Source organism: Haliotis rufescens, unplaced genomic scaffold, assembly GCF_023055435.1.
Source record: "Haliotis rufescens isolate VD_foot unplaced genomic scaffold, xgHalRufe1.0.p SCAF_13, whole genome shotgun sequence".
NCBI lineage: Eukaryota > Metazoa > Mollusca > Gastropoda > Lepetellida > Haliotidae > Haliotis > Haliotis rufescens.
In genome coordinates this window covers 25,795,881-25,864,184 of record NW_025963813.1, presented here as the reverse complement: position 1 = coordinate 25,864,184, position 68,304 = coordinate 25,795,881, and the positions used below count along the sequence as shown (strand labels likewise).

Genomic DNA, 68,304 nt, shown 5'->3' with positions numbered 1-68,304 from the left:
TCCAGTTTTTTACACACAAAGAATGGTCGGTCCCTAACAGAAGCACCATGTATCAAACAGTTGTTTAGAGCTGATTTACTTAGCTTTTCGTATAAAGGGTATATTTGAGAGTGTTCAAAGACTCATTTTTTTCATATGGCATTCTTTGTGAAAACACTGTGTTTATTAGTAGCATCTGATAGGTTTGAGAATTTCGTAAATACTCGATGTTCATTTATAGAAATATATTCGTTTAAACTTTTACATAACTTTATTTTTTGGAGTATTCATTGAGCCAAACAACATGTAACAAATAATAGTAATAATATTAGACAAATAATAGTCTTTTCGAGTTTTTGTAATTGTTATTATTAGTTACATGGTCCTGAGAAAAGTGATATTTTCAGTGCAGCGAACATAACACCTGATATTTCACTGCAGTGAACATAACACTTAGACGGAACTATTGTCATACAAGAGTGACCCTCAAATTGTCTCCCTTTATCGTAAGTGTCTCGCCCGTACTCAAACTGTTGACTTCCATTTTACGTTAGTTCCACATTGACAAGGCAATATAATGAAATATGGTCATTTATGGAGTTGATATAGCTTCATGCCGTTTGTTAATCTAATGAAAATGTTTCGTTATAAACTGTAAATTTCTCATTTCAATCGTCAATCGAGACCGTTCTTTTCACAAATCGCCATTATTGTTACTTGACCAGCGTGTAATCTTTCGCGGTCTCGTAGTTTTGAAGAATATTTTGTGTTAAAGTAGATTTTGTATATAATCATATCTATATGTATGATACAAAATTTTCGTGACCCTATTTATCTTTGATTACTTTTGTTTATATTTTTTAATGATATTCAAACACGAAACTACTTTTTGAGTCGCATGGGGTGGTGAACCGTCCTGTGTGTTAGGTAGGGAGAATTTACGTTTCAAGGTTTTACATTTTTAATGAAATAATTTTATTTTCCGGAAAATAGCTACACAAAAAGTAAATAATAAATAGGATATACCATGTGTCTCGTGAAGCATCATGTTTCTCTCATCGAGAAACGGGGGAAAGTAGATATTTTCACTCGTGGCTACGCCACTTATGAAAATATCTCCTCCCCCCCCGTCACTCGAGGAGAGAAACATGATACCTTACTCGACACATGAATATCCTCTATATATTTATTATATACTTCAGTGTGAAAGACTGAGTTTTCTGAAGTTGAGAAAAGTGATATTTTCATTGCAGTGAACTTAACACTTGATATTTCACTGCAGGGAACGTGACACTTTGACGGAACTATTGTTATACCTCCCCTATAATTGTCTCCCTTTAACGTAAGTGTCTTGCCCGTACACAAACAGTTGACGTCCTTTTTACGTTAGTTCAACAATGACAAAGCAAAATAATGACAGATGGTCATTTTATGGAGTCAATATCGCTTCTTTATGGTGGCCGAGAGGGGACATCGCTTTCTCGCTTTCTCGCTCTATCGCTTTCTCGCCCTGGGCGCTTATTACGTCGAATATGGTAATAATGTCTACGCTAATGTTTTTGCATTTATATTTAATTTTTACGTCAATTCCAAGATTTACAGTACATACTATTCAAAAGAAGTTAAAGAACACCCGATTCCTTCATATGACTATGGTTAGTCATTAGAAGAAGCGATAGAGCGAGAAAGCGAGAAAGCGATAGAGCGATAGAACGAGAAAGCGATAGAGCGATAGAGCGAGAAAGCGATAAAGCGAGAAAGCGATAGAGCGAGAAAGCGATAGAGCGAGAAAGCGATAAAGCGATAGAGCGAGAAAGCGAGAAAGCGATAAAGCGATAAAGCGATAGAGCGAGAAAGCGATAGAGCGAGAAAGCGATATTTCCCATAATGCCATACATTAAAACGTTTTTGCTGACATTTAGTGATCCATTCCTGTAATTCTCACCGCTATTTTGCCTCTTATGATTAGATTTTTTAAACATCTTGTAGTAGATAAACATGTTACAAAATACACACGTAATTTTTTCTCGTTCAGCTTGTATATTTTCTTGTAGTGTAACAAATAAGCAAGATTCACAGAATACAGATAGTCACTGTTCATATTTTCATTTTGTTCATAGTATCACCCCTCATTCCTCCATTAATCTTAAAACTGATAAAAAGGAGATCATATATTGACAAATAATTGTCAGTTTTATTAGCCAGTTTGCATTGTTTATAACGTCCAAAGAATTATTTTTTTCGGTCATTAGATTTGGAATTGAAGCCGAATATGTGCTCGTCCGATTTCGGGATCACAATTATGTTCATTAAGTTGCATGCACATTATGCAAACAAAAGTTGTACATGTACACAGTTATGTTTCCTTTACAAAATACAGATGAATTAGATACATGTCTCTGCCTTAAGTCACATATACGACTTTCGCGAGCGTCATTAACCCGTAACCCCATTCCTTGGACAACAGAAATGAAATGCGTCGTAAATAATTTTTTTAAAACAACTCGTTTCTTATAATGACTTTCGATCAAACTGTCTTCGGGAAATATTTAATGCTAAAGTGCTTGTAAAATATAGTTTAACTTTCCCGCCAGGAGAGACTAGATATCCAATTATAGTATAGGCTCAGGTAGGAATATACATATTTATGTAGCAATTCTCTATCCATTTAAACTGTATGGTTAACAATTGTGAGTTCTGATGTGAGTTATGTAGTTATCTACTACCTTTTTACACAGACAATGAGTCGGACACACACACAAACACACACACACACACACACACACACACACACACACACACACACACACACACACACACACACACACACACACACACACACACACACATACATAATTTTGACAAAACTATACTTAAGATATACATAACATATCACAATGATAGCTGATTTAATATTTGTTATAGATAATCATAGTAATGCATTTCATATTGTTATCAACCTTAACTATGTGGCCATACTAATTATGTCTCTCCATATGTGCAGTTAACACAAGTACACATATCAACTGTGGTAACGCCACAGCGATGGGGGCAGTGGGATAGCCTATAGTGGTTAAAGCGTTCGATCGTCAAGCCGAAGACCTAGTTCGATTCCCCAGATGGGTACAATGTGTGAAGCCCATGTCTGGTGTTCCCCGTGATATTACTGGATTATTGTTAAAAGCGACGTGAAACCATTCTCACTCACTCACAGCGGTGTTTATCAAATTACTATATGCAAGTACATATATTTGTAGATTTGCACAAGACAAGAAACACAACTCAAGTTAAACATACATCAAATGTCAAAAAGAACATTTACGGACAACCTTATGACACATGCACTGTATCATCATATACTACCGAAAACTAGTTATAGAACACCCACAATTATAAGATTGTATTTTTGCAAAACAATCAGCCAAGACTAATTAACCATAGTCTTCTTAACTTTATATATATTGTATATATTTAGATTTTAACCTGATTTATTTAGAGCGTATTGACATGATCTGCCACGCGCTTTAGGCGTGATGGTCACATACAACTGAATAGGGCCATAAATAAATCAATTACATTTTACGCAAAATTCGGTGGATTGTTTTAAAATCACATACGTCTCTACAGTTAAATAATGTTTTAAGTACCGGTAAATAGTGAGAAAAGTTCAACATTACCTCCCAATTGCAGCAGATATCACATGCGGCCCCTATAGTGGTCAAGAGGGGATATTGCCTAACCGCGAGAAAGCGATAAAGCGATAGAGCGATAAAGCGATAAAGCGATATTAAAGCGAGAAAGCGAGAAAGCGATAAAGCGATAAAGCGATAAAGCGATAAAGCGAGAAAGCGATGCCCCCTCTCGGCCACCATAGACCAGCCATTTTTGTTACTCGACCAGCGCGTATTCCTTCGCTTCCCAACAGAGGTCGTAGCTTTCAAGAATATTTATTTGAAGTTGATTTGTAGATAATCATATCCAAATGTATGATAACGAACTAAATATATTTTGGTACTTTTGTTTATTATCTTTTAAGACTTAAAAAACCCGGAAATAATTTTTAAATCGCAATTGCATTGGGTGGTGAAACGTCCCTGGTGTTAGGTTGGGAGAATTTACGTTTCAAGGTTTTACATTTGTAATTAAAAACAAGCCCGGCAGAAAACTACACAAAAAGTATATAATAAATAGGATATTATATGTGTCTCGTGAAGTATCATGTTTCTCTCATCTCGTGACGGGGAAAAGGATATCTCCTTTCCCCCGTCACTCGATGAGAGAAACCGGATATTTCACCGGACACATGAAATATCCTCTGTATATCGTGTAGTGTTGTGTAACATCTATAAATATCTGTTAACATCAACGTATTAAACCACCGTATCTTAGGCTCGTACCTAGCTTTCAACGTTACACCATAGGAAGTAGTTCATGTAACGCCCGGGGAAGTGTTTTTATTGTTGTTTAACGCCGCACTCAGCAATATTCCACCTATATGACAGAGGTCTGTAAATAATCAAGCCCGGATCAGACAATCCAATTATTGACATCATGAGCATCGATCTACGCAGCTGGGATAGATGACATGCATGACCCAAGTCACAGAGCCTCGCCATCTGAACCTGTTATACTTGCCTCTTTCGACAAGCATGGCTCGCTGAAGATCAATTCTAACCCGGATTTTCACGAGTCTTTAGAAGTAAGATCTTGTAGCCTAATGGCTGGGTACAATTATTTCCGTGTATGTGTACATACGAGAGAAAGAAAAGGTCGCTGAAGATGAAAATGATGACGTCGACGATTATAAAGGAAGGAGTAACACTATCGTAAAACATAAACATGCAAAAACAATAATAATCATTATAAAAATGACAAAGATGATAATAATATTAATAACAAAAGCAATGATGATAAAATTACAATTAATACATAAATAGATACTGCTGTACAGTTGGCTAGATCTTGTGTATGTGTCTAGGTATACCTCTTTTGTCTAGGGCGACACACCTACATGCGATTGTTTATCTCAACACTCATCAGCAGTTTTGTCAATATTTACTTAGAAATATCTCATCACTTATGTCGACGCTTTCCGAGTAACATGATAGTAAACATGCTGGCTATTTCAGGCGCCTGATTTCACTTCTGAAATGTGGAACTCCAACGGCGGCGTTTGGTCTTGTATGCTACTGTTCGTGAACGAACACAATAACTAGGGTTTGAAAAAACCTTCCTATCGTCAGCTATGAAGAAATCAGGGAAACCAAAGTCGGGCTGGACATATCTTTACCAGGTACAAGGAGTACATACTGTCTGGAGCAGGGAAACCAAAGACGGGCTAGAAACATCTATACGGGATACAAGGAGAACATACTGTCTGGAGCAGGGAAACCAAAGACGGGCTAGAAACATCTATACGGGATACAAGGAGTACATACTGTCTGGAGCAGGGAAACCAAAGACGGGGTGGACACATCTATACGGGATACAAGGAGTACATACTGTCTGGAGCAGGGAAACCAAAGACGGGCTGGACACATCTATACGGGATACAAGGAGTACATACTGTCTGGAGCAGGGAAACCAAAGACGGGGTGGACACATCTATACGGGATACAAGGAGTACATACTGTCTGGAGCAGGGAAACCAAAGACGGGCTGGACACATCTATACGGGATACAAGGAGTACATACTGTCTGGAGCAGGGAAACCAAAGACGGGCTGGACACATCTATACGGGATACAAGGAGTACATACTGTCTGGAGCAGGGAAACCAAAGACGGGGTGGACACATCTATACGGGATACAAGGACAACATATATCCTGGAGCAGGGAAACCAAAGACGGGTCGGACACATCTATACGGGATACAAGGAGTACATACTGTCTGGAGCAGGGAAACCAAAGACGGGCTGGACACATCTATACGGGATACAAGGAGTACATACTGTCTGGAGCAGGGAAACCAAAGACGGGCTGGACACATCTATACGGGATACAAGGAGTACATACTGTCTGGAGCAGGGAAACCAAAGACGGGGTGGACACATCTATACGGGATACAAGGAGTACATACTGTCTGGAGCAGGGAAACCAAAGACGGGCTGGACACATCTATACGGGATACAAGGAGTACATACTGTCTGGAGCAGGGAAACCAAAGACGGGCTGGACACATCTATACGGGATACAAGGAGTACATACTGTCTGGAGCAGGGAAACCAAAGACGGGGTGGACACATCTATACGGGATACAAGGAGTACATACTGTCTGGAGCAGGGAAACCAAAGACGGGCTGGACACATCTATACGGGATACAAGGAGTACATACTGTCTGGAGCAGGGAAACCAAAGACGGGGTGGACACATCTATACGGGATACAAGGACAACATATATCCTGGAGCAGGGAAACCAAAGACGGGTCGGACACATCTATACGGGATACAAGGAGTACATACTGTCTGGAGCAGGGAAACCAAAGACGGGATGGACACATCTATACGGGATACAAGGAGAACATACTGTCTGGAGCAGGGAAACCAAAGACAGGCTGGACACATCTATACGGGATACAAGGGGTACATACTGTCTGGAGCAGGGAAACCAAAGACGGGGTGGACACATCTATACGGGGTACAGGGAGTACATACTGTCTGGAGCAGCAACACCAGAGACGGGCTGGACACATCTATACGGGATACAAGGAGTACATACTGTCTGGAGCAGCAACACCAGAGACGGGGTGGACACATCTATACGGGATACAAGGAGTATATACTGTCTGGAGCAGCAACACCAGAGACGGGCTGGACACATCTATACGGGATACAAGGAGTATATACTGTCTGGAGCAGCAACACCAGAGACGGGGTGGACACATCTATACGGGATACAAGGAGTACATACTGTCTGGAGCAGCAACACCAGAGACGGGGTGGACACATCTATACGGGATACAAGGAGTATATACTGTCTGGAGCAGCAACACCAGAGACGGGGTGGACACATCTATACGGGATACAAGGAGTACATACTGTCTGGAGCAGCAACACCAGAGACGGGCTGGACACATCTATACGGGATACAAGGAGTATATACTGTCTGGAGCAGCAACACCAGAGACGGGCTGGACACATCTATACGGGATACAAGGAGTATATACTGTCTGGAGCAGGGAAACCAAAGACGGGGTGGACACATCTATACGGGATACAAGGAGTACATACTGTCTGGAGCAGGGAAACCAAAGACGGGGTGGACACATCTATACGGGATACAAGGAGTACATACTGTCTGGAGCAGGGAAACCAAAGACGAGCTGGACACATCTATATGGGATACAAGGAGAACATACTGTCTGGAGCAGGGAAACCAAAGACGGGCTAGAAACATCTATACGGGATACAAGGAGAACATACTGTCTGGAGCAGGGAAACCAAAGACGGGCTAGAAACATCTATACGGGATACAAGGAGAACATACTGTCTTGAGCAGGGAAACCAAAGACGGGCTGGTCAAATCTATACGGGATACAAGGAGAACATACTGTCTGGGGTAGGAACACAAAAGACGGGCTCGAGACATCTATATGGGATACAAGCAGTACATCCTGTCTGGAGCTGGGAAACCAAAGACGGGCTGGTCAAATCTATACGGGATACAAGGAGAACATACTGTCTGGGGTAGGAACACCAAAGACGGGCTGGACACATCTATACGGGATACAAGGAGAACATACTGTCTGGGGTAGGAACACGAAAGACGGGCTGGACACATCTATACGGGGTACAAGGAGTACATACTGTCTGGAGCAGGGAAACCAAAGACGGGGTGGACACATATAAACGGGATACAAGGAGTACATACTGTCTGGAGCAGGGAAACCAAAGACGGGGTGGACACATCTATACGGGATACAAGGAGTACATACTGTCTGGAGCAGGGAAACCAAGGACGGGGTGGACACATCTATACGGGATACAAGGAGTACATACTGTCTGGAGCAGGGAAACCAAAGACGGGGTGGACACATATAAACGGGATACAAGGAGAACATACTGTCTGGAGCAGGGAAACCAAAGACGGGGTGGACACATCTATACGGGATACAAGGAGTACATACTGTCTGGAGCAGGGAAACCAAAGACGGGCTGGACACATCTATACGGGATAGAAGGACAACATATATCCTGGAGCAGGGAAACCAAAGACGGGGTGGACACATCTATACGGGGTACAAGGAGTACATACTGTCTGGAGCAGGGAAACCAAAGACGGGCTGGACACATCTATACGGGGTACAAGGAGTACATACTGTCTGGAGCAGGGAAACCAAAGACGGGCTGGACACATCTATACGGGATACAAGGAGAACATATATCCTGGAGCAGGGAAACCAAAGACGGGCTGGACACATTTATACAGTGTACAATGAGGCTACACGTTGCATCTTTCACTTCCTTTAAACATAATACCAGCGGGGTTAAATTCAGAACAAGATGATCTCAGGCAGTTTACTAGGCGTGGTTATTGTCACAGAAGTGTGATATTGACCCGAGAAAACACAACATCGCAAAAATTGTTTCGGAAACAATTACGAAAGGTTTGATGAATTGGCAAAACTGTGGTCTGGCAAACACAGACTGTGGTCTGACTAACAAAAACTGTGACCTTAGTAACACACAAACGTAGGCCTTACTAACACACAAACTGTGGCATAACTTACACACAAACTGCTGCCTTTATAACAAACAGATTGTGACCATAGTCGCACAAAAACTTACACACCAACTGTGTGCAGGTATACACATAAGATGCCTCTCCTCATTAGTCTATATTTTCACATTACATGAGAATTTCGAGAGTTAAATCCCCCCACCTGCACAGCAAAACCTTTGCATTCCAAGTCCCGTCGCACTTGTAGGTGAAACCTATACACAAGAAAGACGTGTTTATTGCATTTTAATGCAACTTTATTATCAACCGGAGTGGAGTTTTATTATCGCAGAATGATGTCAAATGCATGGGATGATGGTATTAACGCCTCGCCTAAAGACGCCGAGCCTGGGAATTTAGTCATTACCTTTAATTCTGTCACTTCGACAAATATTAATGTGATTTTTATTCCTGTGAAGAGCCGCTCCCCTGTACAGGACAGATGTGGCAGGGGAGGGCGTGAACTGACCACTGGGCCTTCCCCCGCTATCAGCATGCTGTCGGTTGGAAGCGTGGGACATCAAAGGGATGCTGATTACAGGTGAAAGGGGATAGGTACATACAGGTAATATAGACCCGGTGTCGCGTGGCGGATAAAATCTATTCCCTCTGACTTTGCTGATTCCCTCTAAACTGTTGCTCATCTGTCAATCTAACACAGTTTTTTCATTGTATTTTAAAGGTTGTGGTTCGCCGTAAAACACAACACTATCATAACCATTCAGAAGTGTTCAAATCTATTCGGTATATGTGGTCAGTGAGTGAAAGTATGGCACCAAAAGAAAATCAAAAAAAAAATTTTTTAAAAGCGTGGCACAATAGCGTAGCAACGTGTGTGTACACTGTATGTGTTACAGAGTGTATATGTAACAACGTGTGTCTGTCTGTGTATGTCTTACAATTGCGTGGATCGATGTTCATGATATTAATCACTTGATTGTCTGGTCCAGACTCGATTATTTATAGACCGCCGTCATATAGCTGGAATATTGCTGAGTGCGGCGTTATACAACAAACCAACCAACCAATCTTACAGATTGTATATGTATAAACGTCTATGTGTACATTCTATGTGTCACAGAGTGTATATGTAACAATGTGTGTGTACATTGTATGTGTTACAGAGTGTATATGTAACAACGTGTGTGTGTACATTGTATGTATTACAGAGTGTATATGTAACAACGTCAGTGAAAATTGTATGTATTACAGAGTGTATATGTAACAACGTGTGTCTGTACATTGTATGTGTTACAGAGTGTATATGTAACAACGTCAGTGAAAATTGTATGTATTACAGAGTGTATATGTAACAACGTGTGTCTGTACATTGTATGTGTTACAGAGTGTATATGTAACAACGTCAGTGAAAATTGTATGTATTACAGAGTGTATATGTGACAACGTCAGTGTGTACATTGTATGTGTTACAGAGCGTATATGTAACAACGTCAGTGAAAATTGTATGTATTACAGAGTGTATATGTAACAACGTCAGTGTGTACATTGTATGTGTTACAGAGTGTATATGTAACAACGTCAGTGAAAATTGTATGTATTACAGAGTGTATATGTAACAACGTCAGTGTGTACATTGTATGTGTTACAGAGTGTATATGTAACAACGTCAGTGAAAATTGTATGTATTACAGAGTGTATATGTAACAACGTCAGTGTGTACATTGTATGTGTTACAGAGTGTATATGTAACAACGTCAGTGAAAATTGTATGTATTACAGAGTGTATATGTAACAACGTCAGTGTGTACATTGTATGTGTTACAGAGTGTATATGTAACAACGTCAGTGAAAATTGTATGTGTTACAGAGTGTATATGTAACAACGTCAGTGTACATTGTATGTGTTACAGAGTGTATATGTAACAACGTCAGAGTGTACATTGTATGTGTTACAGAGTGTATATGTAACAACGACAGTGTACATTGTATGTGTTACTGAGCGTATATGTAACAACGTCAGAGTGTACATTGTATGTGTTACAGAGTGTATATGTAACAACGTCAGTGTGTACATTGTATGTGTTACAGAGTGTATATGTAACAACGTCAGTGTGTACATTGTATGTGTTACAGAGTGTATATGTAACAACGTCAGTGAAAATTGTATGTATTACAGAGTGTATATGTAACAACGTCAGTGTGTACATTGTATGTGTTACAGAGTGTATATGTAACAACGTCAGTGAAAATTGTATGTATTACAGAGTGTATATGTAACAACGTCAGTGTGTACATTGTATGTGTTACAGAGTGTATATGTAACAACGTCAGTGAAAATTGTATGTATTACAGAGTGTATATGTAACAACGTCAGTGTGTACATTGTATGTGTTACAGAGTGTATATGTAACAACGTCAGTGAAAATTGTATGTATTACAGAGTGTATATGTAACAACGTCAGTGTGTACATTGTATGTGTTACAGAGTGTATATGTAACAACGTCAGTGAAAATTGTATGTGTTACAGAGTGTATATGTAACAACGTCAGTGTACATTGTATGTGTTACAGAGTGTATATGTAACAACGTCAGAGTGTACATTGTATGTGTTACAGAGTGTATATGTAACAACGACAGTGTACATTGTATGTGTTACTGAGCGTATATGTAACAACGTCAGAGTGTACATTGTATGTGTTACAGAGTGTATATGTAACAACGTCAGTGTGTACATTGTATGTGTTACAGAGTGTATATGTAACAACGTCAGTGTGTACATTGTATGTGTTACAGAGTGTATATGTAACAACGTCAGTGAAAATTGTATGTATTACAGAGTGTATATGTAACAACGTCAGTGTGTACATTGTATGTGTTACAGAGTGTATATGTAACAACGTCAGTGAAAATTGTATGTATTGCAGAGTGTATATGTAACAACGTCAGTGTGTTACAGAGTGTATATGTAACAACGTCGGTGTACATTGTAAGTGTTTCAGAGTGCATATGTAACAACGTCTGTGTGTACATCGTATGTGTTACAGTGTGAATATGTAACAACGTGTTCGACATTGTATGTTACAGTGTGTATTTAAAGCTATGTGTCTGTGACCTTGTGTGTATGTACATATGTAACAACGTGTGTATAGAGGTTATCACGCGAGTGTGTTGTTGATGGTAAATATCCTGTAATAGGAATAAACATTGTATTTTATGTACCTTGGCGAGCTGAATACATGTACATAGCGTTTATTCCTAATACAGGATATTGACCATCCAAAGACACACCCCAAGGTGATAGGCTCTTTGTTTATAGTGTCATTCTTAAATTCTGTCGTCGAAAAAACTGTTCTCATTTTTACAAAACATTACTTAAACATTACAAGTTTTCCTGGAATGTGCGCATTAATATATATTACATCAGGAGGTCAGTGATTTGTCAGTCGGACAGTGTCAAAAGTCAAAATAGTTCCAACTGAAACAAATAGGTAAAAATAACAATTGCCTCTACATATAGTCTCCACGTGGCTTTCGCGGCAATCCATCGGACTAACGGGATCGGGTGGTCAGGCTCGCTGACTTGGTTGATGCATGTCATCGTATCCCAATTGCGTGGATCGATGCTCATGATGTCAATCATTGGATTGTCTGGTCCAGTCTCGATTATTTACTGACCGCCGTCATATAGCTGGAATATTGCTGAGTGCGGCGTTAAACAACAAACAAACAATTCTATCGGTCCGCCGGCTTGAGTGAGTGTCCTTTATCAAAGGGAAGTTACTCTAACCCTAGTCTATGAGAAGTCACGTTTGTTTCTAGTCTGCCTGTCCTGTCATTACGTTACGAAGTGCAAGGTCAAATGTACTCATAGCGATAAAATGAAGCAAGGTTACAATTCAGACATATTTCGGCCAAGTTTTAAACGCCTGAGATTTAAAAGCACAGATATGGAACCTGATCCCGGTAGGCTAGTGTCCTCGTTAAATTGTTTCGCAATTACACTCTTCAAAAAAAGAAACGCATAGGTGTTTTGAGAATTCCAATTAGATTTTTTTTCCCAGCAATCGTCATAAAGACAATTCTTATGTTTGATTCCCGTTCATCATGTCATGTTTGTTGTGCATTGCGCGCAAACACATCTCAAAATGTTTTTTGTAAACGTTTAGCAGCAGAAATGCAAAGGATGCACGGAAATTGCTTTCAGAAAAAGTTTTCAGCACAATGCACGTGCAAAATGTTGGAAACAAGAGTAGAGACACTGACTATAAAAGACCGTACAAAATTCATCAGTTCATTACGAATTTGCTGACGTGAACGGAGATCGAAAAGAAAAAGATTAACTGCAGCTGACCGAAATATCACTATTGGACGTTTGGAAGCAGGGGAGTCCCAGTCTGCCGTTGCAAGACACTTCAACGTTCACCAAAGCACAATATCTCAACTATAGGATCGATATACCCGCACTAATTCGACGCAAGATCATCCCAGAAGTGGAAGACCAAGAGTGACCACCCCTGCTTAGGATCGGTACATCCGGTACATCACCTTCGGAATCGATTTGCCACAGCAACGGAAACTGCAGGACAAGTGCCTGGGATGCGAAGAATTTCCGACCAAACCATCGGAAATCTTCTGAGGGAAGTGGGAATTCGAGCGAGACGATCAAAAGTTGGACCTGTCTTGCGACGTCTACACCATCAACGACGTGTCCGGTGGAGCAACAGAGTACAGGCATGGGATCTCAGGAACTGGCGACGCGTTTGGTTCAGCGATGAGTCACGTTTTCTTCTTCAGCGACGGGATGGAAGACAACGTGTTTTCCGACGTCGACATAAGCCGTTTTGCGCCGAACTGCGTTCGACAGATGGACCGATTTGTTGGAGGGAGTGTCATGGTGTGGGGATCCATATCCTTCACGGGTAGATCACATGCAGTTAGTGGTTGTCCAGGGCAATCTTACAGCAAATCGATACATGGACCAAATTCTGCGTCCTCACCTCCTCGCAACTTTGAAAGGCCAGAGGGAGCTGTTCCAACATGACAACGCTCGGCCCCACATAGCACGTGCAACAGTTTATTTCCTTGTTAATGAGAACATCAATGTCCATCCATAGCCGTCCAAATTGCCTGTTCTCAACCCGATTGAACATTTGTGGGACGAACTTGATCGACGCGTCCGTCAACGTCACCAGCGTCCCCACACACTGGCACAACTCGCCAGCGCCTTACCGGAGGAATGGCGAAGAATTCCCAACGAAAAAAGCCGACGGCTTGTGCAATCTGTGCCAAGGAGGTGTCGAGCAGTGACGGCTGTAAGAGGTGGTGTGACCAGGTACTGACCCTGACGCCCCCTTGTGGTTACACATGTACAGTGACTGAACTGAATTAATGCTGACAATGACGACAATGCTTTTGTCGATCACTGTGTCTAATTTCATATGATTGTGTTCACGCATATTCTGTGTAGATACTTTTACATCCGCTTAATAAATATCCTTATTTTTTAACTATGCGTTTCTTTTTTGAAGAGTGTATTATCTCCAGAGTTGCCCAAAATGCCTCAACTACGTCGCAGTTGGTCACTGATTTTCGGTATCTCTGACTTTCGTTTTGATAATGATAACAAGTATCCCTGTAATGTCTCCAGACTGACAAGGGCGACGCCATGTTTGCAAACACTGAAAGTAGTACCTACCTGACCTTTCATATTTGCATCTTTATACGTATATGACCCCAACGGATACCGTTTCTTATCCGCTGGCTTTATCCTGCCGCGAAACCTACCCATGATATGATAATAATGTGTTTATACATGTCTAACAATTCACCTATACATATGTAACACTGTGTCTATACGTGTCTATGAGTGTGTCTAATATATGTAAAAATGTGTCTGTGCATTTGTAACAATTTATCAGTGACTAACAATTTAAAAGTCTCTGTGTCTCGCGTGTCTTTGTCATAATGTCTCTCCACGTTTCTGTGTGAAACTGCCTGTGTCTCTCCACGTGCTGTGTGAAACTGCCTGTGTCTCTCCACGTGTCTGTGTGACACTAACTCTGTGACTCTCCTCGTGTCTGTGTGTCTCTCCACGTTGTTTTATCCTCATTAATTCATGTTACGTGTAGCATGTACCACATGTATGTTGAACTACACCCAATGCTGACAAGTCAACGTTACAACTTTATTCATGAAAACACCCTAGGACAGGAAACGTACTTTATATGAATGATGTTTTACATCCGTTTTGGATCAAACTTGTCTCTTAACCTTAAAATGTGCCCACGCTTTTTTGTGTCATTTCCATTCACACGTTTTAGGACATTGAAAACGTGAGTTAATACTTGTTTAAATGCCTTTAGATCTGAAATTTGAGATTTCTATAGAGTATAGGCAAAACTTGAAACTAAAATTCACTTGGTTTTAACAAATGCTTTACATGAGTAGATCGAAGGATACGTGCGTAACAATATGACTCAGTGGGTCAATGCCATCACGGTGTCATGTCTTAGGTATGAGTTGGCATGGCCTCCGGGATTAACGGCACAAACAAAAATATGCTTGTATGCGTCTGGGTACAAAGCATAAGGACATATAGGTGAATGAGAGCAGGTTTTTCAGGACTTTTTAATATAAACGTGCATCATATGAATTCCGCATGTTGGGGCCTTTGCCGGGTAGCTATGTATTCAAGTAACTTGCAAAGATTTTTTCACTTATTGACGCCCTCGTTTGACAAGAAAATGTGGGCGGCGTGAAATATACATGATAGTCACGTCACTAAAGTAACACAATGACGTCACTCTGCGCATGCGAATGGCCACAGGTTCACATTAACATATTGTTCCGAGCTGCCCCCGTACCTCCCCGGGCTGTGAAGATCAGTTGTCAATCACACCACGCTTGTGTTGTATGTTATGTTAGATCCAGGGACAACCTGAAAACTTATTATAAAACTAATTACTCCGTAATGTTAAATCGGAGACAAAGAGAGGAGAAATGCATAGACCAAAATAAACACCCGGTCAAAAGAAAGTATACGGCCATATTTGATGGTGGTTAAACATGAAACAAACAAGAAATGGTTATACGATGGTGATGTGTTAAACACGGATATCAGAGTTGTGTTTGGGACCTTAGTTTGCAGTGTTTCGGCGGATGGTTTCAGTTGCCTGGTTGCATAACGTTTGTACTATTTTGGTCACATCCAAATCTTCAGTTGGATACTTTCTTTTTCCCGGCAGTATAGACATAGGGTGAAAGTAAACAAATCCCCGTGCTTTTTTCGGCCTGTTCAATGATTGTATATGTATTCTGTGTTTATTACAAATAACATATACTATTCATCACTGTACGTGAATCGCTGAGTGGTCTTTTATGTTCATTTTCATGTGGCTATTCCTACTTAATGTGAAATCTTCATGTAGAACCATGTCATGCTGTTATGACAGGAAGAATTGAGAGAAATATATTAAATGCACAGCCTCACACGAAAAAGCGCGGCACCTTACAATCAACGACATCAATATAAACAGTTACATGATTCCACGCCATGCAACCAGCGTTGAGGTGGGTAGCACAACAAACATGTGTTTGTTGTTACCTACAAGATCAAACCTATCTCAGAGTTTATGAATGACATATTTGTTAGAACGGATCTCGGGAAAGTACGCGTTAATAGTCACCCTCGTGGAGGGGCTTGTTTCGCAAATACTAGGAATTAATGGTCCGTGATTTTCACTTTTACGAGAATAAACAACAATAAAACATAGGAAGACGTGTCGTCGAGTACAGTACTGACCGCAACTAACGCATGTCGATTTCAGCATGTTCATTTCATGTCGATGTAGATTTCATGGCGGAATGCAACTTGTTCCGGAATTGGATGGAGCATCACAGTGTGTGGCGGTTTTCAAGATATAATGAGAGTTTTACGACTCAATAAAATCTCTTTCATGACCATCTATTCTAGTTAGGATAATGTGTTTATCAGTTCAGTTTTACGACTTTTGTGTAGATTTTGAAACGGAATACGAGTGGTAGTCGTTGCATGAATAAGTGGATTACTGGTGAATAGGTTTCGGGGTGGGTGGGTGTAAGTTTTACGTGTTTTAGATCTATTTATGTCATAATCAGATTTCTATCGCAATGATCAATCCACAATATGTCCAGGTTGACACAAACAACTTGAAGCAGTCCGTGTGTCCGCCAGAGTGACCTTTATCGTCACATAACGACCATCATTGACGGGCTATGTACCTACTTAACTTACACGGGTTGTGAAAAATGATATTATTGTTACAATCTATTAATCGAACAAAAATAATTTTGTTTTGGGAATAGTTGAGAATTATCCCGGGAATGTATTCACGAAGACCTATTGTTTCGTGAAAAGATTTCCAATGAATGAAAAGACACCTTGCTAAGACACCTCAATACGACACCTGGTTAATGGAGGTAGATCATACTCTAGGTAGGCTCTCTCGCAGCAGGAAGGAGCACTGGGGCAATGATAGGTATCTATGGACACCACAAATAAATGAATTCAGGTAGTTTACACAATGTCAAGTATGTACGAAAAGGACAGTACCTCCATCAAAGTCGCGAAGGGTCTCCTCAGCATTCCAAAAAGAAGCAGCAACATTGGTTCCCTTAGTGAGTTAGGTATCTACCCATTATCTCTCCAAATCTATATCAACATGTTCAAGTACTATATACGTCTTGGCAACATGGATCGTGGTAGACTGCTCTATGCAGCTTTTCAGGAGGACAAGAAACTAACTAACTCCTGGTTTTCACACATCGAGTGTCTTCTCCAAAGTGTGATATCTGAAGGTCCCCATCGAAACAATACCACCACTCAGCAATTTTCCAAAAGCCTGATATCAAAGTTTGAAGATTTTTATCTCATTGAAACTGACCAGATTCCAACCGGTGTAAACCATAAGCTGCGACATCTGGGGCAGATAAATGACAAATATGGATTAAAAGATTACCTCACAACTGTAAAGAATACAAGTCACAGAAGGGCCCTTACCAAGCTCCGACTGAGTCTTCACAGCCTGGAAGTTGAGAGGGGAAGATACTCCAACACCCCAGTTGAAAATAGGTTCTGTCCGCACTGTGACTGCCATTCCGTGGAGGATGAAGAACACTTCCTGCTTTCATGCCCACTATATACAGACCTTAGGAGAAATCTGATGGCACTGGTAGAAATAGGCGACCCTTCCCAGACCGATAAAACCAACCTCTTAAAACACTTTATGAATCCACCAAAAGAATGGTCAAGTCTTGTTGCCCGGACTGTATACCACATGTTCAAGCTGAGGCCATAAGTAAAAATTCTATTATATTCAATCCAATTAAGTGTACGCTGCCAGCAATAACCTAATATACATAAATGTTTATATGATGTAAATGAAATAATGCCTCTATACATAATGTACATCATATACATATACCTGTCATATCTATAATTATATACATGTTCATATGTAGATAGTCTGTACCCTGCCCTATGAGGGTGTTCAGTACAATAAAATTCTATTCTATTCTATTCTATTCTATCACTGAAAATATTACACGTTTGGCTAGCCAAAGGAACTCTGTAGACTTGATCAATATAATCTGTAAAATTAATATCCATGACCTCAAAATTGTGTCTAATACACCTAAACCGTAGTCTAATACCTGTGTCTAATACACCTAAACCTTAGTATAATACCTGTATCTAATACACCTAAAGCTTAGAGTCGCTCTACCATCAAGGTTTGATAACATATGAACTAGATCAGAGATCGCGGTGATAGTGTAGCCTCTGTATGAAAACATGAGATATTCACTAACAACGTTGGAACACATTTTCACCAGTGTGAATCCTAAACCAAAAAAAGAACAAGACAGCTCTTTAAACAATGTCTGTGGGTGTAAATGTGATATCAGCACCATGCTACCTCCTTTTGGTTATTATGTACCAGCGGAGAACGCAAAGCTTCACGCATGATACATCTGTCGTGATTCAACCCGTGTGTCTACAGCACTGAGCTAACTCATCTCACTGATATTGAGTCGTTGAGCAGCGCACACATTGCCAGACCGAACACCCGGTACTGGCAATGTTTCTTCAAATGTTATATGCAGAAGATATATAGCGAGTGATGTGTGAGATGTGTTTAACGCCGCTTTGAACAGCATTTTATTTGTATCAAGGCTAGTCAGATTAATGTGGGAGGGAAGCCGAAGTAAGTTAGATGTTTACCACTTCGGTGAGACACACGAGTACAGGTATGGTGCTGACAAGTCTAGAAAACTAATCAGAGCGAATTGGGATTCGAGCCCACGGCCAAAGGATACTGGAGCGCCAAAGGGGCGCAACTCTGCACAACATATTGCGTTGCCTTAGAAGAGTGTGCCACCACTATCTGTAGATGTTTGCTGTGACGGGTGTAGTGTGGATATGAATGTAGAAACGTTAACATCGTGGGAAGAGACCATCGGTTGATGATGCAAATAGGAAAACAGAAATGGATAGATATGTCATAACATATGTAGTACACGTATAATAACTTAGAAAATATAGATGTTCACCTAGTGAGTTTTGTACTATCATGTGTTGTAGGATTAGGCTGGGCGGATGAGACAAGTATGTAACATAGAAATATATAAATACGAGAATAAGTTGCCAGGATAGATCGCTGTCTGACTGTCTGAGAAACAGGAGACACACTGAGCAGTCAGCATGCAGACCTGCCATGAAGACATGTCTAATGACGTATTTATATCACACAATGAACACTCGCATCTGAAGTCTATTACAATCCCCCTACAATTCTACGTCGTTGCTACGGAGAGTGTCATTTCTATTAGCATTTTATGAGTGCTTGAGTTTCTATTTACACGCTATGATTGAAACATAATAGAGATAGGATGGTTGCTATCTGGTTTTCATTCTTTAGGTGATCAGGGCTTGAAAGGTCAGTGAGTGCGCGTCCGTCGTCAGTCGTTCCCCATAGGCCGTCAGTCCTGCCATCTTTTCTCAGAACATGTTCGACTTGTTCTCCCACACAACGAAACTGCAACTCTGACTGGATAACCGCGCAGTCATTCAGCTGTTTCAAATCCGGAAGATATTAATAGTTACAATAATTGGAATCATGCAATAATCCAAGCGAACTACTGAATGCATTACACGTGAAGATCCGGGGTAGAACATGTCTTCAGCAACCCATGCTTGCTGTAAAAGGCGACTATGCTTGGCGACTAACGGGGTCGGGTGGTGAGGCTCGCTGACTCGGTTGGAGCATGTCATCGTATCCCAATTGCATAGATCGATGCTCGTGATGTCAATCACTGGATTATCCGGTCCAGACTCGACTATATACAGGCAGCCGTCCTATAGCTGGAATATTGCTGAGTGCGGCGTTAAACAACAAACAAACCAAACAAACAAACAATGTTAAATATAGGAAACTGATTGTGTATTAGAGTCCAGCATCTTGTTACTGGGGAGACTGTGTGTGTATTGTGTGTGTCCAGCATCTTGTTACTGAGGAGACTGTGTGTGTATTAGAGTCCAGCATCTTGTTACTGAGGAGACTGTGTGTGGATTGTGTGTGTCCAGCATCTTGTTACTGGGGAGACTGTGTGTGTATTGTGTGTGTCCAGCATCTTGTTACTGAGGAGACTGTGTGTGTATTAGAGTCCAGCATCTTGTTACTGAGGAGACTGTGTGTGTATTGTGTGTGTCCAGCATCTTGTTACTGAGGAGACTGTGTGTGTATTAGAGTCCAGCATCTTGTTACTGAGGAGACTGTGTGTGTATTGTGTGAGTCCAGCATCTTGTTACTGAGGAGATTGTGTGAGTATTGTGCGAGTCCAGCATCTTGTTACTGGGGAGACTGTGTGTGTATTGTGTGTGTCAAGCATCTTGTTACTGGGGAGACTGTGTGTGTATTGTGTGAGTCCAGCATCTTGTTACTGAGGAGATTGTGTGTGTATTGTGCGAGTCCAGCATCTTGTTACTGGGGAGACTGTGTGTGTATTGTGTGTGTCCAGCATCTTGTTACTGAGGAGACTGTGTGAGTATTGTTCGAGTCCAGCATCTTGTTACTGGGGAGACTGTGTGTGTATTGTGTGTGTCCAGCATCTTGTTACTGGGGAGACTGTGTGTGTATTGTATGTGTCCAGCATCTTGTTACTGAGGAGACTGTGTGTGTATTGTGTGAGTCCAGCATCTTGTTACTGAGGAGACTGTGTGTGTATTGTGTGAGTCCAGCATCTTGTTACTGAGGAGACTGTGTGTGTATTGTGTGAGTCCAGCATCTTGTTACTGAGGAGACTGTGTGTGGATTGTGTGAGTCCAGCATCTTGTTACTGGGGAGACTGTGTGTGGATTGTGTGAGTCCAGCATCTTGTTACTGAGGAGACTGTGTGTGGATTGTGCGAGTCCAGCATCTTGTTACTGAGGAGACTGTGTGTGTATTGTGTGAGTCCAGCATCTTGTTACTGAGGAAACTGTTTGTTTGTTGTGCGAGTCCAGCATCTTGTTACTGAGGAGACTGTGTGTGTATTGTGTGAGTCCAGCATCTTGTTACTGAGGAGACTGTGTGTGTATTGTGTAAATCCAGCATCTTGTTACTGAGGAGTCTGTGTGTGGATTGTGTAAATCCAGCATCTTGTTACTGAGGAGACTGTGTGAGTATTGTGCGAGTCCAGCATCTTGTTACTGGGGAGACTGTGTGTGGATTGTGTGTGTCCAGCATCTTGTTACTGAGGAGACTGTGTGTGTATTGTGTGAGTCCAGCATCTTGTTACTGAGGAGACTGTGTGTGTATTGTGTAAATCCAGCATCTTGTTACTGAGGAGACTGTGTGTGTATTGTGTAAATCCAGCATCTTGTTACTGGGGAGACTGTGTGTGTATTGTGTAAATCCAGCATCTTGTTACTGGGGAGACTGTGTGTGGATTGTGTGTGTCCAGCATCTTGTTACTGGGGAGACTGTGTGTGTATTGTGTAAATCCAGCATCTTGTTACTGAGGAGACTGTGTGTGTATTGTGTGAGTCCAGCATCTTGTTACTGAGGAAGCTGTTTGTTTGTTGTGCGAGTCCAGCATCTTGTTACTGAGGAGACTGTGTGTGTATTGTGTGAGTCCAGCATCTTGTTACTGAGGAGACTGTGTGTGTATTGTGTAAATCCAGCATCTTGTTACTGAGGAGACTGTGTGTGTATTGTGTGAGTCCAGCATCTTGTTACTGAGGAGACTGTGTGTGGATTGTGTGAGTCCAGCATCTTGTTACTGAGGAGACTGTGTGTGTATTGTGTAAATCCAGCATCTTGTTACTGAGGAGACTGTGTGTGTATTAGAGTCCAGCATCTTGTTACTGAGGAGACTGTGTGTGGATTGTGCGAGTCCAGCATCTTGTTACTGAGGAGACTGTGTGTGGATTGTGCGAGTCCAGCATCTTGTTACTGAGGAGACTGTGTGTGTATTGTGTGAGTCCAGCATCTTGTTACTGAGGAGACTGTGTGTGTATTGTGTAAATCCAGCATCTTGTTACTGAGGAGACTGTGTGTGTGTTAGAGTCCAGCATCTTGTTACTGAGGAGACTGTGTGTGGATTGTGTAAATCCAGCATCTTGTTACTGAGGAGACTGTGTGTGTATTAGAGTCCAGGATCTTGTTACTGAGGAGACTGTGTGTGGATTGTGTAAATCCAGCATCTTGTTACTGGGGAGACTGTGTGTGTATTAGAGTCCAGCATCTTGTTACTGAGGAGACTGTGTGTGTATTGTGTGAGTCCAGCATCTTGTTACTGAGGAGACTGTGTGTGTATTGTGTAAATCCAGCATCTTGTTACTGAGGAGACTGTGTGTGTATTAGAGTCCAGCATCTTGTTACTGAGGAGACTGTGTGTGGATTGTGCGAGTCCAGCATCTTGTTACTGAGGAGACTGTGTGTGGATTGTGCGAGTCCAGGATCTTGTTACTGGGGAGACTGTGTGTGTATTGTGTAAATCCAGCATCTTGTTACTGAGGAGACTGTGTGTGGATTGTGCGAGTCCAGCATCTTGTTACTGGGGAGACTGTGTGTGTATTGTGTGAGTCCAGGCCATACTACAAGCAGGAAGTGATCCGAATGGTCACTCCCCTTGAGAAACACTTGATTCACCATGGAACAAGACTCCTTGTGTATAAGTCTGTCACATTAGAGTCTTCTTCTTGGAGTACCTTGTGTATAACCCTGTCACATTAGAGTCTTCTTCTTGGAGTACCTTGTGTATAGCCCTGTCACATTAGAGTCTTCTTCTTGGAATACCTTGTGTATAACCCTGTCACATTAGAGTCTTCTTCTGGGAGTACCTTGTGTATAACCCTGTCACATTAGAGTCTTCTTCTTGGAGTACCTTGTGTATAGCCCTGACACATTAGAGTCTTCTTCTTGGAGTACCTTGTGTATAACCCTGTCACATTAGAGTCTTCTTCTCGGAGTACCTTGTGTCACATGGAATTCATTGTGTGACTATCATATAAATAACTTTCCATGTTCTGAGATTCATCATGTCACAGTTCCTTGTGTATGACACTCTGTCTATGCATGTTAAATAATCAATGTGTTTCTCCTACCTCTGCCATGCAAGCTCGTCGACTAAGAACCATGGCAACGTACAGCCAGACGTGACTACTGTCAAGATTTCATAACGATCAAGAAGTCAACAGGTTACAGGGGGATTCAGGCAGGAAATGACAAACATATTCATGAGTTTATGACACGTATCATTCATCATGGAAAGTAAGTGGATCGTATTATTCAGAACAACGTGTAGACCAGAAGACAATACATGCGACACGGTATACAGTCGGACCTCGTTGTAATGCCCCGTAGTGGCGGAGTTAGTAAAAGGGTACATGTACCCATTTAACAACTGTTTTTCAATTTCTGAATGTAAATAAAATGTTCTTAGTGTATGAATGCTTATTAAGGTACGGTTTTGTCCTTCCAGTAGTTACAATCTAATGCACTCGCCAATATATGCTGACATGACTGATTTCCCCCTCTACACACACATTCTTTGTTACCAAAACCCCAAGCAACGTAAACCTGTCGGAGTACGACAATTATTATGTTTACTTTTATAAGGGTGTATCTTTATGGTACTAAAACAATAGATTGATCCTTTTTATCACCCCAAGTGATCCATTAATCGCATAATTGTTGTTAATTTCGGGCTTAGGACAATTTCGGCATTTGTGTTTTAACAACACGTGAAAACTGTGCAGATTTCTTCTGTACACACCATTCAGTGGTGTGACCACAGTTGTTGGATGTGTCTTTGTGCTACTCTCTCTCGACTGGGAGATTACGGTACTATTACACACATAGGGGATCGCGGTGTCTGCAATGCGGGATGCCTGCAAGATACGCAGTCGGCTTAACCTGTAATTAGGTCATAAAGGGTGTTGCTCTTTGCTTAATCTGTCATATAAATGGATGTGTATTTGTGTAAGAAGCGCGATGATTTAATCTCTGAGTGAGGTGTTATGTGTCTAATGACAGATTCGTCAGCCCAAATCAGGCCTATTCATTGACTTTGAAACTTTCAATCACTAATCAATCTTACAAATGGAATCCCTATACAGTGTGGAGGGCCGTTTCGGCTCAAGTGTTACCTGCAACTAGTTAAAAACATTGAGTGATTACATCTAGGCCAAATGAGATTGATATATGGACATGGTCAAAGCCTATGTCGTCATAGATACTGTAAAACATAGCGAGCAGAATCTACTAGATCTAAAGAATCATAATATATTTTTTACGATATCCATATCTCCTACAACTTCATCTTATCGTTACATGTGTATCGTGACTTTAATTGCGGGTAAAAAAGAAGAACAAAACTTGAACATAACTCTCTCACGTAAGATTCATCCTCTCACTGCTGAAGTGTTAAACATGTGTGAAGATATACAGCATCCCTATTCTCTGCGGAAAATAACATTTTTTCTTTCTCTGGTTATTGGATAATTTCTTTCAATATAAAATCAAACATAAAGTCGTAAATTTCGTAAAAAAAACACTCCTCTCGATTATAAGATATTTTTTTTTACAAATTCCGACCACCGCCAACCTCTACAGCTTTAATAGAAACGTCTGAAAAATAGCCCCGCTTCCCCTCCGGCTTGCATCAGTTAATACACCTCAATGGAGATTTCTCCCGACATGTCGCATGTATACACACTGTAGTTAGTTGTGAACGTGGTCAATGCAGAGGAAGCCCGTGAGGCTCCAAATCGGCTTAATTGTAATTAAAGGCCATAAAGGTGTTGTTTTAGACTTAATCTGTCCAATACAGGCGAGGAGGCGCGATACTCACCACGCCTGTAGCAACACTTATAGAATAGGTTGAACCCTGTCTATTGAGGTTTTCGGGACATTCGTGTTGATTGACGCTAGCAACAAATAATTATATAATAAAACTGATATCAATGTCATGCACGTTCATGAACATATTATATACGACTGTTTGCAATATGTGTCAGATATGCGATAAATATGAACGGAATTTCAGATAGTTCGTTTTGTTTCCTATTAACAACTATTTTGTAGAAAGCTGGCAGTAGAGAACACTGTTGATTTCTACAGTCCGTGCTATGTGTTATATCATGTAACAGACAATAAGGGCGAGATGTTATTTGTACATACTGTTAAGAATTGTAGGACACATTTGTAACGACCACGGATCAAATCACAGCACAATACGCGACGGATTATTACATCACATCAACAATTTCCGCAGAAATGTTCACCTTACCCCTGATCAAACGAAAAATTTCTTTTTGTATATCAATCACTTTTCACAACAGTTTGGATTCGTCTTTTCTAAGAACCGTCATGTCGCCACAAGCGAACATCAATTATTACACCTAGTCATGTCGTTAAGGGATGTCCGCCAGACAGATCATCCGATTAAATTGTAATTCAGGTAATAAAAGGTGTTGTCTTTAGTTTATTCTGTCAAATAAATGGATTATGGCAATTAGGCCCCCGATGAATCCAGCCGCTAAACAATAGCGTAACTCTGAGTTTGTACAATGTCTGACCACACCTGATTGGTCAGAGCAGGTAAGGGAACGTGTCTATCTCTTGTCAATCACCAATCAATCTGTCGTCAACCAATTGAAGTGCACGGTGTAGTGATAACACTGTCGGAATTCTGCCGACCGTGTGATGTACAGTCACTGACAACTATGGAACATGACAAATGGATCAAGTGAATTATTAGAACAAATCTATATCAGACTTATAGCTTCCGTTTATTAGACGTGTTGCTTGGGTAAAGATAATCGTTTTTTTCAAAATACTATTGTTTTCATTAATAAAGGAAATAAAACAATATGTATTATATATAGTGTATGTTTTCGCCCCTTGTCCTGTTCACTGTCCTCATCAACTGATGACTTTGGCATTTGCTTGTATACAACACCAATGTTACAGAACTGCCAGTGTGATTCAATAAATAACTGCAGAAAACGTTAGCACTCCTCATCATACAGGAGTAAGTATATACCGAAACGTTGTGTTCCTCATCATACAGAAGTTCCATCCATATACATGTATATACGATCTCTAAATAATGTGCCAATAAAAAAATAATTAAAAGGATCAATGTACCAATGTAACGCAACAAGAATACATATATGCATAAATATAATTGTATTATTTTACAAATCCCTTTAAAAATTCCCTGAAGCATTACACTGCAACAAAACGCATTTTTTGAAAGGCTTCCAACTGCTTTTATTTGACAAGCAAGTTAATTTCAACACAAACAGTCGCCACTTGTTCTTTTGTAGCTTTACACAATTCTCTCACCCTTTTTCCTTCATAATGTTATTAAGCTCGATAAAAGAGTGAAAACAAAAGGACATAAAAGACACATTTAATCCGGCTTTACATTTGATTGGGGCGATAAACATGTTTACATAAGAAAATCCGTCAAATTCTAGATAGAGGTGGGATGCGCTTGATTTAATCATCTCGTCTGCTTTTTCAATCTCAGTCCCACTGTAGATTGTCTGCTACTGTTGTGTCTAGGCGTCCTTGATTGGCTACCAAAGATCACAGGATCCTGCCTTAACGCCGTCATCGATCTTGTCACTCATCAATCAGTCTGTCGTCAACCGATCAGGTTTATATTGGTAAAACAACATTTTTGTATTTCATGGCAGACGAAAAGACTCACAGACAGACAAATTTGACGTCAAGCGCCATCTCTGAGACAACTCAATCAAGAAGTGACATGCTCCGATTTTTTACAAGTCGAAATTCCAACAAATGTGTTTATTTTACGTTTTCGTGACCGAAACCATTCACACCTAACAGGACAAACCTTGAACATACCAAGAGATGAAAGACTTTGTCACCTCTGTCATTCACTTTCAGTAGGAGATGAGTTTCATATCTTTTCAGATGCGAAGCTCTTCTCCAACAAAGAATTCTGTATATTCCCAAAATGCTACTTGTGGCCATTTTTTTTGTAGAACTGTATCACCCAAAAGGCTAAAAGATATAAGAAATTTGTCCAGATATATTGCATGTCTGTGTTAGTTAAGTAGAAAGGACATTTGACCCTGTCACTCGTCATGTTGAGAATAAACTGAATCTGAATCTGACAGGTCCTCTAACATTTATTTAGTTGTAAGATATAAACCAGTTTGAAGTTGAACGTGACATGGACGATGTGTGTTGATACAGACAACTTTTATCCAATGGTCCATCACCTGTATGACACTGGAGCAACACATACACAAACGTATGCTATTTTGAATGAGGAAACTGTCAGGTTTGTTAGAATTATTATAAAATTATTACAACATTATTACGTCTTATTCTACCATTGAAATACGAATCTGAAACAGCATTCGCACTGTGCCAGAAAACAAACAAGAGGCTATTTCTATTTCGTGGACATTATTTCATTGTAACTGAGAAAAACTGGTTTTCTTTCGAGTACTGAATTGACAGTTGAATCGCATGTGTATTTAGGAGTGCAGACACTTCTATGATCCTTGAACCATGGTATATATATTCCACATCTAATGTCTGTCTGGACATCTCCAGCGTGTGTGTCTTCCACTCTTAGTTTTCTCAGCGCTGTTGGAATTATGGAAATTAGGCGCTATACAAATTAATTATTATTAATTATTTTACTCCATACAGAAAGACATGGGACTCCCTACTGGATGACATGACTCTCCATACCGAATGACATTACGCAAAATACACAATGACTTGACACTCCATACACAATGACATGACGCTCCATACTAAATGACATTACGCTCCATACTAAATGACATGACACTCCATACACAATGGCATGACGCTCCATACTGAATGACATTACGCTCCATACTAAATGACATGACGCTCCATACTGAATGACATGACACTCCATACCGAATGACATTACGCAAAATACACAATGACTTGACACTCCATACACAATGACATGACGCTCCATACTAAATGACATTACGCTCCATACTAAATGACATGACACTCCATACACAATGGCATGACGCTCCATACTGAATGACATGACACTCCATACACAATGACATGACTCTCCATACTGAATGACATGACACTCCATACCGAATGACATGCCACTCCATACTGAATGACATGACACTCCACACTGAATGACATTACGCTCCATACTGAATGACATTACGCTCCATACACAATGACATGACGCTCCATACTGAATGACATTACGCAAAATACACAATGACTTGACGCTCCATACACAATGGCATGACTCTCCATACTGAATGACATGACACTCCATACCGAATGACATGCCACTCCATACTGAATGACATGACGCTCCACACTGAATGACATTACGCTCCATACACAATGACATGACGCTCCATACTGAATGACATTACGCTCCATACTAAATGACATTACGCTCCATACTGAATGACATTACGCTCCATACTAAATGACATTACGCTCCATACACAATGACATGACGCTCCATACTGAATGACATTACGCTCCATACTAAATGACATGACTCTCCATACACAATGACATGACGCTCCATACTGAATGACATTACGCAAAATACACAATGACTTGACACTCCATACACAATGACATGACGCTCCATACTAAATGACATGACACTCCATACACAATGGCATGACGCTCCATACTGAATGACATGACACTCCATACACAATGACATGACTCTCCATACTGAATGACATGACACTCCATACTGAATGACATTACGCTCCATACACAATGACATGACGCTCCATACTGAATGACATGACACTTCATACACAATGACATGACACTCCATACTGAATGACATTACGCTCCATACACAATGACATGACGCTCCATACTGAATGACATGACACTCCATACACAATGACATGACACTCCATACTGAATGACATTACGCTCCATACACAATGGCATGACGCTGCATACACAATGACATTACGCTCCATACTGAATGACATAACTCTCCATACCGAATGACATTACGCTAAATACACAATGACATGACGCTGCATACTGAATGACATGACACTCCATACACAATGACATGACACTCCATACACAATGGCATGACTCTCCATACTGAATGACATGACGCTCCATACAGAATAATGACATATATCCACGTATGACTGTAACAATGTGACGTCACCATGGCGCTCCTGTGAAATTCATGGTTATCTAAGCTAAACGTTTACGTTTTAATAAAAGATGGCGTTGAGGCTCAAGTTTGATGTATTCCCACTCGATCATATTAAAGAGTTATTATAGAGCGTTGCTACATCCCTGATACAGAAGGCTCCCTCTGTCTCTGAACACAACATGGAATGACCTTGTCATGTCCGACAGGTTGTTGGTGTCTTCAGTGAAAGAAGACATCAGGCACACTGCATGACATGAGACATCATTTTCAGTTCGGTGTCACTTTAATGGGGTCAAACGCCATTATTGTAATGTCTGGGGTCAAGAGGACGTGAAGGAGGGAAGCGTTAACCGTATGTCTCCGTCTCATTAATTTGGCGAAATAAAACACACTTAATCTTAACCTTGGCAAGTAAATCAGTGTTCTGTCGAACAGTTGTCATAAAAACAATCGCATGTCGACAAGCCTGCTCCTAAACTACCATAAAAGTAGGCTATCTGTTTTCGCTTGTATGCTAATACCTGCCCGGCGATAGGCAGATGGTATCGAGCCGACATTTGTCTCCCTCGACTGACCTCTGACCGCCCTGTCATCAAGGGAGCAGTTATTGTTCGCAATATCTTGATTTATGCATGCTTGGTTCTAATAAGCGGAAACGAAACAGATTCGGCAACTCACTACCAGTGTGGCTTAAATTGTTCTCTTGAACTCAAAGGTTATCCTAGTTTTTAGTTTTTGAATATGTAAATGAGAAGATTGTTGCTTGACCTTACACGGGTTCCCAGAATAGACAAACAATCAAACGTCCGTGGTAGATATGTCATGTTTCTCCCCCGACGTACACGTTGTTGATGTTACTTTAAGTGTGTAGAAGTCAGACAGAAATATAAATATCATGCCGTGAACATATTGTAGCTAATATATCTACATAAAATGTCCATAACACTTACTGCGTACGTAATAAATAGAAAAAAAAACCAAAGTAAATAGGATGTCAAAATAATTTTCTTCCTGTATGTACGTGTGCGCGTACGTGCGTGTGTGCGTACTGCACCATCGGATAACACTATTATTATCATCAACATCGCTCCACTTTGTGTACCACGTCATGGATCTGCGTCTGTTCACAATCAATACGGCAATGTCGATTTTCTACTTATAAAAAGTAGGTAAAAAAGACACAACGACCAGGGCACTTGTAAAAACTAAATCTTGGTACTCTTTAACATATACATAGTTTCGGCATTTGTTCTTTGAAGCATTAAAAAGACTTTTTTATATCTGAACACAAAACATGAATGATCTGGTAATACAATCAGGTAACGAGTCATCTAACAAATGATGTAATAGAAACTTATTTTAGTCAATATATCGACTATTAATTGTCAATTTAGATAAATCTTTTATTCCACAACAATCAATGCAAATTTCGCGGCCAACAAAGGAATTCTAATGTTAAAGCGACAATACGCATATCGTTTCAAAGTCGTAAAAGAGTCAATTTCGGAGTTGAAGTGTAAGGGCGGCGTTTACAACTTTCAAATACAAGATCTCATGCAGTTAATCTGCAAATGATGCATGGAAGACTGTATGTGCCCAGGTTAATGCAATACAAAGGCGTCAATCTACACACTAAACGTTTTTAGATGGTATCGCTACTCCTAGCAAAGTCCTCCAAGTTTCATTTCAATAACAACTCAACGCCCCGGGTCATAACAATCGTGTATCATGCTTAATATGAACAATTTATTCTCACTATCCTGGTACTGATGGCATTTTAATCGCTGTTGGGAGAAGATTGTCCCCGTCAGCATACCCGTCTCACCTCTGTGGCTTCCGACAAAGGAGAGGAGCTATTTATTTCACATATTTACTTTCTGGAATAAAACTGACTCGCCAATTACCAGCAGCTAAATGGAGGCGTAATCTTTGCCGTCGACTTTGTCAATGTGACGGTATGTGGCATAGACTACATTAGGTACTCGCATCTTGTATCTCGCTTTGATCTTCGCCGACTTTTGTATGCCTACCTCTGTATCTTGGATATACATTCAATGGATGGAGTCAATCTTGCCTAAAGAGCGTTTGGGGACATTTGGATAGATATACATTCAGTCTATCTTTGTAGAATGTAGACTGTGAGAACCTATTCGTTTATAATTAAAAGATTTCGTTCTGCTTGCGATAGGTAATTTCGGCTGTTTGGTTGACGGGTATATGAATGTTAACAGAAAGTGGTTGTTAAACTTTGGACTTGATCCCGAACGAAAATACTATTTTTTGTCACTGGAATGTTTGTAGTTTCCTCATCTAAAAATAAGAAGCATGAGAAGCAAATACCAGATAAATAAACCACTGTTGTCATTGATCAGCGGTAAAAGCGTAACTTAGAATCTTATATAATCAATGGCTGTATGTGTTTCATACACTAAATTTGTGTTTCATAAACATTCAGTGTCTGAAGGTTGCCCCGCTACCACGACATGGTATCGCCTGGATCTGCCATGCACACTTACAGTCCAAAGAGAAGGTTCAAGATGTTTTTAACCATAAAACAAACCGTGTCGTACGTGGTTCCACCTGCTTGCAACATTACCTAATTACAACATATTTTATTGCGTCATAAATATGAATATAATAACATTTTTGTAATAAATCACGAGCGTGGAGAATGAGGAAATGCTGTTCTATTTGTCATGTGTGACACAATAACACCCTATGTCTGTTATACAGTGACTCAGAGGGGCAGGTAATTAGCCAGAAACTACCTTAATCTGTGTACTTTGAGCCACCAAACTCCACTTACATAAGCAACCGAGTCATGGAGGCTTCGGTCGCCATGTGTGTATCTACTATACCAGCTCCCTCGAGACATTATTTTTCGATTATACTCAAACCAAAGCTATGAAATACCATTGCAGACAGAAGTGTCGGCGACTACAGATTTTATGGCGTACTCCGAGCCGTGAAATAGTGCAGGGAAGCCACAAGCTTCAAAGCTTTGTATGGGAATCGCTGCTGTTTAACCATCAAAGAATGAATTCACTGAGATAATATTTTCCTAAACACACCCCGTCTTTATGAACGCCCCCTGGTCAAACTAGATATTGTATACAAGGAATTGAAACACACAGCAATGTTATCACCTGGAATCAAAGTTCAATGTCTCAATGTTCATTCAATCCAGGTTCGATAAATTGGCCTCCCAAACAGCCGGACAGACACTCCTGTAGCACCCACCCGACTTCGATATCGGCGCATATTGAAGCATATCCCTTTGATGTTCAGTGTTAATGTGCCCGTCTCTACCTTACATTGCCGTGGTGTCCTAGGATCCACAGCTATCTCGCACATTCATCTTTCTGCATGAAGGTGGAAGGCTAGTTACAACTATATCAACATATTAATCTAAGTTCGTAACCCCTTATCTTCAGAAGTGCATCCATATGTACACACTGATATACATTTCATACTCATACATTACGTTATATGCATTATTGATAATTACCTACTACAAGTAGTAGGTGGGTTGATATACATGTAGAAATACCCCAGGCGACTCAGAAGAAACCAAACAGGCCCGGATCAAAACGTTTTATCTCAAATTTTATTGAAGTAGATTTTAAAGATCTATTTCGTTGATATTAAGTTCAGTTTTAGAAGTGTCAATGTCACATTACACTTGTCTACGAGTGTCTCCCTTCACTCCTACACAGCTCGGCTATGTACATTTCACCAGGTCTCCCAGCTGATGAGGAAGTACAACTCACCTGTCAACGTATCATATCTACTATCATGACATACAACTCGTCTTCTTTCTATCTTAGCTCATACCCTGGCAGTCGGTGGAGTCCGCAGCACCGAGATGACAGCCATGTCAGTATTGTCTCTGTGTTCTCCGGGGCGAGGGAGAGGGCTAGATTACTGCACTTCATATTTGTGACACCGCTATCTGCTCCGGCGCAGTGTCAACATCGATAATCCCCCAGTGTGGTTAAAACGTCGACCACAGATTACCGTATGAATGAGCAAACCCTAAGTACGGTTTTGTGTGACGGTTTCACTGCCTTCTTATATGTTTCATTCATACGTCTAAATTTCTAGTTATCAGTTTTAAATTTTATCATAAATATGATCTTACAATAATTATTATCACCAAAACCATATTTTCTGCATATCTTATTTTAAAATATGTTTTCATTCTTATGCGTACATAGCTTATTTTCCACGTAATATCATCATATCCATTAAAGAGACCATGTATAACTGCACAATAAGCGTTTTTGTTTATCACGTTGTGAATGACTTTTGCCATTTTGGACCTCGCTGAAAACGTGATTCGTGTTTTCCTATTTTGTGAAATATTCTCCGTTGTGTACGGCGTCATACAGGGGTATAATGTTACTGTTTAAATAAAACTCGGTGGTCATTATTATTAATGGGGGACTGGTGAATTAATAAACGCTTTGTACCTTACCAATTTATATTTTTTTCACAAAGATAAATATGATGTCAGTTGACTATGTGTCTAAACTCAACGCAAGTGTGAAGAGATTGATGTAATTATATTATCTTCAAAAGCATCATGCGGGAAATAATTCAGGGCACTTGGGTTACTATGAATCATCGGTATTCTGGCATTAAAGTTCATGGTCACTGAAGCACAATAAACCAACTAAACGATTTTCGAATATTGACTGCAACCCACAAAGAATTAACGAATGTTTCGTTTTTATAAATGGTTCAAGAAGCAGACTCGTTCATAAAAAATATGTTAATGTAAAAATTATTTTAAATTGATAAAGATATATTCAAAGCTTCATAAAACTGAAGCAGGTATTAACGTGTTTCCCCATGTAATGTAAATGCTTCATGGTTCTCTGCTGATGACAAGTGGACGTTATTTATTATATGGGGACGTTCGACGACATATATCCCCGATCACTGACAAGATAAATCCGCAACTGGTTCTGGGATTAACCATCTTGTATGGGGAAATGTGTCTGACATTGACTTGGTGATATGTCCCACAGTGTCGTCATTGTAGGTGTCACATATCTGAAATACGTACCATGTATAGTTAAATACATTTCTACACCAAGACAGACATTGGTATAAAAAATGCATACATTTTAGTTTTGATATATATTACCTAATCATTCATTGCAGAATAAGTGCACATTTCACAACATATTTTGTTCTTTAATGTGAACTTGTCAAAGGAAATTAGTACAGAAAGAGGAAGTTGACGCTGTGTTTACATCTACCAACAAATGTACTATTAACAGCTGTTTTTGTTTCAATAATTTCTGAACACTCTTTGGCAATGGATGTAAGACATGATGAAGATGCTGTAAGAGCTACAAACAATGTCGACAACAGCCACATCTCGTGCGCTGTATGTAAACTGGCAATGAGGTGATGGATGTTATATATTGGCATCCCCCGCCCCCTCGAGGTGTGCCTGACGCGAGTGGGATGAGGCTGGGGGACACCCCAATCCATCAGGGAGCATGTTGGGATTATAGGCCATATAATTCTAATCCCTGCCTCTGGCTGACAACATGAAAACAAATTAGGTTTAAGGCAAAATTTGCCTTGTTTTACATGAATTTGTTGAAATATTATGTTAACGAATTAGTTAGGTTTGCTTTAAACATCATACAAACTTATCTTATGAGATGTTTACCTGTAGATGCAATTTTGATTTGAATATGTAAACATTAAATTTGAGATGAAAAATCATACATCCGGAACCTGTTTTTGTTGTTGTTGTTGCATGTGGTAATACAACACGGAGAAGGTAACTCTCAATAATGCATATTTAATGCATGAATGTGAAGTGTGTATATCAGTGTATACATATAGGCTGCATATCTGAAGATAAGGGGTTACGAACATAGATTAATATAAAGTAAGATATAATAAGTTTCTCTCAGTTGATAATATTTTCATAAATTATCGGAATATATGCCACGGCAAAAATGATTTTATTTTGTAAATATCCATCGACCTTTCACTCATAGTGAACCCCACGTGTACCAACTTGGTGGTAATAGGACACGTCTGTATGTTCTGTCATTTGCAACGAACTCTTTCTCCACTCCTGGTTAAATGTTCATTCGTTTGTTCACTCATACACAACACAGGTTGCACAACGTATTAATTATCTTGAAACAACGAATATCGGTATTCATTGATTTATCTATGTGTGTAGCCCCAACCCACGCCCGACGAGGCGATGCCCATAACCCGGCACCCGTAAGACGCCCATTATATTGGCTTTGTTACTGAGAGAAGACACGAGGCTCTGGACTATCAATTGTGTTGTACCTGGCAGGGCAGGTTACAGGTTGATAATATGTTTCATTTCAAGAAGAAGAAGAAAAAATTAAACTTCAATTTAGATTTCACTTGACACATTATACAAAGTAGTAACAGAAGGTATGATAGAATACACGAGGTTTGTAGTTTGAGCACACATTTCTGATTTCTAAAAACAACAACATGTATGTAGATCTATATTTATTATCCACTTCCTTGTAGTGTAGGATATGGCGACATATAGGAGTCAACGAAACCAGGTTGTAATAATTTGTCAAATAATTCATCGTGAATGTCGTGTTTAACTCGTGAACAACCGCTATGGACCTCACTGTGGAAGATCCGTGTAGGTAGTTATTAGACACATACTCGCACTAACAAAGTGCAGATTGTAAATGTTTGACATGTTTATTTATCCTCATGATCTTTATTATAACCATGATCATCATTCTAAGCTTTGTCGTTGTTGACATGGTAACGGCGTTGTAATAGTTTACAACAGCGGTGTTCTTTTAAGAGATTATATACTCGAAAAGAACATTTAAAAAGAGTCTTAAGTTATGTAAAAATTAACATGTATTCTCATCGTAAATAAAATTTAAAACACAAGCGATTTTTAACCCAAAATGTCAGTGGTGTTAACCTCATATGACCTTGACATTAGATCTGTCTAATCTATCGACAAACCCTGGTTCACTGACAATGGGTAACTGTCTGTCTGTCAATAAATAATAATTCTCAACTGCATATACTGAAAATAGCTACCTGAACTACACGTTCTGTGTTCAAAGTTCGACCTCATATATCGTCACGTTTGACGTCGCTTATGACAGTAATGACAACGCGTGTCGCTAAAACACTGATACACCGGAGAATATATAACATATATAAACTACTAACATAGGACGCGGACAAAGTATTGCCTTAACGTTTCCGATTATATGTCTTGTTTACAAGTTCCCAGACTACGACCGGGACAAGTTGAACAAGTCCGATCTTCTATCGCTATGTTTTAAGTTGTGAGTCTTCAACATAGGTGATACAGCTAGGCTCAGTGTTCTAGCTCCGTTATGTTGGGTTGTATTGACAGCCGAGTCATGACAAAATGAGTTTGAAGAGTGTGGTTCAACTTTCGAGCAGCTTGGGCTAAACTCGGACAATAGACTTTGGTATAATACTTCATAGTGTAGCGCTAACTGTCAAGGTTTAAACAAACGACATGCTTTGCTGGTTGTCAAGCTCGTGTATGAAGTTAGACTTTAAGCGGATCGTGCCACAGACGGGGACAAATATCTTACAACTTTTCCTCCCCGAGTGTCAAGAAGAGTTGAGGGAATCACCACAACCAGCCACTGTAACCGAGACAATAGGGCTAGATTGACGGCGCGACAATTTGCGCACGCGCCGCTACCCCACGTGCAATACCACTGAGCGTGCCTCCGATGGAAAGGGGCGGAGCTTAGTAGGAGGGCCACAACACATAGGGTAGCTCGCTGAAATCTAGTCAGAACACTGGTCTCACTCGGTGCACGTGGTAACAGTTTAAGCAGAGGGGAAAAACTTGTTCATTCTTACGGAGTATCATATTTTCATGGAGACTATTGCAGTTATGTTGCTTAGTTTCGTGGGATAAAGTTGTTGACAGCACGGAAAGTAGCGAGGAGGATTTTACCATTGTTTAATACATCCTCTTATAGTATGTGATAGCCAAGATATGAGGAATAGTAGTTGGTGTATTTTCAGTTGGATGTATCAAACAGGATCAACAAGTTCGGATTATCAGCTGATCGCTTGTCAATTTCACCTTGTGTCACTCATCTGACGTCTGAAATCAACATCTAGGAGACGGCTGAGAGCTTCAAGCAATGAACAAGGACACGCTATTTCATTTCTTTGTTGGAGTCATATCCATAGTAATCGTTATAAGACTGTCAGAGGGCGTCCGCTGGCTGTAAGTATATTGATTTTTAATCTACAATGTTTTACTTATATTCGATGATGACGTGAATTTTTACTGCCTGTGATTGTTTAATACTGAGACATGATATTCAACCTTTACACTGTCAACCTTTATTCTTATTATCCATTTTAAAGAGCGACCACACTTATTAGTGTTAACTTGTACCGGTTTATAAGAATGAAGTTTTTAAGTGATTCGTGATACCGATAGGAAAATGTTCTAGGTTTTAATGGTATTTATTTCGATTTTTTTATGAACACATGCCGTACAGGTGCGTGTTGCATTGCTTTTGTTTATCTTTAACGAGCTATATATTATACATCTGTAGATTTTATCATGTAAACATTTTCGTATTTCTAAAATATATGTTACAAACCGTTCCAAAATAATTTCATCCTTCGTCTGTTCTGAACCAAATGCATTACCACGATCTAAACACAGTGATGTGTATATCTGAAATAGCAACCGACGTCGAAAGTGATCGTGAAACTTGCAAATATTGAAGCCATTTACTGCGTGCCTATCTATAAACACATTAGATAATGATATCAACCATCCCTGCATACACACATCTCGTGATCCATTAAAATTAATGTTATATCTTGATAACCTTTATCATACACTCAAAAGTTGGAAAAAGTACGCACGTAGTTTTGACATTTTAAAAAGATCCTAAAATGGTGGTCCATGACCCTATGAAGTATACATGCGATCAAAGAGCATATTTCATGAAATTGACACATGTATATGTCAGCTTGTCCATGTCATAAAGTGAAATCGACCAGCAGAATATAAAACCCACACTAAATCAGCATGTACATCCACGACATATCGTGAAACTATCCCGAGAAACATTAATCACAACCCCGAGATTAAACTCTCAGCGTAGTAGAGGTGTAAACTTGTTGAAAAGATATACTTTTTTAAAAGTAAGAAAAAGTAAGGTTTATCGTCTTGGGTTATCAAACGTGACACAGCCATAAATAAACAAAGGGGAGGAACTGAAAGGGGGTGAGCGTAATTTGACTCCGCCGCTTGTAGTCGGAACTGGTTTTATGTGCAGCGCATGTCAAAGAGTTGATGTTATCATCCTCTCTTGGATGTAATATGCTTAATCGCATGTAGACCTGTCACATCAGATGACGGGGTGCACATTTCAGCCGACATAGACAAGGAGAAATTTTTATCATTCATTCATTCATTCATTCATTCATTCATTCATTCATTCATTCATTCATTCATTCATTCATTCATTCATTCATTCATTCATTCATTCGACATCAACTACTTAACAGAACACTAGCAACTCCTAATTAGACAACACGTGAACACATTAGGCGAGGAATGAGTTATTCCATCACCAACTGGGTGATTAGACCTAGTTGCTAGCAGTCTACACAAGTTCAATAGTCGGCGGATTGTCTGCTTGCTATAGAGTTATGACAGCTCAAAGGATTAACGCACCTTTTCGTTTTCGAGTCAAGATAGAGTATTCATAAAAACTACACCGTATGACAGTTAATTTGTCTGCATGACAAGAAGGAGATTTACACAAGATTGAGTGTCTATTACATCGCATTCCTTCCAGTGGGCTGGAGACTTATATTGCTTAAATGACACGTTGTTTAAGACGAAATCAATTCTATGTCTCAATTAGTGATAAGGTTGTTAGTGTATCACATGCATGGGAATCGATAATCTTCGTGTGTGAAGGTGTGGGGTGTTTGGTGAGTAAATACAGTACCAAGCAGGTCTGAAAAATGTTGGAATATTTGTGGAATTGTTGTGTGTATGAGCAGTTCCTGGTCACTGGGGTCTATAAATGAAACTTACACTCATTTTAGACACACAACTGCATTTATTGACCAAAGTTATCTTATTTTAGCAGCTGCTCTTAGAAATTCAACATCTAATTCCAAAAAGGTTAGATACAAGATTCGCTTCGGATAAGTGCCTCTCGTTTTTGTATTATTTATAAGTTTGTACAGGAAACGTCAATCAACACATACAGCAAAAATAGTTGTTAGCATGATCGTGTCAGTGGCTGTTTCGCGTGCATATCCCTCGGATCACACTTATTTGTTTCATCCACGTCTTTGATCTAATGACATTGGGCAACGATCTTTATTTACTTTTGATCTATCAAGAAATGTTTTTGGGGCCGCTTCAGATAGTCGAAATAATTTAATTCAGGGTGCAGACACAACACGTCGAAGTCATGGCGATCTTGAGGATGAGTGGCATGTGCTATTCACATCAATTAGTCGTGAGAGTCACGTGCTGTAATCTATTTCACTTTGAGTGAATCACGTCGAATTGTCAGAGGAAGGGGCTAAATTAGGTAGGGGTGGGTGTCTAGAGTAATGGGGGTGGGAAGAATTCCTGTAATGTCTCATCTTGTGTGGGCAGGGGCGGGTTTGGGTGGGGTTTGGGGGAAGAGGAAAGGACGTTATGAAAGGTTTGTAAACATTTCAGGAAGAAAACGTGAATACAAGTTGGTTTCATTCATTTCCACTAAATCTTATTTTGATCACGCAAATGTCAAAACCTGTCTAAAAGACACCCACTATGATTAATCACGTGGATAGTTATTGACACGGGAATTTGGCCTAAAATGTCAGTTTAAACTTCGTTTACTCTAGGTCAGGAAACACTGTCATGATAAATAGGAGAACACTCATCAACCAACACGCAAATACTGTTTCCACTGCAATCTAACAAAGCTAACGAACTGAAGACACTCCAGAGGAAGTTGGAACACATCGCCGAAATGTACATCGTTGCTTGATATATACAACATGTCTGTTTCATTGTCTGTCAAGTCTATATCCGACGCTGCTAACTCTTTCAAGCTTGTCTTTTACTGATGTGGAAATTCGGTTTCCAACCCGAACACACGTGCGCGCTCTAATTAAAAGGCACCATACTTCTTCAGCAAATGGATAACTAATTTTCAGTTTTGTCTCGTTATTATTCAATTTACAATTTCCATATAAGGAGGTTGATCTTACTGTTTGTTGCTCCCTGCGCCGACATTGGCAAACGCCAGGTAATTAGCATCGAAAGGGGGGAAAGTATTAAACCCAAGAACCCAATGTATTTAGTTCAGATGTACTTATGTACGACTTTCATCACATTTAAATATTTTGATTTAATATATTATTTATGTATTTATTTATTACGAACCAATGCAAACCTTGCGTTGAATCTTTTTAAAGAAGAATTTTTGCAAAATGTATTTCTCCGCATATTTTGCATTTCTGAAGGGGATTTTCACCATTTGTGTCAAGCACGTTCTCAGCAGTACACACACGGAAGGTTATCAAGTGCATATTGATGTAGTTTATCGTGCCTATTCCTGTATTAATACAAGATTATTAAGTTGAAATCCTCGAACAAATAAAGCCACAATGCCCCCTTTAACTAAACCTCGACAGACACTGGGAGTTGGGAAAACGACTATCCGCCAAACAGAGCTCAAAGTGTCTGATCCGTTTTATCTTGCTATTTACTCTTCCCACAGCCGGAACGTGAAGACCACCCCCATCTTACGACAACGACCTCTCCGGATAATTCCAGACCAATCCATAATCGTTATTTGACCTGTTCGTTTTCCGTCGTTATTCCATTTTCTATTTTATAGTAAGCGGATCCGGTTTAAATAAATGACAATGTAACTGAGACACGTATGTATGCGCCTTTTGAAAACGATTCAATAAATTCAAACAACTTAATTGAAAAAAAATGTATAATAAACTTTAAAGGTTGGGAGGGTACACGTTTCAGGTATACTTGAGGCACGAGTTACCCCCATTCCATATATATATATGTTCAATTAGACATAAGTGCATTGCCTAATACTTTCACCACACTTTGAAGTGCGATTCTTAATGTACACAGGTAAGGGAAATATGTTAATTGACATTTATCTGACAAGTACATCTTCACATCGACATCGATATCACATTACATCACACAGACAACAGACGGACCGTGTCAATTTAACCCATCTATTTCATAAAGGCCCGAGAGCGGTACCTGTACTATCACACTCGTTATTTTCCCAAGATACTAAGTGGTCTACAAATGTCACATAACCATTTTGCAATAAACACGATTGCAACTTAGCTGTCTCTCGCATTCCCGATAATTCACACATACGTAAGAAATTGACATATTCTACATACTTGACGTCTTGCTGTATTGGGGAAATGGTTTGTTTATGGTTATTGCTGTGTGCAGTCTGTCTTTGTGTACATGTACATTATTACACGCGTGTTAATAGAATTACGTAAACAGGACAAGTGTTAACATACTTCCCTCAAGTGTCTACCATTCACTGTAATTAACATGCAAGTGATGACATCGTTTATGGTTGATAGGCACTTGAGGCGACTACATATCTATTGTTGAGAAATATATCGTAAACAATATGACATACCTTAAGGAAATATATTTTGAAACGAAAGAGATAGTTTGCAAGAACGAGACCATGTTTTCATTATTTTCATTCATTGTATATTTCGTGTTAATCAGGACAATGTTCTTTGTAGACAATGCAACGGTCTGTTCTGTCCAACCGAAAAAATATTTTAAAAATATATATTACATATAAAATACTCTTTAGTTTCTCACAATAAAAGTACATAGTGTATATACATGTACTCTTCTTCTCAAGTTTTACTCGAAGTGCTTTCTCTTCTTGCTCGCGAGCTTCTGTGCCTGTTGTCGATTTCATGGCCCTGTTCCACCTTAGAAAACGTGAGGAAAGGTACAAGTGAAATTTACGATAACATGCTAGTCGCTGACCTACACATGGAAATAGCCACACGACTCCCATCAAGTCAAATTCTGGCGGAGGTGTTTACTAGCTTCTCGGTGGCAGAGCTCCTTCTCGACAGGGTTAAGAGTCACTGGCGCTGACACTAAAGCATTTCGCTTATTATTACGCTCGGTGTTAACTAACTCATGTGTAGAAAATTTCGGAGGACGTGAAATTATTTCCAAAATTAGAAGAATGTTAAGTATGTTGTTGCGCCGCGAACAAGTAAATATCATACGTTGGTCAACACAGACTTAAGTCAGTTGCGTAGAAACGGGAATAATAATTAAAATGATACATCGATATGGACTAATTTTCCTATATATTTTGGTCCAATGAATGTTTCCACAGAAATGGTGAAATGTTTACCGTCTAAGGCGATTTGTACGAAACTAAGGCAAATAGTTTGCGGTTACATTGACAACAATCGCGTTACACACCCGGAATTATGGGATTCAAGGGGACACAGTCTTTAATCATTCCCGCGACGCATGATAATGCAAGAATGCTTCCAAAGCGTGCAATACCGCGAAATAAAGATAGTTTAGTCAGCGACGACGCATGTTCAGAATGTTTAAGATATTCTCCAACTCATGACAAAGCATTCTGGTACTGGTCGGTGTCGCTGTTTGTGATATGAGGGCTTAGATGTTATCCACGGTTGTTGCGAATTAGGAATTGACCCGACAGAACCCTCACACAAAGCCCAACGTCCATCCCAGGAACGCTATACTACCATGCTTAAGCATATATCTCCGGGCGCCCAAAGGGTTTCACTGTTAGCTCAAGGATTATCTGCTAGAAATTATGAGTGACAGTTTGAAACGTGTTACATTTGGATCTTGAGGACAAAGGGTTATAGATAAAATAATCCAAATTGTCGTTTTGTTTATGTGAAATATGTATCCTTATAATCCACAATCATACATCCTAAATCTTGAAATCTAATGACTATTCCCAATACATTGTGTTTACTGGTTATAGATTTAAGAAGAGTATCCCCCAAGAAAATCCCCAATATACAAACTATTGTCTTAGCGGCAGTTTGGCCCAGACTGTACACTAATGTAATCTTCTCATCAAAAGATTCATTTATGGCGTTAATACACAGCAACAAATTTGACTGTATTTCCAGAGTTATCTATTTTTCATAAACATATATACGTTCATGCAAATACGATTTACAAATTTGTCAACTACACCATCCATTATGAGGTGTTATCATTCGCTCGCTGTAAAATAATCACGCCTGCCTCTCCTTTGCCGTGAGTTAAAACCTTCAAGCTTTATCCATAAAAGTTTGTCTTCTTATAGCATAAATTTGAATATCTGTATACAGTTATAGGGAAACTTTTGAGAAAGAAGCATTTCATCGACTCGAGAAGTAAGATGCAGATGCAATGTCGGATACAGCATCGATAATGTTCCCATAAATTAGTCATGCGCAGTGCTCCTTTGTTTTGGGTTGGGCAATGGTTGGAGGGTGTTTGAGGCTGAAAGCTTGGGTTAAGTAGGTTTGGATTATAATGGCCGTGTCGAGAGCACTGATATCCACTTTGCAAGACAGTCGAGTAGATAGAACAGGCACTATATAACGCAGGGCCTCGAGCGATTGGAGGGCGTTTGCTTGAGGGTAGTGTGGCATGAATGGAAGACATGTTGCTGAGATGGACCCCCTCCTTACCCTCTTAAATGTTTGTATATCAAAGTGTGCGGATCCTTTTACGCCTGGAGTTGGCCCGAGAATTATCTGTTCTTGTAGACGTCATCTGCTGTATCTAAGTAATAGCATTTGTCGCACGTGTATTGAAGAGTACAATGAATAAGAATTGACAGAGTTGATTGATGTGTTCGTTGTCTATATGTGATTTATTCACGTTGCAAAACCGTTCGACTTTAAAACACCCGTGTAGCCTTTATCAGTCATCATAATTGATAGCAAACCCCCAAACATGCCAATATTGTAAGTGATATTGACGATTCCTAGGCTGCACACGCTAATCTACACACCCCGTCTCACACGTGGTAAAACAGACTATGTCTGTACCATTTATTGTGATCTATAATTAAGAGAAAACCATGTCACGCAATGCTTATCGACTGCAGCCAGACCCATTTTCCGCCGCTATGTACATGTACCTGTCCTAACTGACAGCAATGTACATATAATGGGAATGTACATCTTTGAAACTGATCCGCAAACTGCAGATACAATCTCCACTGTATTTCTTCCTCTGCTAAACGCCTATCATATGCTTTCTGTTATACGAGCGATGGAACTGGAAGTGGGACGAAACTCACATCAAAGGGCTCGGCTAGACCGAATAACAGCGAACAGAGGCAGCGAGCCCTGATGCCTGTATTTCTGAGTCTGTTAAACGGAAAAGAGCCGTGTGTGTTAAATAACTTCCTGGTATCTCCGTATATCGCTTTGTTTGTCGAAATGAACGTGTGTTTAATAGAATCACTTTGACGTCTAGGTGTGTCCCGAGTGGGAGCGTAATGAACCTAATTGTCTAGTCTGTGTTGATTCATGTGCACAATTCTTAACGGTTAATTTTCTCTTGGAGCATTGATCGAGTCACATCTGCATCATCTGCATCCTTCTCCTCATCATCATCTTGTCATGAATAGGACGATAAACTACATGCTACAAGGATGTGAATTTGGATATACACAACTTATTCAGGCAAATCGTACCGGCACAATACGTCTCATATCTGATACGGTGATGTCTCTTCCAATATGGTGACGTCATAATGACCCTGTCTCACGTCATCGAGAATGACGTCATGATTGAACATACGATAACGATTTGACTTCCTTTTCAGTGCCCTGATGTCTTCGACAACAACAATACAGAATGAAGAAAGTTGTGACTCTTTAGCTGGACTAGTAAAAAGACAAAAGAAACTTTGCAAACGAAATGTTGAACTTATGGAAAGTGTAAAAGTTGGAGCAAAGCGCGCCATAGAAGAATGCCAGTTTCAGTTTCAAAACCGACGCTGGAACTGCTCAACAACAGACTCTAAAAGACTCTTTGGGAATGTTATTTTAAAACAAGGTAATGTAACAAAATTACATTATTCATTCAACAATGGAAGTATATGATGCATGATATGACACGACAATCGTGTCTGTTTGTTGATAGTTATTAAGAGAGATAAATCGAAACATATGTGTCAATTAGAAACTAAAGTTACTTTGACGGGTGGCATACGAACGTTTGATTATCATATAATAACACTAGGTTATGGCTAACTATCGATTTTTCTAGTGTTGCTTATTGTAGTGCCTGATTGGGAGGGATTCACATGATTAAAACAGGGCTAGCGTCTCTTTGTGCCTGCCCTGCTCCGTGCAGCGCAATTATCCAGTATCAGATAGAAGCGGGACCTTGTTAAATAGGCTGCGCTACAATCTCACGATGTTGTGAGCTATCTATGAAATTCGGATAAGTGTTACGGCCTAATTTCAAACGGATCTGATGCTATCTGGCTGGTGTCATAGACTTAATGTCTGTCGATGCATAAATGGACAATTGGTTGACTTATTCATGTAGTTTAGAAGCAATTAATACAAAACTAAAGTGAGAAATGTAAACTATTTTCCATCTTAAGCAAGCAATAAAAATGGCGAAGGAAGGAATGCTTGTCCCCGCCTTGCTTTTCCTCGTTACTGCTAATCTAGGAAAACCTCTTTCAAATGAGAACCGACATGGATTGGTTCTACACAAATTCCGAGTAGGCTCCCGTCTGATATTAACGATAACGCCGACAGCAAAAGAGCTGTTGTCATTGAAAAATTGCACTGTTGCGATAGCCCATCACTTCCGGATCCAGAATTAACAGGATTAAACAATAAAATAAGACCTACTTAACAATTTATTTCCACCAATTTATGGCACGTGCACCTGTGTTAGTTTCGGTGTCATTTAAGACGGTATTACGATTGCTGTAAACTGTAACTGCCCGTTTTGTGTGGTTAGCATAATTCAGAGAAAACGAGAGTTTTCAGATTACATAGTATCATGACCGTTGAGTTGCATGGCGGGATCTAACAAGGCTGGTGTAGAATGACGTATCGTATAGACATTGTAGTCAGATGGTCTTAAACAGACGACATTTTCAAACACCGGAGGATTTACACGACTAATAATTGAATTAAGGTGATTCACGTATCAGTAGGGTTCATTAAGTAGATAACTCCCAACTTGCATGACCTTGAATTATCAATTAGGCTTCCAAGACTACCGCCCATTTTCTTGCTCACTGCATGGAAAACCAAAGAAGGGTAATGCCCTAGTTTTATTGTCGCGACGTTTCCTTTAGAATGCAAGTGACACATTGTTTCAGTAAATAATGTATTTATGTTTGTTTTCTTTTATATAGAAATTTAAAATGTTTCGCCAAACACATCGCAGTTACTAATTGGAAGCAACGTTTACGAAATTTTAATTTTAGTGTGTTTTTTAATGAACATTTTCTGGCTTGACATTATCATATTTTGAATAATTCATTTTTACAGATTTCCCTTGAAATGTCTTTGAATGTCTTTTGAATTGAAAACCTAATTTTATACTTCAGGCACAAGGGAAGCAGCATTTGTACACGCAATATCGTCGGCCGGGGTGGCGCACGCCGTGACACGTGCATGCAGTAGTGGTCAGTTGCAGAAATGTGGATGTGACCGGACAGTGAGGGGTAGAAGCCCGGATGGGTTTGAGTGGTCAGGGTGTTCTCATAATATTGCCTATGGAACGGCTTTCTCTAAAGCTTTCGTGGACGCAAGAGAGAAGGGCAAGAAACGTAAGCAGAAAAACCCAGCACGTGCACTCATGAATCTCCATAACAACGAGGCCGGAAGAAGGGTAAGTAGATATTTGCGCGTGCGCAGTTTGGTAGAAGAATATCTTCACGAAAATGTTATATATCTTAGTTTTAGGCTTTTAGAAAGAGATCATAAACACTTGAAACAAGATTAATAGCAAAAGATAATAGCACCATGGCCTTTAACCTTTGGTTGGCTGCCAGACATGGACACGTGTAGCCATCATAGGAGGGCTGGATAACATGAATATGCATGAAACATTAACCAGTGAAGTAGATGTTTCAACATGAGAGAGTTTTGGGGGCTCAAGTGAGGGTTTTTTCCCAACTGTATTTTTTAATCAATGCCTTGTTCCTTGAAAACATTAATGACATATGGATGTGTTGTTCCGATCTGACGAACACCAAGGGCAACAGATATATTTAACAAATGTTCTCCATTGTACACAAGAGAAATTACAAATGCAACTCATTATTGTGGGAAAGTAGAGAAACATGAGGTTGAGACTTTAGAGCGTGCTTCAGCGAGAATCTCGTTTTGTCACGTTTATGACCCATACAAGGGGAACTAGGCGAGATTTGCGTTGTCTGTTGAATGAAAAATAGGAGCTTTGCCGTGCTATTGTGGGGAGCTAGGGGTTTAATGCCTCACCAGTGGTTGTAGACGGGGGTTCTGAGCGCTGTGGGGCATTGCGTTCTCGCCACGAACTCTGTTTTGTACTGTTAAATATACAACGTCAACCGATACAACTGACCGAACCTCGACTAACAGTTTATAACTAACAGTTTAAAACTAAAAAAATACCTTTGTTAGAAAAGAACAGTACAAAAATATATATCGAGGATGACAGTTTATGAAAGTATACTTTTTTCCTGGAATACGCCAGATTACGTAGTCACTGTGATATGTGTATGAAATATGATTTTTATCAAGTCAGACAGTGGGATAAGGCGTATAACTTCAGAACTCGTTCTGCCAAGTAATGTACACGTAGTGGGTGTTTACGTCACAATGAATTGAACGTCACCAGATTTAACTAAGTAGAAATCGCGCTCGGGTTTTATCTGATTATTAAAGTAATTGGTAACAGCCGTAGCTTCATTGTTCGAGTAAATTCCTTAAGGGCACACCAATTGTATCTACAAGCATATTTGTCTAAATTTGTCAACATCTAACAAAGGATCGACATTGAGAAATTCATTCGGCAGCACTCAGTTGTTGAAACAAAAACTCGCACTCGCGCAATGTGAACAATAGAGTGGGAAATAAATTACTCTCTCCAAAGATTGGTGTCTGAAGTTTAAGACAACACCGGCATACACATACACACAGAGCGTTCACATCGCTAGACAGACACCCGATTCGGCAATTACGGCCTTAAGATTATTGTTTTATTGAGGTGTTTCACGTAGACAGTTCAATGCTGTTTCCCCCGCGCTGACACTCTAGAGTCTCTGATAAGTCAACAGCGGGGTGATTGGTGTTACCTGTCCGGCCTACCTGTAAGTTAGCACCTTGAAAGGTGAAGTGTCGCCCAACAGACAGATTGATATGTCGATAACTGAGAAAGCCATCAGTTGATGACCAGGACAGTCCGACATCTTGATACGTGAGGTAATTTACTAGGCTACCCTTGACCATTGACATTGTCAATTACACTACACCTGTGTTAGATTGCAATACGTCAATCAAACGGTGTGCGACTTCCTGCCCAACGGGGCTTGTTGGAAGTATTGTAGTTAAGATATATGATGTACACAGAGCCTTACTCCATTGATATACACACGCCATGTATTTCAATATATCCTGTGAAGTTCCTTAAAGGTAAATACCAAACGCTGTAAAAACGTACACTTTGCAGGACCGAAAAAAACATTTCATGGGAAAAACATAGAAGGGCGGAAATACGAATTAACAGTTTCGCGTAAGACAACCGTAAAGTCGAATTTAGGGAAAATGAAAAAAATATATTTAATGTTGGGGGATCACTGTTCGATTTGCAATTTTGCTATAAACTCTATAGCCAGGCTGATAGGACGTTTTACCGATACCACGTGACGGGGCTTTTATCCAAATACATGAATCCAGCGATGGTACTTTTATGTAAGTGTTGGAATGTTGGTATACCGAAAATGGCAAGACGTGCATGTTCGTCACGGGCAACATTTCCGACCCTTTGTTCCCGTTGTTGAAAAATATCTGCAGGCTTGACACGCGAGCAGGGAGGGGGACGAGATCCAACCTTCACAGAGTTCCCTGTCTGTCGACACTTGATTGTTGCCCTTCCGTTTAGAGTTACCTCCCTTGGCGTCGAGAAGCATGCTATCCGTTCCGACTTGTTGACACGAGGATGATAACATCCATTTAAAAATGCTTTCAGGGCTATAATGCCAATGAGAGCAATTTGCACATCTGCAGTGCATAGTTTACATGCTGTATGTACACACCGTGTCCCCAAGTCATGTTTAGAAATGCCTGAAGCTCAGATCGACACGTTTTTCACCGTTAAGTACGTCTAAGAACCCGAACGCAATGTGAGTCCAGTTACCTTCACGTCAAGAGTTCACCCACTGCATTTTGACTACCTACAAAAGACGAAATTGTATTCACATATATCGAGATAACAGAGGCCAGATATTTCTAACATACCCTCCTTTGCGTTTAAAGAAAAAACCCATATACAATTACACGATTAAACAATGAAGGGAGTTGTGACACTGTTTTAAGTGAAAGTACTCCTGTTTTATTGTCTGTGTCGAACCTTCAGCGCACGACACACGTCATTTCAGCCTATGTTTACGGCTCTAAGAGTGTCAACCGAGTCGCCAATCGAAGCTGGTCGTGCCGTTCAAGTGTCTAAACACGAGTTAATTTGTTTGGTGATATCCTTGAAGAGAGGATTACCTCCTCAACAGACCCGATTAGCCAGACTATCTAAAAATGATAGCGTGGTTCGGTGCGCGGAACGCTGTCACGCAGGCTCTTGCGGTATCCGGCGGGTACAATTAACGGGAGTGATAAGTTTCAAATGCTTTAAGACACAAGATCCCGCGAGGGTGGTATTCGGAGGAAAGTCTCGCACGTCTAGCTACCAGACTATCTACGTGATCCCTGTCTGTGCACCTCTATCTGAGAGGGGCAAACTAACTGTGCATCTACGTGACCCCTGTCTGTGCACCTCTACCTGAGCGGAGCAACCTAACTGTGCATCTACGTGACCCCTGTCTGTGCACCTCTACCTGAGCGGAGCAACCTAACTGTGCATCTACGTGACCCCTGTCTGTGCACCTCTACCTGAGAGGGTCAACCTAACTGTTCATCTACGTGACCCCTGTCTGTGCACCTCTACCTGAGAGGGTCAAACTAACTGTGCATCTACGTGACCCCTGTCTGTGCACCTCTACCTGAGAGGGGCAACTTTACTGTGCATCTACCCTCTGTCTCCGCACCTCCAGCTGAGGCAGGGAACTGTCTTGGGGCTGATTAAAATTGGGGGTCACAATTTAGAATGTCACACGAGATAGATACACTAACTGTACAGATGTAAAATCTCGGAAAAGAAACTAATGAAAATTGTGAAATGTGTTCGTATTCAACGTTTTCTCATAAAAAAAATCCGCTTTTCTGAAAATGTATTTTTGACGCTACACAAATATTTATCACAAGAAATCAATTTGATCTATATCATTATTATTTTTAAACTCCCTAGTTTACGAAATTTGAAACGTGGAATACATTTCAATGGTTACACCGTGTTGTAATATTGTTGATAGTTTGGTCGATAGGTTTTACGCATAAAGACTAGCCCATGCTAATATGGAGAAGTGGTACACATAAAGACTAGCCCATGCTAATATGGAGAAGTGGTACACATAAAGACTAGCCCATGTTAATATGGAGAAGTGGTACACATAAAGACCAGCCCATGTTAATATGGAGAAGTGGTACACATAAAGACTAGCCCATGCTAATATGGAGAAGTGGTACACATAAAGACCAGCCCATGTTAATATGGAGAAGTGTTACACATAAAGACCAGCCCATGTTAATATGGAGAAGTGGTACACATAAAGACCAGCCCATGTTAATATGCTAAGGTCGTTTCCAACCTGCATTCACATTATGCATGTTTCGGCTTGAACGAGTGTCAACACAATTTGGCATTTTTAGATTATAAACTTCTCTTTATCTGGCGCAATATCCCAACTCCCGGGCACTTTGATCTGGGGGTAATTTGTATGAAGTGTATAGCGTTTATCCCGGATATACTCACTTAACATGACCAAATCTGTGAGACACAGGGGTATCGCATTCATAGTGCCAGGCACAATTGCTTTGAGTTTTCGCTTGTCAGCTATTGTGATAATATCACCAGCGAATTTCGTTTGGCGCATCAATGGAATTCTTTCTATGACTGCTTATTTGTCAAACAATTTACAAACAATGAATTTCTTACTGTAATTGATGTTTGATTGTATTACAGACTGTTTTTATGAACGATAAGTCATGTGATTTTATCTATTATGGCTTCTTTGAAGGACATAATATTTTATTATATTCATCAAATAAAGATAATTACAGATGTTAAATCTTCAAATAGTCTAGAATAAGTAAACATACGATTTTATTTCCAAGTTAAAGCCATTACATTAATCTAGAAACGCATTTCATGTTCATTCACTGATTTGAAACATTTATATTTATTGTTCTATTCTGAATAATTGTTTTCTGTATAGAAACATGGGATTAAGCTCATTCATTTAAAATGCAGCATTTTAAGAGATGAGCTTGCCAATTAATCTATCCCATTATCTCCCGATACAATCTGTCTGTTTTGAACAGTGTTATGTTACCATTCCGCGGATGGTTAGGGTATTTCGCAGTCTTTGTATTCTATCCATCATTTGCCGTTGACATAAATGTAAATAGCCCACAGAAGTCTTGGCTTGCTCTCAGAAGCCGAGAACTAGCCCCTTGAGCATTAGAGTGCAGCGTGTAGTTAAACACCAGGGTGTGCGTTACATTATCAGTACTTTTGCGTTTCAAAAATTTATTTTTTAAATGATTAAAAATTTATTTTAAATTCCCAGTGTCTGTTTCTAACCAAATGCTACTCGAAATATTACATATTCGGGATAGTTGATTTTTGTGAGGAACAGATAAACCTTTTTCAATGATTTTGTTTGAGTTTTTATTCAAACGAAAGGGAATTTTAAGAGCTTTCAAACGAATTACCACATGTGGTGTTTATTTTTTCAAAATTAAGAAAATAAAAAGTCGGTTCAAAAACATTGATGAAAGTTTGGGTTAAACTGTAACAGATTCTCCTACAAAGGTAATGCATCTCTGATGCCATGAGCTACTGGCTGGCACAAATAACGCTAGGTCTCCCACCTTCACTCGCGTGTCAAGCCCGCCCGCTGTTTGTTTATATACGTAAAGGATACAACTCCACAAGAATATAGGCACGTTCCACAGTGTCTCACGGGAAGCTTTAGGAAACGGAGACGTTTCGCAGACAAAAGCTTTTCCTTTACGCTGTCTTCATATCTATTCTGAGTAGAATTGTTCACCTCAGTCTTTTGTGGAAATTGTCACTTTTTCTCATTATGTTTACATTTGCTTTGGGATAGTTTCTGTGTTAAATGGCATTTTATTTATTTGCACGTTGGGGTACGACTTATCGTGTTTAGGTGGGGTAAAGATCTTTTTATAAGTGTGATTCACCTCTGGACGATATTTACATCGATTTTCTTTCAAAGACAGATCCTTAAATGTAAACACTGGTCTAAATAGGGGATTAGCCAGATATGGCAGAACCTTCAGTCTAAATCCGGCAACACCCTTCAAAGGACTTCTCAATCTGTGTAATCATCATTGTCAATGTGTAAAAATGTGAAATTTCAAATATTGCGTGAAGGCTTGTTTCATGGCACGTTCAACTCACGTCGTAACACATCACACGGTGCAATATGGACGTCAATCCCGCGAATTATAATGTGTGTACACAAGTAATTACATGTATGTTTATTTACGAAAATATATTTACTTTTTACCAAACGGATGTAAATAAAACCATCACAGTAGCGATTCGCAGTTGCTACTTCAGTGGAGGTAAATAAATGTTTACAACCATTCTCACATTCTCTACATCTTGCTTCCATTAACCAATACCTTCGACAAACGAGCGCAGATTCGGTCTCGCTGGTTCGTGTGTATGACCAAAGTGATGCGTTTTGTTAAAGTGATATGCACCGCGAATGAGACGCAGGTAACACGTGTGTTTGTATACATCTGACTTACCCAAACCTCTAGCTGTCAGCGCTGTTCACTTATCTCTACCCTATAGAAATAAAGAAAAAGTTCTTATGTTTGATTAAGCAAAATGATAGCTTTTAAAATTATCCTTAACACTGTTAGCGTGTACATATCTCCAACCAAAACGCATACTATTTTGCTTGCCTCTATTCACAATGTATGACATGTGTGGTATGTTTATACTATGGACGCGTACAAGTTGATAATGGCATACACAATGTAGGGATGCTCAATATGTCATTCTCCACGTGAATCTTCTTGCGTGTACTTGTGTGGTGTAACAGTAGGCTCAGACAACGCGTTTATGTGTTACCACCAGCTTATTATTTAAGAAAACAAAATATCAACTTTGATGAACGTCACGATAGTTTTAACTGATATCGGGATACCCCCTCTCTTTTTCACAACAACCACCTTACCTATCCCGTACAAAGTGAGTCACGTTAAGCCACGCTCCCCCTCCCTCCCCGGCCACTGATGCGCAGATGCAACATGAGGCTTGTACAGACACCACCTGTATTCCATGCCATCACTACCCCCCTAAACATTTCCCATTGAGCCCCCTCACCCCCTAGCCCAACTCCAGGCTCCCTATCTGCGTGTATCACCACCCCCGGGCCGGTTCGAATAGCATCCCCACAAAGATATCGACTTCAGTATGTAAATAGCCTCTGGATTTAACCTCTGTTAATTAGCAGAGCGGATCTCTAGCAAGGGCAACAATCTCGACCACCCACTGCTGATACTGTACAATCCCCAAACAAATGCTTCTTCCAGTTTTATTAAGTCGTTAAATTTATCTGACGCACCAGTATCCTTTTGATACGAGCTTTTTAAAACATATACCATCCTTTGAAAGTCATTAGGGGACAGCAGTAACCTTGTTCCAATATTTTTGCATACAAATTACTGATAGGAACATTGTGGGTGTGTTGACTCTGGTTGTGTGTAAAACAGTTCTAATAATTTACATGTTCATCCATTAAACCCTAATTATTTTCGCACGGCCTTTACTCTGCAAGTGACCAATGGAAGGACTTAGCGATAGTGGCACACACTCTTTGATGTGTCAGTCACTACAGAAAACAAGTACACACATCTTAGTAAATGATGGAGCAACAGAATCGTCTTGACATCCTCTTACTCCAGCGTGCGCACCTCGAAGATATACGACGTTCCGTCATACTCACTGACAACCAGAGATGAACGGTTCAAGATAGAGAGGATGTACATGTGTATATATAGCATCACATTTCAGGATGTAATTCTCCCTTTTATCGACAATGTGAACATCTAAAACTAAGTTTCGTTTATGCTCAATATCACGTGACATGAAGTGTTTTAATGATGTAACCGCGCATGCTTCAGCACAGAATGAAAGGATATTTTTTTAAATGTTCGTTTTGGAAAGAAAATATCGTGTAGTAAATTTTTATCCTGCGCGAAACAGAAACCCACAGCGGCCATAAATTCTCACTGCACATTTTATTCAATCATGATCGCTTTTGCATATGAAATTCTCGTTAATTCTTTTAACCCTGCACTTGAACATATCTGATCACTTGGTGTGACTGCTTTTCAGAACTATTTTACTGATCCGGATTAATCCCGCGTCTAAAAATAGTTCCCTTGGGGTTAGACCACCAGGGTAGTGTGAGGGGTGGGGGTCCCTCGTAACACTTGGGGCAGTTTGGCCTGCTTTGAAATAACAAATTTATTGGCACCCAAGACGGCGTGATCAATCGAAGAAAGACTAAGGACTATGTACGGTTGAGCAAAGAGGCGGAAACGCGGAGCAATAAATGTAGTTTGATGTGTGATTCATCCGCCACCTAGAGAACGTCAACCGTTCTTGCAAATCCCACTTTTAATTTTCATTGTCGTAAAAATATGTCGTAAAGTTTGACGGAGACGAAAATCTTTCTCATCTCGCAAACGCCTCTTTCGCCATGCGCTCCGCCTATTTGATTTTAATCCCGTGAAAGAATAAAATGTTTTAGCCGGAAAATTCGATTCTGTGTAATAAACTGCGCGTCAGGGAGAATTTATTCTCTAAACAAATGATCTGCACAACCATTGATTGCTTTGAAACATGTCCAACATCAAGGCTGAAATGTGTTTATGCAACTTGGGGCGTAGAAAACATTTAAAGGGATCGTCGGTACATTCGAAATATTAAGTATAATATTCATACATGATTGTTTCATATGATGGTTATGTAAATAATTTGCCACTTTTATGACAAACATTTTAATCGATATGAAAGGAATGTCGTCAGGATGTCTAAAGCAAAGACCACAATTGGGCCAAATTACCCAAATTTCTTACTGAAGACCCACTTTAGAAAGTACACCAACTTTTTCAACCTAGCTGTTGTCCATTCTCTATGCGAGTTTCCCCGGGCAAAATGTACCTGATTAGGCTAAGATGTTGTCAGAACTCGTAAAATATGTCCTCATTAGTAAACAGGGAACATTGTCTGCTAGTTAAAATTGTCTTTATTAGTAAAGCAGACACGCTATCAGCGATACAGCAGAAAAAACGATGCAATTAACGTTTGCATAATTGGAGTCCTTTATAGAAGCACAAGGTATCGCCATATCACTGACATGACACATTCGATATATCTTAAAGTCGCTCAGATAACATAATGTTACAAATGGCAAGTTTACGTCATGTTTTTTTCTTGTATTTATACAAAATTCACAGTTTATGTGAAATATATACAACTAGCCTGCAGAAATATCCTGTATCACTTTTGACGAATTGCGAAAATATGCGGAATGAAAGAGTTCTGAAGTTTAACATTCACACTGCATATTTGTAAGAGGTTGTACATTTCACTTCCCGGATCAATGTCAAAAGTGTTTTAAAAACTGGGACACCTAGCGTCATGATGGCGTTAGGTTTAACTGACAGCAGTCATTTGGTACCATTCTGTGAAAATTTATCAAGTCTCGCCATCCAACATGGAGGTTGCGTTAATCTCGATGTACGAGACATGACGAGATGACACGAGATGACACAAGGTCAGTGAAGTCACGAATCCAGTGTACTCCAAGCCATCACAAAGTGTCTAGCTCTTAACTTCATGTGTATTTTCAGTATATTTAATTAAAGTGTATCGTGTTTTATCAGAACCAGTCGTTCACCTCACACAGACACTTAAAAACTAAATCAGACATTTCTATGCTATTTTGAAACCCACTGCACCAAATGACATTTTATCAACTTTGAAGTACAATGTCTTTTTATTGAAGTTATTTTACACAAATGACACCGTAAACGTCGTGGTTGATATACATCATGCTATACGTTTCGTTGTACTTGACTGATTAATGTCATATTTAACGTTAAAATATATGATGAAACACGTCAACTATGCTTGTATATTTCACGTCGTGGCAACGAGTGTCTAACGTTTCCCTGTTATCGGAAGTCTATTCTTTGCATCCAGACTCGAAGTAACATAGCTTAGTGTAGTCATCTGGCAGAATAATCAACGTTCACAAGTCATTAAAAGTCTCAAATGTTGGCCATGGTGGCAGAGACGCTATGGTTATACCATCTGAAATTCCTTTCTTCACGTTCTTGCTTGAAGTATCCTGAAACAGCAAGGTCTGGAGCGTCCAACTACATTTCTCGTTATGTCAATCAAAACCAACGTTTCTTTAAAAGAGGAAAATTTGGTTTGAGGGCTCGTCTCAAAAGTATTTTATCATTTTGTAGGTTACTGTATACTAGTATTTAAACCGGCGGTTAGTTCCTCCCTGACGTGTTCATGTCAATTTGTGCTATTGGTAACGACGAGTGCTATTTTGGATCAGTTCCGGTTATTCCCTAAGCGACACCATCCCTATAAACGTAATTAGTTTAATGCCAGATTCACAACTTTTGTATATATCTACATGTAAAACTGACACGCTTGACGTAGACGTAACACTGGGAAGGAATAGTGGTGTTAGCACTAAACGCCAGCCTCGGCAAGTACACATACATTCAAAATGCATTGCCACTGCTACAAAGCAAATATTCAAACTCTCTTCAAAGACTCAATTCAATATAAAGAATAAACAAAGCATATTACGCACGTGAAGAATACACCGATCATGCCGTCCGACATCGCAGGGGAACGCGGGTCGCTGGTGCTTAGTTTATATTAGCGGACAGCGTCTCTGTAGACGTTTGCTATAAGTAGAGCTCCATTATGCCTATAGACTGGCGCCAAAAGAAATTATTCTGAGATTTCAAACGCATGTCACAAACCTTTGCAAACACCACTCCATGTATAAATGTAACTTCTGTCTCTGTTTAAGCTCTATAATATGTGCGTGCGTGTGTGTGCGTGTGCGTGTGCGTGTGCGTGTGCGTGTGTGTATGGTGGGGGTGGAACCGATGGGGGAGAGCAATCTGAACATACAAAAGTTTGAATAGCATAATGAGAGAACATTACTGTGTTATGTCAATATTACATTAGGTCAGACATGGTCTTGTCGGAATGTCGATCCTGTCTTGCTATTCGTCTTTAATCTTGAAGAGGCATTTTAAAGAGTTCAGTAGCGATTGTTTGCCTTTCCATTTCCATGAGCAATAAAACGGTCGAGACAGATTAATCAAATTAATACAGGTAGACTTGACAGTATCACATTTCGATAAGATAGACTCACATTATCTGATGTCTATACAACGTTACCACTACGTGTGTCAGCCCGGGTACAATGCCTGTCAAACCCAGGTCAAAATTAAGTCAATACAGTGCCAACGATCCCGTTATAATCCAGCTGTTCTTTCAACATATATAAAATTGACGACGTGTGCGTTATCTAAACCGTGACGAAATTATCTTTCCTTTGAACATTCAGATACATTTTTAAGTCCGCAAATCATGATGTCAGTAAGTCACTCAAAGTGTGCTTTCTTTCTTTACCTATGTCATCTTCTCTTCAGAGAGGAACTCGGGTATAAACCTACTAATTAATTCGTTGACTGGTTTATTATCCCCCTGGCATCTCAACTGTGTACCTTATTTCAGCTGACTTGGTTAATGGTGTTTTGGTCTGTTCCTATCTTGGACGCGGGATACATTGTCTGGGTGTTCCAGCACATAAAAGACTGACAAAGCAACATTTCCAAACTCTAGGTAGCTCTCAGCAAGAATTTCGACAACTACACACTGGCTCATCGTAAACTGGATTTTTTATGCCGGGGTGACAGTTTTATGGTGTTCTAAAGGTGGCCCAAGCATTGAAAATCTGTCGGTTATTAGGGACGATTAAATCTCGATTCCTGGAGAAAAAACTACAGACTTGTGTCCAATGTCCCATGAAGGATGTAAGAGGCTTTTGTCAATGCAAATCTCCATTTAAAGAAGCGCCGTTTACCATGGTCCTGTGGTATTTCACGAGGCTTCACCGCTCCCCACATTCCAAGGTAAATTGTACAGCTTGTATATGCCAGTCCATATAAAACGAAATGAGTTGTTTAAAATAAGAAATATTTGAAAATTTACATCACAAAACGAAGCATAAGAAGAACACATTTTTGAGAAATTTGGTTTGGCTATGCATGCATTCATGGAATAACTCTTTGACTCATCGAAAAAACTGGGTACATTACGTGCACGCTTTATGATAGATTATATACATCAATGTTTCATCATCCATTTTCTCCAACTATTTCAATCAATCAAATTCGTACATTCATAACGAATGTTGTTTCTTTTTCTTTGAAATCCTTCCACATTCCGCCGAGTGACACACAAAAGCCTTTGTCAAGTCAACCTTAATGTTTAAACTCTCTCAAAATGTACATACTTGCAAAACAGACGTGGTTTCTCAAACCATTACACTAAAGATTGGCGAGCTCTGAATGAATTCCTGCACTGAAAAAAGACCTTGGATTAGCAAACGTGAAATAAATAAAACATCTCCACAATGAATCTCAATGACAACCGTTGTACAAACATTATCGGTGGCCGAGAAAAATATTGTAAATACTGAAAATAATGGGTGTTTGGTTGTATAGGAAGCATGTGAATGGAGAACCTCGTACAAGGGTCTTATTTCGGATCTCGATGGCGGACTTATATCTCCAGCAAGGGTGGGGAGGCGTGACAGATCGACACATATTCTTCCGCTACGGTGATATGTTCATGTAGAGAGAAATTAAACCGTATATGTAAACATAACAGTTCTATCAATCCCAGTCTAATCATTCGAAAGCCAGGCCAGGATTCCATTATGGAGTCAGCCAGAATCTTCGGTTACTATGCATCAAGGAATTTGAAAGTGATGAACCCGTTATACAAACACTATGGCATTAGTAATACATGATAACGATACCCATGTGACATCATGACTGGTTGCTAGGTAACGATGTGACGTAATTTGATGATAATTACTGACTGGTTCCACCTGTTACTGTTAACCAATCGCCTCGATGACTTTCATCACCGTGGAACGACGTAGTAAAACTGCCTCTTTAACTCTAATTACGCGCAATTAGACCCAGGTAGCTATAATCCCTTTGTCTGTGGGTTATATCCCAGAGTAGTATAAAGAATCTCCGCTCATAAATTATGTCACTGATGACAATGATAGCTATGTTTTCAGTCGTGTACATGATGTTTTGCACGGTTGTTAATTTCTCCGAATCGGTTGTTAGGGGACCACATACTTCAGACACGGTAATAAACAATCACAGGCTCGCGAAGTATTAATGTCACCGAGGATTGAACCTTCGGCTATTCCCCAAGGTCTGACTTTTTATAGCCAGCTATGGTTCTTATTATTTGGCTCGAATCGTATTTTTACACTTTAATGGATTCAACAGAAGAAAATCTTTATGACAGCCGACCATGTCGCTATAACAAAGAGATATTATACCAACAATATTGATGCGTACCACCACCCAGTGTGATGTACGTCGTTATTTACCATCCACTGAAAGCTTAGCACAAACTCCGTTCACAGTTGACCTATCTGATTTGGGAAATCTAATCGAACATGCCACTACACTCAAAGTTTTACGAAAACGTGAGATAAAAGCAGCTCGTTACTGTTGAGATAGTGTTTGTATCAGTACGACAATTACTTTATCACCGCTGCCAATTGCTGACAGTTTTATTATTCGACAGAGAGCGGCCAATTTCTCGACAATTAAACACTGGTCTGTTCGTTTGCCTCAACTCTCTCGGGTCAGGTTTCGGAGTAAACACGTTTACGATTATGATAAAAGGATGTGTTCTACAGATGAAGTTTTCATGACAAATGCTGCTTGGGTATATTTTGTTTACATTTCATCTGTTTATCCCAGTGAGAGTATATGCAACAATTTGAAGTTAAGACGTCGTTACTTTCAAATTTGACACGTGTCATTCTCAGTGATTACAAAATTTAAGGTGCACATGTGAAACCAACATGTGACAACTGAGAGTTGTGAATATGTGCTCAATCTAAGCAACAGCTTTTGTAAACAGTTGTTTTTGTGGGCACATCTGTTACATAAGACAGTGGACATCTGTGGCTTGTAAATGTACATCACAGTGACATTTCCTGTCAATCAAAAATTGTGCACGTGCAATGTACAACTCCCACGTGTTGAGGACCAGATGTTTCATACAAGTAACTTAAAAGAGACTATACAGTAAAAGTGACACTGAGGTCACGTATATGTCAGGTATACGGTAATTGAAACAGATATACACGAAATTAAGAACCAATCAATTTTACCGTTTAAACCAATAAACGTTTTCCAAAATAAGATTACTTTTATATTAAAATAAGAGGATAAACCTGTCTGTTACCTAACACTGCCCGTTGCTATAAAATACAACCCTTACCACAAATAATATGCTGGAGTTAAATAATCACAAACAACACCATGACAATATAATACAAACTGTAGCAGCTGTTAAGTCAACTCAAGTCGCCTGGAGTTGGATACACTAATATTTGTCGTTAATCGACCAAAAAACTAACTTACTCGCGTAATGTTTATAACATACTTTAAGTATAATTTGGTTTCCAGGAATTATAGTGTAGTACAAATTCCCGATTTAGTCAAGCAAGGACAATGACAGGCCGTCGGCTAGTGGGAGAATAGAAGCCGTTGGCATAACATAACGCGTGTGCGGTCCCATAGCTTGGATATCATTGACTGCATCAAATTCCTGGAGTCATTTTCGTCCCTTCTGATAGCTCAGGGGTAAACCCCATAAAAAGGATGAACGTACAAATTTGACAGAGATGTTATTTCGACTTTACGACTTTCGTGAAAGGTGTAATCAATGGTGTCGCTCGTAAAGCCAAATGGCCACACAGATTTGAACTCGGACGTGGTATGCATTTCATGGCTGGACTGCTTCCCGGGACAATAATTCTTCGTCTGGGGTGTAAAATTCAGGCAGGGACACATACCTAATGAGATGGCCTCTCGCGAAAGGAGGCTGAATGGTCGTCAATATTTATCGTTCCTCTATCTGATGTTGACAAGGAATGTTATTGGTGACCGCCGTGTCGCCAGTGTACTTAGTCGTAGTTAGAAATCTTTTGTCTGCCAAATTTGAAAAGAAATGATTATAGAAACGTAGGAATAAAGAAAGAAGTATCGGCCCCATCACCTTAGTTGATGTATATTATGTCAGAAAATCGTTAAATAGTTCATTATGTCTGTGTCATGACCTGGATTGATATGTTTAAATATATTTAACGATATTGTATTACTGGTTATTTATGATATAACTTGTTATTTCAGGCAATTGAAGACTTTATGAAGGTAGAATGCAAGTGCCACGGAGTATCCGGATCCTGCGAAACCAAAACTTGTTGGAAAGCGATGCCATCGTTCCGCGAAGTAGGACGCATTCTCAAGGAGAAGTTCGACGGCGCCACGGAGGTTCGCCATTTGGTGACAGGAACTAGGGGTGACCTCGTACCTCTCAACGATCAGTTCAAGCCACACACAGAAGCGGACCTGGTTTACATGGCCGGGTCCCCGGACTTTTGTGAGCCTGACAAAAGGACTGGGTCGCTTGGAACCCACGGGCGAATTTGCAACAAGACCTCAAAAGCTATAGACGGCTGTGAGCTGATGTGCTGTGGTCGAGGTTATACCACTATTAAAAAGACTGTTGTAGAACGGTGCATGTGCAAATTTCATTGGTGCTGCTATGTGAAATGTAAAAAATGTGAGCGAGATGTGGATGTACACATATGTAACTGAGTTCAAGGTCAGAACCACAAAAAAGGCCAAGGTCAACAATGACATCAAGGTATATTTGGACATCTCAAGACGCCAGCAGACACCTTGGGAGCAACAATATCATACTCATGCTCGAAGCTGAAATGGACAGTTATCTGTGTTGGTTGTGTTGGCGATGCAACTGTTATGTACATCGACTCGCGAGGTAGCCTTCGCGGCACCAATTCTCAAAACAGGAAATTGAACAACACAAACCAAGATGTATTTAATTTTAACCCAAAAGTGTTTCCGTATTGACTAGAAGTCACATTTTCCTAGAAGTCCATACCTAGAACGATCTGCTTTTGTGTTTGCACCAGAAGTAATATTTCTGACTGTCTGGAGAAGATGCATGTACATACCTGTACGTTATGAATACAGTTGACACATCGACCCTATGGTGGGGTTCAAAGACAATGAAGACAAAGGCATTGCCAGACGTTTGTACAAAGTTGCAATATGATATGTAAATTAGACGTCATGCTTTATTTATTTATAAGAATTGTTTTATGTATATTTTAGAGTTTTAGGCAACCCCACACAGGTGTCGTGTTGAACACTGTACTAGAATGCTCATTCACCCAAGCGTATAACATGAATCGAATTTAACCACATCAAGATATCAGATTGTAGATATCGACCGGGCTGGTGCAAATGTTTTTAGAACGTCCTTCACTATATGCTTTTGTTGGAAGTATTGGTGAGTTGTTATAAGACGCCAATCCCTAGAACCATACACATCACCAACCGTCGGTAAACTTAGCCCCGGGTACACCCTTCGTAAACTTCATCCTTCACCCCTGGTCATGTATCCCCACAGACCCTCCCTACCCCACCCTGTCTCTTTACAGCGTCCACACCCGCCACAGGCCATGTCCAAGAAGCACCCAGCGTATGCACCCGAAGTCCTGTACACTGGTCTGTATCTATACTTCAGTGTAGCATCCCATCTTCCCTGACGTTAAGTATTTATCGTGAGAATATTTTGACAAAATCTGTACAGCCCCACCCCCTGACCAGCCACCATTATCTCGCGATCCATAGAATTCCTTCTGTGCTGAAATCCTATAAATGATAAACATTGTTCACGATGAATTTGATGTAGATATCATTGTATGCCCTCCAATGTGATATCAGTTTGCTGGCAGGCGATATTCATGTCATCGACCAAGATGAACTGTGTGACATGTGCATCCTCATCAGCGTCATGTGGCTACAATGTTTAGTTTGTATGTAGGATAAAATCGGGTATGTGTTTTTATTGAAAAATAGTGCTTTGTATTTAAGTGTCAACTCCACGTGATTTTGTACATGTCCATGTGTTGTCCGTTTGTAGTATTAAGTATACATACAGCATTTACAACATGCAATGTAAACTACGAATCATCATGTCAATATATAAATCGACTTCATATTTATAGTAATTTCAATCATAATGCAGAAGAATAGGATCAATATACTTATGACAAAATGCAAATTATTTCAAAATTGTATTCAGCAGCGGTGTTGCAACACAGTGGAGTGTGTTAAGTAGTGGTGTATATAATAGTATATATCAGTCACGGCAGTGTACATATGTATGTAAGTATAGACTATAGAAAGGGGACTCGAAATTCTGTGTAAAATATATGTAAAATGCGAAGATTTTATAAAGCTATAAAAAGCTATCTTTGTGTATGTGTTTGATTTTCACGACAGCGGCGCTCTCGAACGTGACAGTATGATGACATACGTCAGACAACACGTCGATATGGTATGGAAATGCTGAGAGACATCGTGATGGATAGAACACTACTTGTCACTCAAACTGCGTTTATCAGTCGGTGCTCATGCATCCACATTTGATGAAAAAGGATTGCGTTATGTAATTCCATCGCTACGGGTGCGAAAAACAAAAACAAAATATGAATCAACACTCAAGAACGCTTTGCATTTGAAAACTTTAGTTAATGAACTTCTAGTTAATTAAGAAATATATTAATCTCCGTCAATCATTCGATGACGGTGTGACACACGGGCATAGCAGCAGAGATGCCTGACATTAGAGGTGTCTGTGACAGTAGAGGTGTCTGTGACAGTAGAGGTATCTGTGACAGTAGAGGTATCACAGACACATCTGTCACAGACACCTCTACTGTCACAGACAACTCTACTGTCACAGACACATCTACTGTCACAGACACCTCTATTGTCACAGACAACTCTACTATCACAGACAGTTGTTTGTGACAGTAGAGGTGTCTGTGACAGTAGAGTTGTCTATGACAGTAGAGGTGTCTGTGATAGTGGAGTTGTTTGTGACAGCAGAGATGTCTGTGACAGTAGAGGTGTCTGTGACAGTGGAGTTGTTTGTGACAGCAGAGGTGTCTGTGACAGTAAAGTTGTCCGTGACAATAGAGTTGTTTGTGAAAATAGAGGTATCTGTGACAGTAAAGTTGTCTGTGACAGTGGAGTTGTCTATGACAGTAGAGGTGTCTGTGATAGTAGAGGTGTCTGTGACAGTAGTGTTGTCTGTGACAGTGGAGATGTCTGTGACAGTAAAATTCTCCGTGACAGAACAAACAGGAAAACGGGACATGACGTTGACAGTCACGTGACAAGTGACTTGCGTTACTACATCACTTCAATCATCAGTTACAAATACTCCCATGTCGTCATGGTAACGTGTGTCAGCTAAAGACTCATAACATACGCCCTGAAAATGTATTGCGACATGGAATAATACGATTTTGCTATGATTCCCTAACAAACACGTAAAAGACCATGAGGTGGACTAGAGGTGGGTGGGGCCGTGGCGCTGTTACATCACACTGACCTGGGCTTATGTTGAAGGATGACACCATCAGTGGAACATTAGGCCTCGGGACACACTGTATACAAACAACATTCTCTTAAACCCTGTTCATGTACAAAGACGGGGCGAGCAGAGAAAATGTGTTTAGTTCGCAGTGTCATCAAATCAAACATGCGATTGTGTGTACCAACTGTTGTTTATTTTTGTCCCGGCCATTTGCTTTATATGTGCTGGATATATGCTTATAACGAACTACGGTTAAAACGAACTTAACTTAGTGGTATATTTTGGTTCGTTATAACCGTATAGCATTACCTATATACCCTACTGTGCTATGTATCACTGACGACTAACATATAGTCCACGAAATTTTTTTTATATATTAGGGTACATGAAAATAATTATATCAGCGAACTCTCCGGTATTAAGGAACTCTCAAGTCTTATATTCAGAGCTGAAAAGAGGGTGACTTTAGCTGCTGCATCTATGTGACATGGGGGGGATGTGTGGTTGTAGGAAACACCAGCATCACTGTAGTCGAACATGGGGGGGAATGTGTGGTTGTAGGAAACACCAGCATCACTGTAGCCGGACATGGGGGAAATGTGTGGTTGTAGGAAACACCAGCATCACTGTAGTCGGACATGGGGGAAATGTGTGGTTGTAGGAAACACCAGTATCACTGTAGTCGGATATGGGGGAAGTGTGTGGTTGTAGGAAACACCAGCATCACTGTAGTCGGACATGGGGGGGAATGTGTGGTTGTAGGAAACACCAGTATCACTGTAGTCGGACATGGGGTGAATGTGTGTTTGTAGGAAACACCAGCATCACTGTAGTCGGACATGGGGGGAATGTGTGGTTGTAGGAAACACCAGTATCACTGTAGTCGGACATGGGGTGAATGTGTGGTTGTAGGAAACACCAGCATCACTGTAGTCGGACATGGGGTGAATGTGTGGTTGTAGGAAACACCAGTATCACTGTAGTCGGACATGGGGTGAATGTGTGGTTGTAGGAAACACCAGCATCACTGTAGTCGGACATGGGGTGAATGTGTGGTTGTAGGAAACACCAGCATCACTGTAGTCGGACATGGGTTTGGATGTGTGGTTGTAGGAAACACCAGCATCACTGTAGTCGGACATGGGGTGAATGTGTGGTTGTAGGAAACACCAGCATCACTGTAGTCGGACATGGGGTGAATGTGTGGTTGTAGGAAACACCAGCATCACTGTAGTCGGATATGGGGTGAGTGTGTGGTTGTAGGAAACACCAGCATCACTGTAGTCGGACATGGGGGAAGTGTGTGGTTGTAGGAAACACCAGCATCACTGTAGTCGGACATGGGGTGAATGTGTGGTTGTAGGAAACACCAGTATCACTGTAGTCGGACATGGGGGGAATGTGTGGTTGTAGGAAACACCAGCATCACTGTAGTCGGACATGGGGGAAGTGTGTGGTTGTAGGAAACACCAGCATCACTGTAGTCGGATATGGGGTGAGTGTGTGGTTGTAGGAAACACCAGCATCACTGTAGTCAGACATGGGGGAAGTGTGTGGTTGTAGGAAACACCAGCATCACTGTAGTCGGACATGGGGTGAATGTGTGGTTGTAGGAAACACCAGTATCACTGTAGTCGGACATGGGGTGAGTGTGTGGTTGTAGGAAACACCAGTATCACTGTAGTCGGACATGGGGGAAATGTGTGGTTGTAGGAAACACCAGCATCACTGTAGTCGGACATGGGGTGGATGTGTGGTTGTAGGAAACACCAGCATCACTGTAGTCGGACATGGGGTGGATGTGTGGTTGTAGGAAACACCAGCATCACTGTAGTCGGACATGGGGGGAAATGTGTGGTTGTAGGAAACACCAGTATCACTGTAGTCGGACATGGGGTGAGTGTGTGGTTGTAGGAAACACCAGCATCACTGTAGTCGGACATGGGGGGAATATGTGGTTGTAGGAAACACCAGCATCACTGTAGTCGGACATGGGGTGAGTGTGTGGTTGTAGGAAACACCAGCATCACTGTAGTCGGACATGGGGTGAATGTGTGGTTGTAGGAAACACCAGTATCACTGTAGTCGGACATGGGGTGAATGTGTGGTTGTAGGAAACACCAGTATCACTGTAGTCGGACATGGGGTGAATGTGTGGTTGTAGGAAACACCAGTATCACTGTAGTCGGACAGGGGGTGAATGTGTGGTTGTAGGAAACACCAGCATCACTGTAGTCGGACATGGGGTGGATGTGTGGTTGTAGGAAACACCAGCATCACTGTAGTCGGACATGGGGGAAGTGTGTGGTTGTAGGAAACACCAGCATCACTGTAGTCGGACATGGGGGGAATGTGTGGTTGTAGGAAACACCAGTATCACTGTAGTCGGACATGGGGTGGATGTGTGGTTGTAGGAAGCACCAGCATCACTGTAGTCGGACATGGGGGGAATGTGTGGTTGTAGGAAACACCAGCATCACTGTAGTCGGTCATGGGTCTGGATGTGTGGTTGTAGGAAACACCAGCATCACTGTAGTCGGACATGGGGTGAATGTGTGGTTGTAGGAAACACCAGCATCACTGTAGTCGGACATGGGGTGGATGTGTGGTTGTAGGAAACACC

At 40.2% G+C, this 68,304-nt stretch overlaps 1 protein-coding gene across 1 annotated transcript; it reads left to right on the top strand.

Annotated features, from left to right (window-relative positions):
• The first annotated feature begins 37,041 nt into the window (after positions 1-37,041).
• LOC124110776 (protein Wnt-4-like) lies at positions 37,042-64,548 on the top strand. The gene is made up of 4 exons (XM_046470174.2): positions 37,042-37,662; positions 45,325-45,557; positions 47,080-47,363; positions 62,396-64,548. Exons 1-4 carry the CDS (start codon positions 37,577-37,579, stop codon positions 62,861-62,863), a joined length of 1,071 nt encoding a protein of 356 aa, XP_046326130.1. The 5' UTR covers positions 37,042-37,576; the 3' UTR covers positions 62,864-64,548.
• Positions 64,549-68,304: the final 3,756 nt, after the last annotated feature.

What these genes read in the sequence shown, in the direction of transcription:
- LOC124110776 (XM_046470174.2), top strand. Translation starts at nt 37,577, where the DNA reads ATGAACAAGGACACGCTATTTCATTTCTTTGTTGGAGTCATATCCATA. An exon ending in TCAGAGGGCGTCCGCTGGCT is followed by an intron (nt 37,663 to 45,324) that starts GTAAGTATATTG and finishes CTTCCTTTTCAG; the next exon opens with TGCCCTGATGTCTTCGACAA. An exon ending in ACAACGAGGCCGGAAGAAGG is followed by an intron (nt 47,364 to 62,395) that starts GTAAGTAGATAT and finishes TTGTTATTTCAG; the next exon opens with GCAATTGAAGACTTTATGAA.